General features: G+C 32.7%; 3 protein-coding genes across 3 annotated transcripts; 1 reads left to right on the forward strand and 2 right to left on the reverse strand.

Moving 5' to 3' along the window:
- Positions 1-11296: 11296 nt before the first annotated feature.
- LOC134233412 (uncharacterized) lies at positions 11297-13328 on the reverse strand. The gene is made up of 2 exons (XM_062715377.1): positions 12380-13328; positions 11297-11734 (listed from the first exon to the last, which is right to left on the reverse strand). Exons 1-2 carry the CDS (start codon positions 13217-13219, stop codon positions 11396-11398), a joined length of 1179 nt encoding a protein of 392 aa, XP_062571361.1. The 5' UTR covers positions 13220-13328; the 3' UTR covers positions 11297-11395.
- A 4137-nt stretch (positions 13329-17465) lies between these two features.
- Positions 17466-37734, forward strand: LOC134233413 (G-protein coupled receptor GRL101-like). The gene is made up of 11 exons (XM_062715378.1): positions 17466-17548; positions 17719-17818; positions 30167-30272; positions 30891-31091; positions 31232-31548; positions 33386-33470; positions 33686-33793; positions 34556-36616; positions 36830-36957; positions 37125-37202; positions 37458-37734. Exons 3-11 carry the CDS (start codon positions 30167-30169, stop codon positions 37611-37613), a joined length of 3240 nt encoding a protein of 1079 aa, XP_062571362.1. The 5' UTR covers positions 17466-17548; positions 17719-17818; the 3' UTR covers positions 37614-37734.
- Positions 37735-48136: 10402 nt separating this feature from the next.
- Positions 48137-50743, reverse strand: LOC134233384 (neuronal acetylcholine receptor subunit alpha-6-like). The gene is made up of 2 exons (XM_062715346.1): positions 50492-50743; positions 48137-49213 (listed from the first exon to the last, which is right to left on the reverse strand). Exons 1-2 carry the CDS (start codon positions 50741-50743, stop codon positions 48137-48139), a joined length of 1329 nt encoding a protein of 442 aa, XP_062571330.1.
- Between the last annotated feature and the right edge of the window lie 4353 nt (positions 50744-55096).

Consider the following 55096-nt stretch of genomic DNA (forward strand, 5'->3'; position numbering starts at 1 on the left):
CATGTAAATTACAGTTTCGTCTAGAAAATGTAAATTTGTCTACTTGGTAGAGCTCATTTTTACTCTACAAAATCTCTAGAACCCAGGAGCTTCCGGGGGCAGGGCTTTGCCTTGGACCCACTGGGGCCGCCTTGACCCCTTGCCTACTTTTGGCACCCCCTCAAACTTCAATTCCTGGATCCGCGCCTGATCTTTGTGAGATTGAAAATGATACTGACATCTGTAGAAGATATTGCGACATACAGGAACACATTGATTAAGACAGTTACATGCATAGTAGATTAACTATTAAAATACTTTAAGACTGAAAACTACAATAAATGCCATATTGGCATTTATTAGGTACAGCATAATACCCTGATAAGATATGTTTTATGACTAATTTAATGCCCAAATGAGAATAAGAGAACAAACTTACAAGAAAAAGGCCTAAAATGTACCGTAGTTGAGAGAAAAAGTAAAAAAAAGTCATATAGACATACATGCACCTATATAACCATTTACATGAAATAACAGTATAGACTGAATTACACATGAATTGAAAAATTATGTATTTTCTAACATTTTACTTTTAGAGTTTTTTTCTCTTAATAAAAGATTTGGATAAAAAGCCACATAGTATAGGTAATATAAAAAGTCACATAGTACAGTAAAACTCGGTTATAGCGAAGTCCTGGGGACCTGTGAATTTAATTCGCTATATCCGTTATTCGTTATATCAGTATAACGAATCTACGTAACCTTATATAGGGAACACGCTATATGCATGATTTCCTTAATCAAGTTTTACTACCAAATATGTAAGGGAAGCAAATATTAGGAAAAAAACCTTCCAAAACAAAGGTTTTTTTTTCGAATTGAATTTTTATATACATTCTAAAATAAAATAAAGTCAGTTCAATTTATCAAATTTTGAGATCCTTGAAAGTTTGTTATAAAAGATGCAAATTTCATTATATTTAACCTCAGCGGGACTGAAAATCTGTTCCCTATATCCGTAAATTCGTTATATCAGAGTTCGTTATAACCATAAAATTTTACAAAGATTTGTTAAGAATTTTGTTGGGGACCCAGAAAAACTTTGCTATATCCGTGTTCGTACTAAACGAGTTTCACTGTATAGATAACACAATGTACGTGATTTTCATTTGTCATAATCCATAGAAATTTTTAATTGTTGGACAGAGTGTTTAAATTTTTATAATTGTTGCTTAAAAAGTTAAACCAAACTTCCCTTTCTTCATTATATAAAGAACAGTTTATATCTTGTTAATCAGAACTTAACTTCTTTGTCATTTCATTCAAGGAGTAACTGTTCTGTCATACATAGCCCCAAACTTTCAGAACTTTGATTGCATGCAATTGCACAGAAAAAAGACAATTCTTCAAGAGTGATTTTTACATGAATTGTTTTCAGATGGGTTCAAATTTGAAAATGATCACCGCATCAAAATAAGATTTTCTGCACATCCTGATAAAATTACTTTTTATATAAATAAATCGATTTGGTAGCTTAATAAAGCTACCTCAGGTTGGTAAATTAAAAGCTAAGTATAGGTAAATCAAGCTGATGTAGCTAACTCGAGTGATTTTACCAGACCTAGGTATATAGCTTGATAAAGCTATATAGCTTTATCTGATATCAAGGTAATACAAATACTTTGATCAAGATATTTATGTAAAGAAAATACAAAAAAAAAATCTTAAAAAATTAAATTTGAACATGTTAAAAGTGGAATTATGTCAATATGAGCATGATGAGTTGTGGTCAGTGTGTCCAATTGTGCATGAAAAGTACTGGTACTCGGGTATTAAAATGACAACATAAAAGAACTCTCCTCACTCAACATGCTTTTATACTAATTTCTCTGTGAGTACTTTACATATATGAGTGAATTTACTGACAACAACTCAGAACTTGACTTTCACGAAATTGATTTTTTTTTTAGAATTTTGTTTGTATTTTCATTACATAAAATACTTTGATCACTGTATATGTAATACCTTGATTAAGCTTATTTATAGCTTTATCAAGGTATATACCATTATCAGGGTATTGTGCTGGACCTGTTAATTTCATAAAATATATTGCTGCTCTTGGCGTGGAAAAAAATCGTATGGTCATCCAAATTTTTACAGATTGTGAGCTACATCAGATCTGCAGCTACTGTACATGTATATTAATTATGTTAAGAAGCAACTAGTCAAATATTTCATTGTGTATTACATCTAAAATATTTTAAGTGTAAAAAAATTAAATATTGTAGATTAATGGATCATATTGTTGAGTTTCTGAGAAAACGTTGTGTGCCTAAAAGCCAGCTGGACAAGTTATCTGAAGATAAGGTACTTTTATTTTATTTAAAATATTTTTAGGTGATCTATTGCTATCCGTTTTCCTCTGTCGTCTTGTGTTATCATTTGAATATTTTCAGATTCTTCTCTGAAACCACTGAAGCAATTTCAACCAAATTTGGTATAAAGCATTTATGGGTGAAGGGGGACAAAACTGTGTATTTTATGGTCCCTGCCCCCTCCCCCTATGGCCTGAGAAGTGGATCCAAATCAACTAAAATTAATGAAATCTTTAAAGATCTTTTCCTTTACTCTTTGACAAACTGTTGGCTTGAATGTAATGAGCATTGAGTCCTCTACAAAAGTTGTGAGATTCATGGCCCCAGGTTCAGGGGTGCTAGGGTGGGGCTATAGAGATTATCTAGTGAAAATGCATTATTTCTTTGAAAATCTTCTCTGCTCCTAGGTAAAAAGCTACCTATATTGTTATGATGAGTATGGACTTTTCTTCCAAAATAGAGAATTTCAAGGCCCCATGGCCAGGGGTACCATAGAGATGAAGATTTCAGTTGGAAATCATGACTCCCGAGGGTAGGGTGGTGCCATGATGGTCGATCAAAGTTTAACATGGGAATGTATAGGAAATATTTTTAAAAATTTTCTTCTAAAGAACCACTGAGCCAGGAAAGCTGAAACTTATATGGAAGCATCCTGGGGTAGTGTAGATTCTAAAGTATTAAAATCATGACAAGAGAAGGTGGTAGGGAGCTACAATAGGTATAACAAGAGGTGAAATCTGGTAAAGAACTGCATCACAAAAGTTAGTTTTAATCAGGTCAGCGATGTGGCCAATGGGCCTCTTCTTTCTAGTTTGACATATACTGGTTTTGCAGAAAGATAAAAGTGCATGAGTCATACATTAGTGAATTTAAATTATATTTTCTTTTTAGATTGATGAGGACGCAATTAAATGTATGAGTGACGAAGAACTGGCTGCATACCTACCAGCAAGAGGGGATAGATTGGCCCTTAGAAGTTTTCACAACACACGTAAAACAGAGACAAAAAAGCAAAAATTATTTGACAATCTAAGACAAAAAATGAAGCTAAGAAATAAAAAAATTGGTCAGGAAGAACCTGAAGAAGAAGGGAGTAGACGAAAACACTTGGACGGCAACAAAAATGCTTCTAAATTGACTAGAAAGCTAGAACTCGGTTGGATACATGAGGGTAAACAAGTCAGAAAAAGAAACGGGGGCGGCACAAGAAATTTGGAATTCTCCAAGAGTGCAAAAAAAAGCGACATTTTAGATAAATGCAAGGAACTCTTCTTCCCAGATGGCACAGCGAAAGGACTTAATTTGAAAGATTTATCATTAGAAGTCCTTGACTTCAAAGAGACTCCATTTCCATCTCATGTAACAGTGGGAGAATTATATGACGAAGTTAAGATGGGAATCTTACGTTTTTATCTGTCAAGTACCTTAAAAGATGATCACACATCAGATACCAGTTCATTGAGTTTGCCTGATCCAGGAATGTTTCTTACTGAGGAACAAACTGATTCCTCAACAATGATGCAGAGCACTTCACTAAGTTTGCCTGATCCAGAAATATGTCAAGCTGAGGAAAAGCCTTGTTCCTCATCAACAGTAATGCAAACCAGATCACTAAGCTTTCCTGATCAAGAAGTGTGCCAAGCTGAGGAACAATTAGATCACACTACATTAATTCAAAATTTTCAAGTCCCTTCAGAAAATCAATCTGGTGAAGGATCAGCTGTCTATTTTGAACATACTGCAAGCAGCACTATCCCATCTTCCCCAGCATCATTTACCATAAATTCAGGACATGCAGAATGTCAGCAATTCATGCATCAGCAGCCATTATATGCATGTATTGGTTATCAGTCTTCACCCGCAGCTATTATGGTTCCCGAAGAAAGTATACCTGGCATCCTCATTCAGACGTTTGATTCATCTTCACCCTGTACTGCATTGACAGCCCAGACCAACCCAGAAAATGTGGAACTTACTGCTTTGCAGCACACTGAAGAATTTAGAGATAGAAGCCCAATATCCCCACATCACACAAAACCAGATGAATTAACTGTCCACAGAGTTAATATTATTGAAGAAATGGTGAATTACTTTAAGAACAAAGACATACTAAGCACAGAAATAACATTCAGATTTATAGGTGAGAAGGGCAGTGACCAGAAAGGGGTTTCACGGGAAGTGTACACTGCCTTCTGGACTGATTTTTTGACTGGAGAGGCAGAAGGAGAGGAATCCCGTGTTCCTGCAATAAACACAAAATGGCAGGAAGAAGAATGGAATTCAGTTGGAAGAATTCTACTGAAAGGTTTGACAGATCATGCTGTTTTCCCTCTGCAAATGAACAAAGCATTTGTCATTTCTCTTATTCATGGGGAAGAGAAAGTAGATCCAGAGATGCTTTTGAATTCATTTCTAACTTTCATTTGCCATGCAGACAAAGATTTGGTTCTAAGGGTCCTAGCGAATGGAGTGAATGAAGAAATCAAGGATGAATTCATAGACCTCTTAGACAGATTTGGATGTAAGACAATTCCACATGAAAAGGAACAGATAAAATGTCAAATGATTCAAATTGCCCATAATCAACTCATTCAAAAGCCAAAATATGCTCTCGACAAAATGAAAGATGCCTGTCAAAGTAACTTGAAGGAGTTGTTTCCAACAGTTGCCAACATTGAAGACATTTATGCCAGTAAAAAACCAACAACAAAACGAGTGTTGAGTATTCTTGAAGCAAGTCCAACTACCCCTGATGAATCTAGAGCTTTTGGATATTTACAACAATTTATTAGGGCACAAAATGACACATCTTTGAGGAAGTTTCTTAGGTTTTTCACAGGGGCAGATACTATGTGTGTCGGCAAGATAACTGTAAGTTTTGTCAACCTGACAGGAATAGCTAGACGAGTTATCGCACACACATGTGGACCGACAATAGAATTGCCATCAACATATCAATCATACCCTGAATTTAGAAGGGAATTGGAGAATCAACTGGCCTGTGAAGAGAGCTTCAAGATGGACATTGCTTAGAACATTTTTGGTTATTCAATACATGCACTGTCTGAAAAATGTTATTTTGGTTGTGATCCATTACTCTACATACATGTAGATTTTTTATGCATTTATGTACAATGGATCAATTTTTAAGTTACTTTTTGGTATTTGTCGTGTTCATTACTGGTACATGTACTTGATATTTTTTAACTTGCAGATTGAAAAGAGTAGCAATAACCCATGCCATTATATTTTAACAAAGGTTGCCTGTATCATTTATAATAATACTGAATATTGCATTAGACAGTGTCAGGATTCAGGTTTTCAATCTCCTTTAGTGTTCATAAAAGAAAACATTCATTGTGATTTGTGACTTTTTTTAAAAAAATTCTTTTGCCGACAATGTGACCCAGCAAATTTACATTTGTTAAAATAGGCTTTAGGTATTCAGTTTTTCAAACTTCAGTGAAATGTTTCACAAAAAAATACATGCATTAAAAAGTCCTTATGCAGGTTAATGTTTTGAGGAGGTGTTGTTTATGTGGTTAAATATCTTTTAATTATTTTATAGTTTACACATAACAATTAATGTTCATTTAATATTATTTCAACCCTAGAATCATTGATTCAATTAGTTTCTTTTAAGTTTTCTTTTAATGAAGTTATCATCCTCTTGTTAAACTTTATATGACAATTGATGACTATGAGTTTTTTTGCATAATTTTTTTATCCTATGTGTTTACATATTAAGCATTGTCTGGATTTTGCTTGATTAAGTCACATTGGTTTTTACATAGGAAAATGTTTTTTAACCACCCAGAATGCTAGGACATTCCTTTTAATGTGGGGATTAATGGAAATTTGTATGTTTTGTGTGTTGATTTATGTGCAGTGTTATTTTGTTAAAACTCGGTCTTTGACTTTTTTTATATAGTATATAAAGCATTTGAATATTTTGAATTTAATATAAGATACTCTCAAAAAGACACTTAATTTTCCTACAATGATATTGCCAAAAAAGTGCTGTTCTGCGAATTTCCTGAAGTCTGCATTTATTAATAAATCTTATAAAATAATAAATCTATTAGATGTTAATGCATGTCATCATGAAAATTTTATTGATATTTTTCAGGTTATAAAAAGTTAAAGAATTTCTGCTTCAATTGCACTTTTATTAGAATCTGATATTGATAAATGGGGAATTTAGACATACACTTTATATCGTATGATTTGTTTTTTATTATTGTAACCTTTGTTATTTCAGTCCGTCTCATAAAAGCGTAAGGAAGCTCTAATAAAAACTATCAAAACGTGTTTGTGGGACTTTTAGGAAAATGTTTAAGATCAAGATTTGCATATTGACTCTATTTACTTCATTTTCAACATAGGTACGTCCTGTCCAATGTTTTAAGACAATTGACTATTTGTGAACAGAAATCAATGTTATTTACTTGCATTTGGTAATTTGGTGGAAATAATGTATTTAATAACTTATTCTTGGTCAAATGTTCAGAATATTTTTATTATTTTTATATAAATTAAGTAATAAACTGTAAATGATTTATTTAAAGCTATTTCTAGGAGTAGATCACTCTGAGGGCATAAAACTACAGATGTGCCATACAAATAGAGTGTTTAGAGCTTCCTTAAAAAAAAAAAACAGTTATTATTTTTTACCATTGAAAACTATTTGTTTAAGTGTATGACAAGACAAGTCATTAAATTTTTGCTTATGTTTGAGAAGTGGCATGACTAATTTTTTTTTTTGTTTTTTGTTTATCATAAAGATATTTTCTTTAAATTTCATATTTGTCACTATATAGTCAAAGAACTATGAATAAATGCAAGTGTTATATTTGCTTTGCCATTTCTTCACTTTTTAGCGCAACCGAGCTGAAAGCTCAAGTGAGCTTTTCTGTTCACCCATTGTCCATCTGTCTGTCTAGATGTCCGTCCGTCTGTCTGTAAACTTTTCATGTACATTTTCAACTTCTTATCAAGAACCCTTTTCCCAATTTTAAGCATACTTGGTATAAGGTATCCTTGGGTAAAGTGGAGTTAAACTTGGAAAAATTAAGGATGAAGTCCCCTTGCAAGGGGAGATAATAAAGAAAATGCCAAAATATGATGGGTTATTAAAAAATCTATTTCATAACCATCAGAGATAAAATTTTTATGAATAAAGACTGGTGGGTATCCCAGTACTTTAGTGATCTGACACATTGAGATACTACTGAGATAAGACTGACTGGTGGGTATCCCACTGACTGGTGGGTATCCCAGTACTTTAGTGATCTGACACATTGAGATACTACTGAGATGAGACTGAATGGGTATCCCAGTACTTTAGTGATCTGACACATTGAGATACTACTGAGATAAGACTGACTGGTGGGTATCCCAGTACTTTAGTGATCTGACACATTGAGATACTACTGAGATAAGACTGACTGGTGGGTATCCCAGTACTTTAGTGATCTGACACATTGAGATACTGACTGGTGGGTATCCCAGTACTTTAGTGATCTGACACATTGAGATACTACTGAGATAAGACTTACTGGTGGGTATCCCAGTACTTTAGTGATCTGACTCATTGAGATACTAAATTGTTCAAATCATAGCCTTGGGGGTTGGATGGGGCCACAACAATAAGTTTTACAGGGGAAGCTAATGAAGAAGAGCAGGGCTAAAGTTACTCAGGTGAGCATTGTGGTCCATGGCACTCTTGTTTTATAAAGGTAACATGGGTCATCTAGTGATTCGAACCAGGCTACAACAAAAAATATTGAATGTAAACCTATACCCATACGAACTTTTATCATTTAAAAAAGATATTCAGCATAAATATAAACCTCGACAGAAATATGATATTGCATTTTCATGCCCCGTAAAAGAAGTTTCGGGGGTATGTAGTACGTGTCCGTCCGTCTGTCTGTCCGCAAAAATTTTAATCTTGCCCATAACTTTTGATTTAATGGAGCTATGAGTTTCATATTTCACATGTGTATTCCTTAAAAAAAAGACCTTTTGGTACCACTAAATTTGACCTTCTTACCTTGACCTTAGAGTTTGACCTGCTTTGAAAATGCAAACATTGACCGTACAATTTTAAAAGGTTAGGGCTAGTGCTTTCATGCTTTACATATTTAATCCTTTTGACATATCGACAAAATACTGTTTTTGTATATATATGTGTAAGAATATTTTTAGTATTTTGCCTACTCTAGAGTGTGTATGCTATTTTATAGGCAAATAATTTCAAGCACGGTAAAAGATTACCCCTTTTTATGTCGCCCCGAACGAAGTCGGGGGCGAAATATTGCGATTGAACGCATGTTTTTGTTCTACGGGCTGTTTCTGCGAGATGGCTGGGACAATCTTCCTCAAAGGACGGTTACCAGCTGTGTTGTGTGGTCATTCAGTTTCGAAATGGCTACCGTTGCCGTGGAAACCTGCCAAAAGCGACGAATTTTGCCCGCGAGTGTTCTCTTTGGTCCGTTGGACATTCGTCATGAATTTTTATTGATTTAATGATTAGTATCTGTAATTGTGCGCATTGCATTTAAAAATTGCAAATTGTCAATAGTTGCCATGGAATCAGGGAAAAAGTAAAAATTCTTTGATTTTTAAATCAAATTACCAAAAAGACTGATACGAGTTGATGGTTATCTATGGGCTGCCGTTTTGGTATTTACTGCAAAAAAGTGATATCACCTATTCGAATAGTCCGAACTTTCTTGGTTCCAGTGGTAAACTGTATGTATTATAGGGGGCATTCATTATTTAATTTTGTAAGAAATTCAAATAGGTGATGTCATTTTTCGAATTGGTGATATCCCCAATTCAAACTGAATAGGTGATATCACCTATTCGAAGAGGTGATATCACTTATTCGAATAGGTGATACATGTATCACCTTTTCCTTTCCAATAGGTGATATCACCTATTCGAAAAGGTGATATTACCTATTCGAATAAGTGATATCACCTAGTGGAAAGGAAAAGGTGATATTACCTATTGAAAATGAATAGGTGAAATCACCTATTCAAATAGGTGATATCACTTTTTGCCAGTAAATACCAAAATGGCACCTCATAGATGTCAAATCTAATGGGTATTTTTTTTAGTGATGAAATGAAAGTCTTAATTGTCAAGTTCGGGGCGACATACGCTATATATATATATATATACTTTATATTTATATTATATATATATATATATATATATATATATATATATATATATTATTATTATATATTATATATCTTCTTCCTGGGTACTTTTTTGTCCGGGAGTGATCTTGTAAACTTTTCGTCCGATGTAGGTAAAACCTTTTTAGGGTCAGTAGACATGTTATGTAGATTTGCGGAATCAAGGTCATTTTGCGCGCACGTGCTTGCAAGAGCGTGCACGTGCAACACGTGAAATGACCAATATAATGGATATTGCCGTAACTTTTCTATTTTTTGATGAAATTTTTTGAAACTCATAATTTGTATTTCTGTATAGACAAGATAGCATGGTTTGATTGGCTGTATTAAAGTCTCAATATCAAATCCTTTGAAATTTTGAACATATACATTATGAAGATCTTGATTAAAAGAATTTTCATAAAAGCTTGCGCATGTGCGCGTGCTGCAATCTGATTGGCTGAAACTTTAAATGGCTATATATCCTTTGTTTTTGACGAAATTCTTTGAAATTTAAAATATAGTCATGCATTAGGATAACCTAAATATTTTATAGAAAAAAATCATGAAATCACGCACATGCATGTGTGCTTGAAACTTGAAATGGCTATAACTCCCTTGTTTTTCTACCGAACATGGGATTTAGAACATAGATCGATGTAAGGGACTCCTACAAGAATAATCAAACGCACGTGCGTGCATTTAGAACGAGTTCAAATTAAAAATACACTTGAATGAGTGATTTTTATTACTTTTGACGGAATGCTTTAATATATAGTATATTAAAATATATAGATAGTGTAGACAAATGATATGCTCATAACTCACATGCATTCACATGCGCTGGGGTGCAATGCAAAAATTTGAATATAACTGGTATCCTTTTGGGAAAACGTTGTTAAAAGCAAAAATTATTTAATGAAGCTTACAGGGAATTGGCACCAAAAGGGAGTTGGGGAGCGTTTGGGCGACATACGCTATTGCTTGCACTAGTATCCTTTCTATTTGTAATTCTGTTTGTTTGAATTGTATTGCAAACGCATCAAATTCTTTTGATATATATTTTGATTACTGGTAACTGGACCGAGTGAAATGCACGAAATCTGCAGAACACTATAACAAACAGATATAAAAGTAATACTTTCAAATACATGTAGTATCAAGGCAAAAATAATTTATAAGTTAAAAAATAAAGAGCTCCTTTTAAGGCCCAACCCCCAACTTTCAATTAGCCCCTCCACTTTCGATTTGCTTCCGACGCCTATGCATATGCCATACATCCATTTTACTTTTTGACCTGACACTTATTTCGGGACTCACAGAGCAGAACATGGACTTTGTCATTATAACCACATGGGAGGCGAGTGTGTCATTTAAAAGTGAGCTTAATCAGTGCATAAACCACACTTAGCAAGCCATATGCGTAATTTCATGAAGACTTTTTCCATCAGTTATGCATACAATGATTCATTCATCTATAATACAATATTTAACTAATTTAATTTTACTTTGAATTCGTTTTATAAAGATGTAAATGTAAACAATAAAATGTATTTCTTTGATTTTTCTATGCAACAGCTGTGAAAATAATACCTATACTAACAAACATATTACAAAGCATTTTATCATTTAAATATAAAACCATTACTTTACAGTAGAAAATCTGATATCAACTTTTATTTCAATGACAACTTCGTTTCATTTTAGGCTAATTTTTCGAACAATTAATTTATAAATGTTTTTGATTGCAAATTTCATTAATCTCTTTTATTACATATGTTGAACAAATTTACAAAACAAAAAAACTGAAGAAAAGATGCGATTCATGTAATCTGGCGGATGTATGTGATTCTATAACCGTAGCTGGAGTCGTACTGCATCTCGTAGAAAAATGTATAACTGTTCTTTTTCATTTGTGTCTTGTGGTACATGCGTGTCATAACCGGCTTCTTCCATAAGAAAACAACACAACTCAAATACTGTTTCATCACATGGAAAATCGGTTTTTGGAGTGCATTCACTCTCGCAAACAGCTATCTGCTCCTCTGTAACTCTGCATAAATGGCTTTGTGCTCCATATAAATGTGGAAGATTGTACATAATGTTTGGACGTCCACTTGGGCTTATTTGAATTCTATATGGGCGTATACGATGGGTGTTCCAGATTTCTACTACTTCATTAATTTCGTCCTGAAATATACACTGAGTATAGAAAACTAGACTAGTATATAGAAGGATATGGAGATATCAAACAGTATTCAATCTTAATATTGCATGATTGCACGATTACTAAACGGTTAATCACACCCTGTTGCTACCGATTGGCCGGTTAACCGTGCATGTATCACTCACATATTTAAGAAATCAATAAGCATAAATATATATTGTAATTGGTTTCTTTAAATAAAACTTTATTACTATACAATGGAATCAGGAAATAGCAATGTAATTAACAATTGCATTATCACACTAACAAGGTTAAGGTCGATAGTGCGATGATGCAATAATGCGATGATAATGAAGCGATGGTGTGATAACGATGAAGTGATAGCGTGATGACGATGATGCGATGGCGCGACAATGCGATGACGATGGTGCGATAGTACGATAGGGCTATAGTGATTGTGCGATTACGATGACGCTATAGTATGGTGACGACGAAGTGATTTACTATCGCTTCATCGTGCTATCGCACCTTTGTCATTGCATTGTCGCACGATCGCTTCATCGATATCGTCATCAACCCTAATGAAGTCTATGCTCGATGGTGCGATGGTGAACTGCAAGGACCTATTCAGATTCCACAGTAAATACATTTAAAACCTATTTACATACCTGAATTGTTTGCATAAAACAAAATTGAAGAATACTTTTGTCTACAAAGTCACAGGTAAAATTTCCTTCATCACGAAGTTTTTGGAAGGTGTTCATCCAATATTGGCCACAATGCTTCCGAAAATACCCCCACCATGATTCAATCCTTTGATTATGGTTGCTTGATCCAAATATGACACAGTTGGTAAGGTCGTCATCATCATCTTCGTATCTAAAGAACATTTCCATTTGAGCAATTGAACTGTTTTCCGTTCCACGATCTAATCGTAACCTTTTGGGGCAGCCTTGTCGACATTTTACTGCGTTCACATAATAACTGGCGATCAAATTAGGATTATTATTTGAAGTGTAAACTTCCAGCCATATAATTTTTCGTGAGAACCCATCTATGCAACCGTTTATGCAGAATCCATATGGCTTTAATTTATCGTACGAATCTACGTGCCATGTAAAATCCGGACCACAGCCAAAGTAGTTTCTCCTTTGCAACCTGTTTCTCTGTCTTGTTTCAACGCCATCTTGGTCAACTATTTGAAGCAAGAATCTTATAGTTTCCTGGTTAACAACAAAACCATTCTTGATGCATTTTAAATGTAATAGTTTATATCCATATAACTGACCCGATCCTTCAATCTGTTCCATTACAAACATAGCCACATCAAAAATATCTGAATAATGCTTGCGGCGAAAGAGCTTCATTTTAGCCAAGAGTCGTCTCAAGCTTCTGATGCTTATAACAATTCCATTGTTCGAAACTAGACACTGTAATATTTCGTTGTGGTTAAATCCTAACAAAAAATATTTCTTCACAAGCGCGTCGACAGTTTTTACACCGTCCATACTTTATCGATGCTTCATGAATTATAGATAAATCATTATGTCGTACGTACGACTTAGTATCTCGTTCTTACGACTTATTATGTCGTACGTACGACTTAGTATCTCGTACGTACGACTTATTATGTCGTACGTACGACTTAGTATCTCGTTCGTACAACTTATTATGTCGTACGTACGACTTATTATGTCGTACGTACGACTTATTATCTCGTTCGTACGACTTATTATGTCGTACGTACGACTTATTATGTCGTACGTACGACTTATTATGTCGTACGTACGACATAGTATCTCGTACGTACGACTTATTATGTCGTACGTACGACTTATTATGTCGTACGTACGACATAGTATCTCGTACGTACGACTTATTATCTCGTTCGTACAACTTATTATGTCGTACGTACGACTTATTATGTCGTTCGTACGACTTATTATGTCGTACGTACGACTTATTATGTCGTACGTACGACTTATTATGTCGTACGTACGACTTATTATGTCGTACGTACGACTTAATATTATGTCGTACGTACGACTTATTATGTCGTTCGTACGACTTATTATGTCGTACGTACGACTTATTATGTCGTACGTACGACTTATTATGTCGTACGTACGACTTATTATGTCGTACGTACGACATAGTATCTCGTTCGTACGACTTAGTATCTCGTACGTACGACTTAGTATCTCGTACGTACGACTTACTATGTCGTACGTACGACTTAAAATATTTTTTTTTCAACTGGCAGCAATACGCTTCCGTACTTTCTGACTAAATTGTTCATATTAATCATTATTAATATTCTATTCAAAATAAAAGCGCTTTCACTGTGAAAAATATTAATGAAATAAAATAAAGAAAATAAAAAAAAAAAAAAAACTATGTACGAAAAAAAAAATCAATCTAATCTAATTTGAAATAACCCTGTTAATCATAGTCTGAAAAAGTGCACAAAGGCCAGTGATATTTAGAGTTTTCGTTAAGAAGGAATACATATTATTTCAAACAACCCATAAAACTCGAGCATGGTGATTAGTCCGTCAAGATTTTAAGAAACACTTATCAAAGAGAGACTACTCTAATACATAAATGAATATAAATAAAAATTGACTGGAAAGATAGAGGAGAACGTTTTGACATAACATTGTGACACAGTATTCATTAGGATTATTCTCAAAATTGGCCCTGTATCATATATTCCTAAAACGTTGCTTACGATGCGACATTACCATGATCGTTTGACTATGAAGAGTGAAAAGTGAATTGTATCTTTGATCTTGACTTTGTTACTTGATTGTGCCTAATAATAAGAAAATTGAACCAAATTCACACATCTCTAAAAAATCATTAATCTTGTTATCTGTCTGTGTCCGTGAGAACACAACAAGGGGTAAAGATGGTGGAATTAAGGGTATTTTCAGTGGAATGGCTGAGATTTGTTGTGCTTTTGTTCTCATTTAATCGAAGCAAAATATCTTGAATGAATTTAAAAAGAAATATTCTTAATAGGCAATTTTTTTCTGACACGCCTAATCAAGATTTGATGAAACTTTGCCCATTATTACAACTTCAACATGTAAATAATGGCCTTATCATTAGTGTGGAAATCGTCAGTCACCATTCGACTTAATGATAAATTGTATTTGCCGACAAAGTCATTGTATCAACCATAACATTTATGAAATGGTGACTTATGTCGATTCTATATATCCCGGTTAGTTTGAGATAAAAGATACCACAGAGTCTGACACATTTGTTTCGTATTTTACTTGAAAAAGACGTTAATGGTAATCTTACAGCCAAGCTACATACTCAGTTGATTCGATACGCAAGAGCATGCTCTACATATGGACATTTTTAAAACGAATTTTTCACAAACAAGTTGATGAAACAAGAATATTAACAGTCTCGCTGAAAGTCTTCATTTCGTAAGTTCTATGGTCGATACAATGACCTTGTCAGTAAATACAATTTATCATTGAGTCAAATGCTGACTGATATTTTCCATATTAATTGTTATTCCATTATTTATACAATGAATTCCGTTATTTCCCGATTATGACAAGGAGCACATAGTGCCTCTATTGCACCTGATCACACCCCTGATGTTTCAGAGGTCCGTGTTTTCTCTGCTCCTATTTTGTATTGTTTTATGGACTTTTGATCTAGAATACAATTCGTTTTCTCCATATGATTCATTGTACATCTATGTACATGTAATTGAAAAGGTCTTCAGTATAGGGGATCTTACTCCCCCTTGGCACCTGATCCCATCTCTAATTTTTCTAAAGGTACAAACCTTCTCAGCTCGTTTAATCATGTGAACTGTTTGTTATCATTGTATTTCATGAACTATGATATCTGAATAAAGGTTTTGATAAATGTTTGCATTATTCCAATTTAAATTGGTATTCTCGTGTAAAAATAACATTATAAGACTATCAAAATATTGGTCTAAAAGACTATCAAAATATTGGTGTAAACTGCCACGAAATACTCTGGGTTTTTTTCTCTAAATACCCGGTATAATGCAAACATACACAAAGGTTCTTTTAAAAAGCATCATATTGGGAAATTTAGATTGTTTAATATCTTTTGTCTGATGCTGTTCTAAACTGTGGGAGCATTGTCAGAATACTGTATACAATTAGGTTGTCATAAAAAGAACCGGTATCAATAAAATTTGAATGGTATTTAGTAAGCAGTCGTAAACAAGGCGACGTGTCATGTTTTAAACATTGGTGTTTTGGGGCCCTTGTTTTCTGAATTTGTTCCAATGGAGCTTGCTTATCATTCGATATCTTCATGGTTTATTTAAAGGAGAAGAAGGCTGTTTTCCGCATGAAATAAAAACTCGAATGGTATATGAAAATTAGATTTTGGTACCACAGATGATTCTGCTTAAATGTGCCGTAATATCTGTTTTAAATAAATATGCAACCGAACACATTACAAAAATTGTTTTGTATTCTTTTATTTTTTTCTTTATTCTCTGAAAGACATGGGTATATATAAGTGTAGATTCTTCTGGAAATTTCAGGAAGAAGAATATAGACTTCAAATTGCGTTGTCACCAGACTGGAAAATTCGGGTAAGACAGATTTTCTGGCATGACTGTTTTTCCACGTGAGATAAAAACTTCATCAAAACATTCTCGATTTTTCCAGGTTGTATCAATTTCTATTTATATTTTTAAAATGCACAGAAAAAGTTTCTTAATGGCACAAATTAATGATCTGTGAATTAACACACATAAGTTATTTCAACGTGTTTGAAAATAATTAGTGATAAATCACATAAGAGTATTTACTAACATCACTTTAAGGAACCCTATTTATAGATTTTTCTGCAGTTTGAGTGATGTGCCCTTAGATCTGATTTCAAATAAATTGAATTCTACTGTGTATTTCTCAATTTATAACCAATACGAGCATTCTTAACAGTTTGTAAGGCCAAAATAAAGTAACTGAAGACTTTATTTGCATTATTTTATCCCATGAAGTAAAACACGGTGATTTCAGTTCATTGATAATTTATTGTTTTTGAATATTTTTCCAGGAAGTAAATGCCATGTGCCATATATTAAAAATTATATATATAATTTTTAAACTTTAGGCTGAACAAGGATCCTGACATCCAGAAAATGGATAAAGATGAAAAGAAAGTGAATAGAAACAGTTTCGCCAACAAGTGAACAATTTTTGCTTTTTTGTTCCTTCCTTATTTATTCAAAGGCATTGGGTGTACCTGGAATTTAGCAAATCCCTGTAGAGAGATGTGTTCGATCCGCTTTGCTGGTTACTGTTTCAATGTCATGAGGTGCCAAAACAAGTGAGTTCAATGTTTTGATTCTCTAAATCATTTTTGTAAAATAAAACAAATCGTATCATTTATTCTTCCATTAGGTATTACACCATAAAGTGTTCTTCTGGGGGTTCGTCCTTTGTAAGGTATATAATCCTTGAAGCTAATGTCTTAAAACCTCAGATGAGGAATAGCATTATATTATACATTGGCTGTCGATAAACGCTCCAGTAATTTTATTATACAGAGCTCAATGTAAGGACTGTCTGAATTAAGATAACTGGCAAAGTCTGGAGCTATTTGGATATTGATATAGCTAAATGTTCTGTAATGACAAGTCAAAAAACCTGTTATATCTTGTCCTCTTTTTTCCTTAGAGAGGTCTTCGTGCTATTGTTTACGAATCGATTATTAATCATAAGTATCGATGGACTTAAACACAAGAAGGATATATATAAAGGCAAGTGACTCTAAATACAAGAAGTAGATACGAGGGGTTTAGAAGCCGTCCATTCCAGGTAATTTATTTTGTTCTAAAGGCTTTTAGTCTGATTACAAGACAAGTAATAGGAAATACAGGAAAGTAAAACTAATGGTGCTTTGTAGGCAGTAATGCAATACATTGGACATCTTTATTTTAATTAGTTAACTATAATATGGGTTTGTTTGTTTTATTTCATTCAATTAGTAGGCGATGATTGGCGTCTGAAGGACGGAATTCTGGTAGAAAACCTTTCATACGAGCTAATCTCCAATATATGTCTACAGGAAACTAATTTCATTCAAAGGTAGGTAAAGAGTTAAAAAATTAATTCAAAGATGTTATTTCACGTGTTGTTTTGCTTTGAACTAATAAAGTAAAAAACATAACAAATCCATATCGTTGCTCTGTGCAACTTCAAAAATCTTTATTCTATTTGTTTAATTTATTTGATATTTAAAATAAAAGAAAGAAATTTGATGAGAAAGCCTGCTTCCACACACACACACAAACATTCAGAGAGAGAGAGAGAGAGAGAGAGAGAGAGAGAGAGAGAGAGAGAGAGAGTTTTGTTTTGGCGCGTAAAACTACAAAGTTTAAGACCATTGTAAATATTTCTAACCTTACAGTAAATGAAGGGTGTCAGGAAAATCTAGAAGATTTTAGAATAGGTGTTCACACCTAAATATAGACAATAAAAGTATTGCACACAGGTCCTTCCTTTAGTGGAATTCTTCAGCTCCAGGGAAGAACCCAATAAAGTTCAAACTACGTTGCGTATGACCTTAAAATAATTTATGAAAATACTACAATTGAATATTTGCTCAAACTGTTCTTGAGTGAATATTAAATATACAAACATAAAATTCTACTATCTGGATTTCAGAAGGTAGCATATTAAACAATTAGGAATGTTCTTACAGAAATTTTTTTTAATTTAAACTATATATAGTGATTATAAATGCAGTTTTTCGTCTTTTAACCCATCAACTCGTGAGGGGAAACACCTAAAAAAATAAATATAGTTGGATGTCTAGAAAAATTAAATGATAGATATGCATTTCATCTACATGCAATGATAAAGCATGCAGAATGTTTTGAACAAAATTGTATAACATATATTTTATGAGTATATTTTGTCCTTTAAGTAGCATTCCCTACAGAGTTTACTGTACATAAGCTTGCACGCATTTTGGAATTTTCTCGAATCGAAAGCTTCGTACACAATTACGCAGGTACTTCAGCCTCAAATTGCATACTTCTCCAGTAACCACGTCATTTGATATTTTGCTATTTGTCAGATTATATTTTAATATTGATATCTAAAAAGTATGTATTTTTACTTATTTTATTTGTTTCAGATTTTAGAATTTCAATGCAAAGATTGAGTTAAGCTTCTAGTTTTTTTCCAATTGGGTCGTAAAAATTTCAGTTTGAAGACAAAAATAATTGTTTCAATCTCTTAATAAGGATTTTAATTGCATAATTTTTGTTTTGAAACTTTGCAAAAAATAAAATCTTTCTATTTTTATGGATGAATCCATAAAAATATGTGTGCATAGAACTACAATAATCACCTTTATTGAATTCAAATGTATTGATAAACAAGAGTAGAGACATTTATTATTTCTTTATTTAAATAATTCATTCATTCATTTATTTTGTTTTGCTTCAAAGTATAAAAAAAAAACTCCAAATTTTCCATTTTACTAATTAATATAATCAGCCTTTATTTTTTTGAATCTTTCAAATGTATAGTTAACTTAAAAGATAAGAGAAATTCTTAAAGCATTTGGCCAACATGAGACATTTATTTGTAAAAAATTTCTTTAATTTAAATAATTGAATTTTCTAAATTTAGATTTGAAATTCATTTATTTTGTTTTGCTTCAAAGTACTCAACTAAAAAAACTCCAAATTTTAGAAAATGTTCTTTGTTTTCAGATGATTCTTCTCAAGTAGCAAAAGGTTTTTGTTAAAGCCCTTTGCTTGATTAACATAATTTATAATATATAATACAGATATGAAAAGAGAGAGAGAGAGAGAGAGAGAGAGAGAGAGAGAGAGAGAGAGAGAGAGAGAGAGAGAGAGAGTTAATATTGAGAGCAAATTCAATTAGTTATCATGTTGTAAATTTTGAATTTACTAGGGGGAGGTAAATGCAAAATTTACAACATGATAACTCCACCCAAAAAATTCAACATGCGTTACCATGGGTTTTGAACAGATATCAAATATGAACAATTTTGCATTACTCAAAGAAAATGTTTTTCAAATTTTACAAAAATTACAAAATATAAATTCCAGATTTCTTTCTATCAAAATTTGTTTTAGAAGAGGTGTACAAACCCTTACATAGACATTAAAAGTATTGCACAGTTCCTTCTTTTAGTGAAACTCTTCAACTACAGGGAAGAGCCCAACAGAGTTCAAACTACGTTGCGTATGACCTTAAACTTTTCCAATAAAATATTTTTCCATGGTGAAAGCTGATTGATGATGACTTCAGCTGTTAGCATTTTTTTCGTAGACAAAGCCATCAAATCAAGATATATTTTTTTTTATTTCCCTTATTCAAATTTAAGCACCGATAATGATAACATTTATAAACATACGCAAATAAAAGATAAAGTAAGACCATCATTAAAAATATCTGTTCCTCCTAATCCGATCCTAAAATCTCAAGTTAGCTAGGTAGTTACCGGTAGGTAAATATTTTTTGTCTGACAACAACTTTATACAAAGAATTGAAAGAACTGAAAGCCGGGATTTAATTGCTCGAGTACATTAGTATAATGTCTGATCCGAAATTAGTACAAATTTAATTTTTTTCCTTTTGACCTCTGATTTTTAACAGGTAGAGTTTGTATGATTATGATTTAAAACAATATCTCATATACCAGTAATTAAAATTAACAGTCCAGACCCCATGATATGTTATGATTTTATGATTTAATAAATAATATTTCCAAGAAATTCTAGCATATTTTCTATTCAATAAGCATTTTTTCTCATAATTTAAAAATTCAGTCTTGGAATACATAAAATAATGCACATGTGTATTTTATAAACATTCTTTTAGTTTCAAACAAACCGTACTTTTATCGCCAACTAGATGTAGAAACAATGATACATGTACATTGTCAAGCGACTTCACACATGTTCATTCTTAAAATTCCAATTCACTATACTATTAATTTGCTAAAAATCAAAACAGAATATAACCACTAACACAACATCGACGAAAACGATTTTCGAAAAGCCCGCGACATTGAAAATAGTTCACTTATAGTATGCATTCAGCAGTGTATGTGCACAAATTGTTATATCAAGATTATTTTTTCAATAAAGCAAATATCTAATTTCCTTTTCAGTTTAATTCTCAAGCAAAAGTATTGATCATTAACTTTTCTAACGATTGGGATGTTAAAAATATTTGTTAGAATATCGTCTGGCAATGGGACTATTTTGTTTATCGAAAGCGTCTGCTTTGACGCTGTTTGGTTTTTTGTTTACAGTGCTATTCATAGTAAGACAGTCGATCATGATGCCTATAGCCAGGACTTTGATTTCAGCAAAGCCCGGCTAAAAAAGCATTCTGAAATTCAAGGGAATAATACCTTTATAAATAAAATAGGGAATCAATTTTTGAACAGGATATCATACCAACGTCGTTTAAAGGCAAAATTTAAAGTAAATTGATTTATAATTATTATTTAATTAATTGAACTTGTGAAATATATCATGCCAGTGCATGTAAATTTACTGAAATCAAAATTAAAAAAAGAAAATATTCTTGGATACAAAACGATCGGACATCCGAGTATATTTTTCATTGTATTATCTTCTTCCAGTGCTTATACATGCACTTTCTCAAGGTTCTCGATTTGTACAGTGGTTTCAGAGCAATTTCGTTTAGAGTCTTGAAGTAAGGAGTAAATTCTAAGTCGCATTTTAAAGTCCCAGAACGTTGAGACCTGTCCTTCGAATAAAATCGAAAAAACTGATATCCAGTGTTACATTAGATGCAGGCACATAAAGTTCTGCCAATGCTCAATGAAAGGAAGTTTGAAGTCCTTCACAGGTTAAATGTTGAAAGTTGTCGTCCCAACAATTCTCACATTAAAGAATCAAAGAAACAACCAATCTTCAAGGGACACACTAAAAAAATGAATTGGACATCTCAGGAAGCTGTATCATCATTAGAAATTCAAGATGCTTTTAACTGCTATGAAGCCAAATAATAAGTTCATAAGAACTAAATTATACAGATTACGTCTTCTAGTATATTTTTTTAAGTAGCCTGAAGTAATTCTGAAAAAAATGGGTGTTAAGGAATAAAAAGTGCACACAAAATTTCTCTGAATTAACAAACTAATGTTTATTTATGATGGGCATTTCTTTAGACTTCATACTACTGAAATTTTCCAGATCTAAAGTATATTTTCAGGAAACGCAAATGAAGGCATCATCTATGCATTTTAAAACGGCATATTGATCAGCAAAGTTATTTTAAGGTAAAAACACTTTACTGTTTAATTTGCAATCGGAGAAAATTGCGTCTATTTATATATTTATTCTCAATTATCAAATATTTTATAATTGTTCTGTTTGATAATTCTTTTCTTCACTTCATTTGTTACATAATTGTTAACATTTGTATCATGTTTAAGTATTTTACTTGAAAACACGTTAATGATAGTCTAACAAACCAAGCTTTCGACAAACGAGATGACTTTAACTTTTTAATCGTCAACTTCACTTACTTACATAGCAACATACCTTCACTTGCATGCGGGGCTTATATATCTCAGTTGATTCAATACGGAAGAACGTTCTTTATTTACTAACAATTTTTAAAACGGGGTAGTTTTGGAGAAACAAGTTGCTGAAACAAGATTATCAGCAGTCTCGTTTAATGTCATCATTTCGCAAATTCTATGGTCGATACAATGACCTTGTCAGCACATACAATCTATCATTACTTCAAATGCTGACTGGTGCTTTTCATACTAATTGTTTGGCCATTATATATCAATTGAATCGTCGACGTATTTTTCTCGATCATGACAAGGAGCACACCGCGGGTGTGACCGGTCAGCAGGGGGTGCTTACTCCTCAATGGCACCTGATCCCACCTCTGATGTTGTAGTGTTCCGAGCTCGCTCTGCTCCTACTTTATATAGTTTGATAGACTTTTGAACTTTAATACTGTTTTGGACTCCAATAATTATACAATAATTTCAAGATCTTTCCTTGTTGGTTGAGGAACAGATATATTTCAGCTGAAGTGCCTGCTGAATTAAAACAATTATTTTCTATGTATATTATCATGCTGATTAGGTGTTTTATTATTCGAACTTGAATTCAGATACATAGTTTTTGACTTTGCACTGTCAATTATTACATTGAAAATGCAAAAAGGCTCATTCTCCCACAGCAAACCATATAAATTTTAAATCTATCTATATTGTAAATTATATAACATTCAAGACTTATTGAGAATTTCAGAGACCAGCCAGGTTACAGTTATGAGTTTCTAGAAATATATTTTAAGTGTAGCATATTTACTTTTGAATTTTAATTTTCGTGATAATTTCCCACTTTGTCAGATGGATGATAAATTTCTTACACATGAATATTTTTCCAGTATTGTTTAATGGACTTTTGAGCTTGAATATTGTTAGTTATTTTAATAGATTTCTTTGAAATGCTGCTTCACACCGAAATTTCTAAAACCAAAACAATGTTTGAACATAAATGCGGAATCTGAGACGAAACGACGTACTTGAGACATTTATAGGCATAACAGTCATAGTTGTAATTAAATAACGACAAATTAAGCACTACAGAATGGCATGATAAAACTATATAATATTTTTCCAGTATTGTTTAATGACTTTTGAGCTTGAAATTGATATATTAATGATGAGCTTTGAGATATTTGGATATTTCTGAAAAAGACAATGTTTGAACATCACAACAAAGTTTTAGAATAAACTTGATGACTTTAACTTTTCAATCATCAACCTCCCTAACTTAATATGCAGCAATATACATTCCTCACCTGCATACGGGGTTTATATCTCTCAGTTGATTCAAGAGCATTCTCCACGCATAAACAGTTTCTAAATAAAACGAAGTAAGTTATTGACCAACACATTGCTAAAACAAAAAAAAAAAAAAAAAAACAAAACAAACAAACAAACAAAAAAAAAAAAAAAGCAGCAGTCTCCTTTAAAGTCATGATTTTGTAAGTTCTATGGTCGACACAATTACCTTGTCAGCAAATGCAGTTCAACATAAAGTGAAATGCTCACTGACGTTTTTCATTAGTCCATTATTTACACATCGGATTGACAACGGATTTTCCCGTTATTTTCCAATCATGACAAGGAGCGCACGGCGGGTGTGATCGGTCGGCAGGGGATGCTTACTCCTCCATGGCACTTGATCCCACCTCTGAAGTTCTGGAGGTCCATGTTTTTTCGGCTTAGTGTTACAAACAAAATACATACTTTTCATTCACAAAGTTATTGACCACAACTTTTTGATCAATTTCTCAATTCTAAAATGTACATGATAAATGGGTCATTGCCTAAACAATACCGATGCATCTGTTTACAATTTCATGTTTATGAAAAAGAATAATTTTGAATAAAAGAAAAAATTTGCAACTGTCGATGTCGCCCGAATGTATTGAGCATCTGTCTCAAATACACCCACGATACTGAAGTCAAACAAGAATAATAAAAATGTATAGGTTTAGGAATAACATAGAAATCTAACAAAAATGTGAATCGGATGGTGAAATTTTATTTTTTTGGGGAAATATGTTGGGAAACCATGAACACCTCATTCCAAACATTCACCAATATGTCTACCATATATTGATGCTGATCATGATACACAAAGAAATTTTTATGATAGAATAACATTTTATGGAAAATGTAACATGTAGGTACAAAAAGCAAAAGATTTGGTAGCAAAATAGAGGACGATTTTTACTGCTCTTTTCAAGTTATGTTGTATTTACAACAGGACATGTTAAGGTTTTCTGGAATACAAACAAAGGGTTTTATGTTGATTATTAAAGGATTTCATTCATGTTTATCAATATAAAAGTTTTTTTTTAAAGATGGAATTTTCCTAGATATGCTAATTCTTAATTTACATTTATAAATACATTTATCAAGCACATTATTTAAAGCACGTACAAGTACTCTGAAGGTGAAATTAAACAGATTCAGGAGTTCTTCATGTACAATATTTATATGGTCTTTTGAGACCAGGTCTACCAACAATCTATTTGGAATTTCCCATGGGTACAAGTTTTTTCTTTATTAGCCTACCTGTACATATGACAGTAATTTGACATTTAGATAATTAAAGCTGTCGATCAATTACAAACAATCACTTATATTCATATGAGTAAGATCAAATTTTAAACTAAGGCCATTCTACGTGTAAGTAAGTTCGTATGTTTGTTAAAGGTTTCATGTGGTTTGTAAAAAGTCAACATTTTGAAATTTTTATCGGAGTGGTATTTTTAATTTCTAAAGTCTTTCAAAGGAAATTGTTTTCAAATACAAATTATTTTTGGGTTGATGTTTGGCCATTTGAACTTAGGCAGTATCCTTAAATTGAACTATTCCATAGATTTCATATCTTTCAGTTTATGTAAACTATTTGTAATGCTACATTTAAAAAAAGACATTCTACCAGGTTTATTTCATTGTATTGACAAAAACTTAATTACTCTATCGTTATATGCTTTGAATGAAAATTCTTTAAGTCCCTTCTATTGTTGTTTCTTATTGTGTATCTAAATGACACTAGCCTAAAGAGTGAATTATTTCAGATTAGAATTTCAATTAAAGGTATATTTATATCAGAGCCCAATGACTCAGTACGGAGAAAATATAAACATTATTTTTTCATTAAAAATATGTAGATCCAGAACTTTAAATAAAAATGTAAAAATCCTTACAAAAACACTCTAAAAGAAATAAAAAATTATTAAGCTGGGTAGTAGCAAAGGAAACTTGGCTAATAAAAAGCAAATAAATAAATTGAAAATATGTAAAGAGAGGAAAAGAAAACGGTAAGGTCAGACATTATATTTTCCGATACTTTACATTTTCATAGTTTTGATTCCAGTTAACACAGGTGGATTATATTTATCAGTCTCTGAAATATAAAATCATTAAACTAGTCCAGAACTTAGTAGGTTATGATCATAATGATGTTTCAAAAAATACGAACGGGGACTAGGAGATATCATACTGAGCATTTCCCTCGGAACTTCTTTCTGTATTTCGTAAGGAAATATTAACAGAGTAAAATGGACGGCTTTCCGAGTAATGTCGGACTAAATATTAAGATGTGGTATATATCAAGTGTGGATATTACAAACTCCAATAAATTTGCAAGATTTACAGTCACAAACATTTTGCCAAATCAATTGCATTTTTAAAAAAAATGCAACTAAAACAATCTTTTTTCCCCCTTCAATACGCAATCAAAGGAATTGGAGCAATTGATATAAGTAATATTCTTAATCACAAAAGGGCCCAGTCTTGTATTCCACCATACTTCAAGTCAAAGAATACACCTTGTATTTCCTACAAATATACATCGACTATTACTTCCAAACTTTTTGATTACAAAAAAAAAACTTTACAGAGCCTGGATATCGAATATATGGAACATAATTCTACATTGTGTTCATTTTCTTCTTCACCCTATATTTAAAGTCCTGCAGACACGTTATTACTAGTGAATATAGTTAATAATAAGGACCTTAGATCACTTAACATTTGAAATCACAAAATTTTACCGAATCAACAGTATAAAAACCTATGACTTTTCGACTTTATTTACAACCAACAATTCCCCATGATAAATTAAAGTGTCGAACTTTCTCATTGACAGCTGCTTTTTCAATAAAATTGGAACTTGTAAATTTACTTACCTTGTTATTGGTCATTTGCAAAATTATTTTGTTAAAAAAACATTCTGATTATACACACAAGTACTCTGAAGTTGACATCAGAAAGATGCTAGAGTTACTGATTGACAATATCTATTTATTTTTTGAGATCAGGTCTTTAAACAATCTATTGGAATTCTCATGTGTACCAAATGCGCCTTGTTATTAGCAGACCTATTTTTGTATTCATATGAAGCAGAATTTATCCAAAATCTTATACATGAAAAGAAGAAATCACTTGCTGTGTCCTTCATCTCAACATTTAGATATTTAGACGCCGTATTGTCAATTAACAATGGTAATTTCCATTCTTACGTCGATTAGATATATCCCATTGAGCTTGACATTAATGATATCACAGAGTTTGTTTCATATTTGGATATTTTACTTGAAAAAGACGTTGATGGCTCTATCATAAACGTGATGACTTTAACTATTCTATCATCAATCTCCCTTACTTATGCAGCAATATGCAACAATATACCCTCCTCGCCTACATACGAAGTTCATATCTCAGTTGATTCGAAACGCAAGAGCATGCTCTACGTATGAACAATGTCTAAAACGAGGTAAATTATTGACAAACAAGTTGATGAAACAAGAATATCAACTTTCTCGTTTAAAGTTATCATTTTGTGAGTTCTATGGTCGATACAATGACCCTGCCAGCAAATACAACTTATCATTGAGTCAAATGCAGACTGACTTTTTTCATAATGATTGTTAAGTCATTTTATATAACTATATTGACGACGGATTTTTCTTTTATTTCCACATGGAGCACACAGCGAATGTGACCGGTCGGCAGGGGACGCTCACTCCTCCATGGCACCTGATCACATTTCTGATGGTTTGGAGGTCCATGTTTGCTCTGCTCCTGATTTTAATTGTTTTATGGACCTTTAAGCTTGGATACAGTTCGTTTTCTCCAAATGTTCCTTGTAATTAGCTGTCATACGGGGGCATCAGTGTTTCACAAACATATTTTGTTCTATAAATTAAACACCAGTAATAGCTTTATAAGTACTAATTTATTCAAAAGAATATTCATATGACTACCTCTTCATCACATCACTGAATAACATGAACATTACTTTTATCGTGTTTTGTGCGGGATGACCAGGATCTTCCATTCGACCAGTCTACTGCTGTAAAAATTCAATATATTCAAAGGACAGAAGTTATTGTGATGAGGTCAGGGACCCGGACAAACGGGAATTCCTTTTGACAGAACTCAGTTGGGCTCATTCTTCATTCCAGATACATGTATCTTTGAATATCATGGAGAATCAAGTTCAGTTGTTCTTATGCATAGATGTTCTTCTTTGAGTAAATACTATGGATATGTATTTCTATCAGAATCCAAAGTTGCATTTTTATGTAATCATGGTAGACTAGGGTGAAGTGAAAATTGGATAATGGAGTTTACCACTTGCTTATTATGGCTGCCTATCGAAGATACAATAGGTAATGTGACAGCATAAATCTTCACTTGCTTGTGGTGTCATTACGTTGGATAGAGTGTGATTTAACAAATGCAATTCTGTGGTGCTCTTGCTGTTCTTCGAAGATTTCTTCTACAATAGAAACCCCTTTCCTTATTTGACTTATTTGGTGAGTCAGAATGATGATTTATTAACTTTTTTGAAAAATCAAATTGTACGAAATAATCTCTGCATCAACGTAAATTCATTATTTGATTTTCTTTTTTCGCAAATTCTTATCTCAATGTTGGAGAAAGCATTGAGGATTATCAGACGTAACGAAGAACTTTGCTGAAATACACATCACAGAGTGGGTCACACATGTTTCATGTATTAGTTTGTTTCACTGATAGGAGAACTCAAGAGAATGTTCTGAGAATGATAAATTTTTAAACTGAGCAGGCTACAAATACATAAGTTGATGCAACCTAGTTTAAAAATTAAATTTTGCATTTAGTAAATTCTTTGGTTGTAATGCTTTTTGTCCCCCGCTTGAAAAGTGGGGGATATTAATTTGGGTTTGTCCGTCCGTCCGTCCGTCCGTCCGTCCGTCTTTCTGTCTGTCTGTAACGCTTTCGTTTCCACACGATATCTCGAGAACCCTTTGAGCTTTTGCAATGAAATTTAGCATAGCAACTCCCTATGGACTAAAGAAGACCCCTATTAATTTTGAGGTCAAAAGGTCAAAGGTCAAGGTCATAAATAAGCAAATCCTGTCTGTTAAAACACTTTCGTTTCCACACGATATCTCTAGAACCATTTGAGCTATTGCAATGAAATTTTATATAACAACTCCCTGTGGCCTAATGAAGACCCCTATTGATTTTGAGGTCAAAAGGTCAAAGTTCAAGGTCGTAAATTTATACATTCTGTCTGTGTGTAGTACTATCATTTCCGGGCGATATTTCAAGAAGATTTTGAGCTTATGCAATGTAATTTTATACCAAAACTCCCTAGGACATGTCGCTATTTTTAGCGCAGGGGCATGAGGAGAGTTACTGCGTATAAAACAGGTTCTCGGCGGACTTTATGTTCTTATTACATCTATTAGAACTGTTTAATAAAGGCTAAATAAATCAAACACCATGGATTGTGTAAAATTTTGAGAATACCGAACATGAAAACATGAATATTTTCATGTATGTGACTTCAGTTCTGCATATACTTCGCATTAGTTAAAGCGATTCCGTGGTCTAGTGGTTATGTCGCTCGCTTCAAATGTGAGAGGTCCCGGGATCGAATCTCGGTCGGTCCTTTCTTTTTTTTTTTTTAAATACTTTTTTTTTTTTACTAAATGATAGTATTCAGCATGTGAAATGAAAAATTTATGAGGTTATAAAATCATCATTACAGTGTGATAAATATTCCATATAAAAAAATCTTCTATACACATAATAAAGAATAAGCAATCAAATCTTTATATGCATATTGACATACATGTATTTCATTTGCTTCAGTATACATGTATACATTTAATAATTCTACAAATTCAGTCAGGGGGAGCCGACTTTTTCCCTAAGCGGGGGACACGAATTCTCTGAATTAGCTTGTTTGGTTATAGCTTTATATGGCGTAACTGAGCTATATAATAATATGATATTGGGTGCAGATATACATAATAAATGTTATTCTTCGAATTAAATTTTTAACCGATTCTGAGCTTGAGTTACATCACGTTTCTGTAGTAAAATGGACTTTACAATTTGTCTTATTTTTTTGTGGAGGCGTAAGTAAATCATTCCTATGTAATCAAAGATCAAATAGCTTATAAAAATAGTACCAGAATATTCCCCATTGGACATTGGGGACTGACAACGTTTATAGCTAATGAATTTATCTAACAAAATTTAAATACTGTATGAATAACACACCCTAAAGCAAGTGTGAAATAACATACAGCTTGATCTGATGCATACTGAGAAATACATTAAATAACACTCTGAACAAATGTCAACACAGGTTAATATTCCCATCAAGAAAACTCGGGAGAAGATTAAAAAGATAAGAATAAGAAGATTGAAAAATTAATAGCCATTGTTTTCAATTTTTGATAATTTGAAATTGCGATTAATTTAATTTAAATGTATGTGATGAAGAGAAAAATCCTATTTTTATATAAATCATTAAAATAAATGGAAACATTTTCTTATTTGGATTATCTGATATTATTTCTTTTCAGATGGTTGACCTTATTATGGTATTGGCTAAGTGTTGTATCCTCTGTGTCTTACTAATGACGGGTCCATCATCGGCAACCTTAAAATTGCTGGCCTCCTCACCACGTGGTACGTTTGTCCTGTCAATTTCTAGTTCTAACATATTATGGAATTATTCAGATTTATATCAAAATAAAAAGTGTTTGAGTGAATGGCGAGGAAGAATAATTGATTTACTATTTCGTTAGGACGATTAACACCCATTCATGGTGATCGAGAGTGTATTCACAATGAATCTAATTCACACAGGAAAATTGATTGATAATTTAAAGCATTTATCATTTTAAAGAAAGAATCCTTAAATGACCTGTATTCATTGAGATATGGCAATCAACGTAATTTACTATACTTAGACATTTTAAAAATATATATATATAAGAATATATACAGTTTCTAGCATGCTCCTAGCTGCAAAACTGTAGCTCTCTGCTTGAGAAAATTCGGGTACATATAGATCTCTGTTTTATCTGTCCGAATTTTCTCAAACAGTTCTGCAGCTAGCATGTTCCTTGGAAACAAATTATCATTTCATGTTACTTAAAAGTAAAAACTGTACTTGGTACAATATCCAATTTTCAAATCACTGAAATGAGATAAATTCCTTTTTCCTTAACTTAGATTGAAAACTCGTTTTTACATCTTCCATCCGAAATTTGTCATCAGTTCTTATGAAGTCTGTGTTTGTAGTTGATTGTGATTTTGAAAAGGACATGTGTGGGTGGACCATTGGGAGAAACTTTTCGTCCCCTGCGGGCAGTAATCAGTTTTGGGCCCTGTGTCCACGTCTTCCAACCTCCAACGACGTTAAAGACACGTGCGCAGGAAACCTGGGATTCAAGTTCGCGGATCCCTTTTCTCGACATAATATATGTGATAGTAAAAAGCCAGGTAAGTTTGAAGCAACATTTCAGACTTTCCGAAATCAAGTAAAATTTCAAAAAGAGTTTCAAATAAAAGTGACGGATCAATATATTTTTTTCAGAACAATTATTAAAAATATTTCAAATATTGTGAATTGATCTTTTTAGGTTCTCCGTGCCGTAATTTCGTCCTTAGCTCCAGCAACAAAGGGGTAGAGCCTCCTTTTAATGGCCAGTACAGTACCTTCTATACCTCCAACATCTTGAGCGAGGAGCTGCCGGGATTCTTTCTGTACAGGTGCCTCCATTACACCTTTTCCTTAAAAGGTCAGTCTGTTCTTATGGTGTCTTATTTACCCACCATAACAGAAACCAAGACTGACTTCATCTTAAAGGAACACAGAGGACACTGGTTGACTGATCGTTCAGATGAGTGGATCAGCGCTAACAGTTTTGTGAATCTCCCTCTTATTCCAAATTTTAGGGTAAGTTTAAATACAAATGGATAAAGCTATCAAAACAAATCATTATTTCTTTATTTTGATGATAAAACCCAACTTTCCAGGTGGGCTTCATATCTGTGAATGTACCCAGATAAACTTAATTAAAACTTGCAAACTTTAACAGTTTTGCATTCATCAAAAAATATATTAATTTTCCTTAAATTTCAAGCATGTTTTGGAATTAAGCTTACGTGCAACAAAGCATTTCGATACCTACACAGAGTATATCAAGTCAGTGATGAATTTCATCGACAAGCTTATTTTTTTGAAAAGTGAATGTGACTATTTTTGTACTAAACTCATTAAGTAAAAGATATTTTGTAAAGAAACAAGTGTAACCAATCTTATATTTTCACCATATTGTCTGGCAAATATGTCATTTTGGATATTTTGATAACGACTGATATTCAAGCTCAAACGTTCATATAACAATACAAAATTGGAGCAGAGCAAACACAGACCACCAAGACATCAGAGGTGAGATCGGATGTCTTGGAGTAGTGAGTTATATATATTTGCATATTATAAAACAGAAATTCTTATTTTTGCTAAAAATAACTTCTAAAGTTAAAACCAAAAAGAGAAATGTTAACAGGCTGAAAAATCGTTCTCTGGTTAAACATTTTTCTCTAGTGTTTATATTCTTTTTATTGTTTAAATATTGAAGAGAAAAGGGCTTTCTTTCTTTAAGTACTTAAAAAAAATGAACAAAATGAATGGTTTAAACATTCGATGTTTCAAATACCTTGCAAAAGATATTGATTGATGACTTAGGAAAATGAGAAATCAAAGTCAACGCTACGAATGATTTATTCTATCAATTACATTACAGTTTAATAAAATAATTTGTATTGTCGGTCTTTATTTCAGTCACTTGGGCATTATAAATCCAAAACTGTGTGATTTTCTTTTAAAAACAACCTATCATTAAAAAGCTTTTTGACTGAAATATTTCGTTCCAACTCCGTTGCAGGTGATGAAGGTATATTGCTGCATAAATAAGGGAACTTGACAATTGAAAAGTTAAAGTCCACGTTTATCATAGAGCTTGGTTGTTAGAATATCAATAACGTCTTTTTCAAGTAAAATATCCAAATACGAAACAGATATGCGAGACTGTCTATCTTTTTATCTTAAGCTCATCGGAATATATCGAATTGACATAAGAATGGAAATAAACAAGGTTAATTGACAATACGTCGTCTAAATATCTAAATGTTTAATTGAAGGTCACAGCAAATTTTTAGATTTTTGACAAATTCTTTTCTGCTTCACAAGAATAAAAAAAATATTTTTGCTAATAATTGGACGAGTTTCAATTTTATTGAAAAAGCAGCTGTCAATAGATATCAAAAAGTCTGGACTTTAATTTGTCGTGGGGAATGGTTGCGTATAAAGTTGAAATGTCGTAAGTTTTTAAGGTGTTGATTTTGGAGTAAACAGTGTGTGTTCTTAACTTGAATTTAGCTGAACAAATACCGTTTTCATGATGTTGATGGGAAAGCTTTACGGTTTCTAGCGACAAATTGAATCTTCATTAATCGAAATATTAAGTCTGTATTCTTGTTTGGCGTAATATGTTTTTTTTTTTAATGCTTTATTTTGCGTAATATGTTTTAAAATAAAGTTTAAAAGGAATAAAAACAATAAATATTTCAGTTATTATTATGCATGCAGAGGCATCTAGCTGTGTCGCTGGTATTAAATATCAAATCATTTTTGGTACTAAGTAAAATTAGAAGGAAATTAAATTCGTCATTAAAATGAAAACTTACAATCAACCGCTAATTTGTATATACATTGCTGATTTTCTTTACAGATAATATTTCGAGTCTGGTTTAGATACGAGGGTGAAAACATTGTGAATTTAGACAACATCAGAGTTACAGAGGGATTGTGTAACGGTTTGTTTTTTATTTAATTTGTATTAAACCTTTCAGATCAATGAATTTTTACTTTGATTTAGCTTCATTTATTCTCATGAGGTTTATGTGTGTTAGGAGTTTTGTTGTTCGTTTATTTTTGGTATTCAGTTTCAAATCTTATTAGTTTATCTAAGAATGAAGTTCAAGGCGTTCAAATCATGGATTTAAAATTGTTCAATATTTTACATTTTCAGTAAGTTGTCCTCTGGACTTATTCCGTTGTACCAGTGGAGAGTGCATTTCACCGACCCTTGTGTGTGATTCTCAGCAAGATTGTGAGGATATGTCAGATGAAAGAACATGTAAATTCTTAAACTTGTTTCAAATTCATAATTTCTAATGAATTGATTTTCTTATAATTATTAACATAATCGAAAGTCTTTTAGAAAATGGTGTTAGCATTACGGTATTGATGCTTTTAATACAAAAATCCGAAATAGAATATTGATTTAATTTGGTGCTTTATCACTTAAGTAATTAAATTATGCAAGGCCAAAAATAGCTATGCATTGTAAAATAGGCCATTTTCTAATTTCCTCCTTTGTTGAAACTCAGAAAAAAAATCTGTCAACATTCATAATATGGGGATTAAAGAAGTGATGTGCCTAAAGTAATGCAAATAACTTGAGAATATGCACTTTTTAAAAACGTTTTAAACTATCTTTAAACGTTTCAGGATGTTTGAATTCATCAACATTTGTCATGCTTTCGGATCACATTAAAAAAAATTGTGCCTAAAAACAGAAATTTAAATAAAAAGTCGTACTAATGAAATATTTCTAATGATAAAATATATTTCTTATCATAAAATTTTAAAAGGCATATTGATAATATTCTGTCCTTACTTTTGCAATAATGCTTTTGTACAATAAATTTAATCTATATGTTTTGTTTGATTTTTTTTTACAATTGTCATTGGGAAGCTTGCAAAACTACTAGACCTGTCTTGCTTCTGTCTTTCTACATGTGAAAGGAGTGCAGTGAAGACGATGAAAATTGAAAATGGCCTATTTTTGTAAATCAAAAGAATCTAAAGCAAATTGAATGTTTGCTATTATTTGTAGGTGATTATGTAGCAGTCAACAATCAATCAAGCGTTAATTCCTCGCAACAAGCCGTGTTAGATATTTCATCTCGTTGCCCTATTTGTCCCCGAGAGAACAACACATTTTGTATAGCTTTCTGTCCCTCGTCTTGTGACTGTTATGGAGATACCTATCTTTGTCAAAGATTTGCTACTTCCGCCTATACCTTTTTCGTCCAACTGTCTGAAGTGGATTGTGATTTCCTCAACATTACAGAATTAGGGCAGGGGATTTATCATCTCGATATTTCTTCATCCCACATTCGTTCATTGAATATCACTGATTATGTCAAAATAGAAAAACTCACAGTGACAGATTCCACTATTGAGACTATCCATATACCTGACCAAATAGTAAATTACGTACAATTTTCAAATTTAAAAACAAATTCAATATCTTTTTTCACCTATTTTATGTACCTGCACGTGGTTGGGAGTCTTCAACAGTTCAGTGCCTCGGCTTTGCTTCATCTACCCTACGTAAACCTTGAACGAAACATTTTGTCCAATGCTACTGTGATATACAAAATTTGGTCCAAGTATGCCTCATTCAAAAATTCTTCGCACAACAAAGCAATCCTCAATAATTGTAACATATATCAAACCAATACTGTGAAGGGTGTGGAAAGTAATTATTTAGATTTGAGTAATAATAAACTGAAGGCGTCTTATGTGTTCAGTGGAACAGAAATATTACTGATAAGAAACAACCTGTTGGAGGACGTAGTCAAATCACTTGAAAGGACTTATATTAAGACCCTGAAGACTCTCGATCTGTCATTCAACAGAATCACGCACCTGCAGCTGAATGACTTCAGTTTCTTTTTTAACCTGGTGTACTTAGATCTACAGTCTAACAACATTTCATGGATCGATGACGAAACGTTTGCGGAATTGAGCAGCTTGTGTTTTCTAGATCTATCCAGTAACTTATTACAAAGTATAAAAAATACTTACTTTCAAAACTTAGAAAAGCTCCAATACCTTTATTTACAGAGAAACCTTATTACTACAGTAGATGTCGAATCTTTCTACTCCTTAAAAAGTCTGGTTATATTAGATTTGTCAAACAATAAGATCACCTCTCTCAAGGGGAAATATTTTCGAAACTTGGAAGAGTTGAGATATCTGTATCTTCAGAATAACAAGTTTCAGGTGTCGGAGGGTATGTTTGATGGCTTGTCTAGTCTCAGCTTAATGCAGGTGGATTTTTTCTCCCTTTGCTGTGCTAAGCCAAGAAATATATACGATATAAAATGCATAGCTCCTGCGAATGAGATATCATCTTGCAGCAATTTAATAGCTGTGCCCATTCTTAATGTCGGGATCTGGTACATTGCACTGTTTGCTTCTTTTGGAAATTTTGTGGTGTTTTGGTACAAGATTATCTATCTGAAGAGACAATCGGCCAGGGCCCACTTTATATTCACCATTAATTTAAACTGGGCTGACTTTGTTATGGGCATTTATCTCTTCATTATTGCCATTGCTAATTTAGTATACAATGGGCGGTACGGTCTAGAGGACTACTCTTGGAGAAACAGCTATTTTTGCACCATTGCTGGAATACTTGCTACACTTTCTAGTGAAACTTCTGCATTTCTTGTATTTTTAATCACAATGGATCGACTTATCGCTATAAAATTTCCGTTTTCTGGGAGAGGGTTTAAAAGAAGTGGAGCAATTTTTCTGTCGGTTCTTTCTTGGCTTGTGTCCCTTTTTCTAGGAATATTGCCTATAATTCCTATGCAGTCTACGTTCTTTGACGGTTACTATGCTAGGTCTGGAATTTGTATTTCCTTACCACTCTCCGTGGTAAAGAAGTCAGGCTGGCAGTACTCTATGGCGGTATTCATTGGATTGAACTTCCTTCTCTTCACGGGAATTTTAATCGGACAAATTGCGATTTTCGTAGAGGTTATTAAAGTTGGAGGAAATGTAACTTCTTCAAGGTCGAAGCAAAGGGAGATAAGTCTGACGAAAAGCTTGGCTGCTATAGTTCTCACCGATATGTTCTGCTGGATCCCGATCGGAACAATAGGTGTGTATTTCCGGTAACTCAGCATAATGCAATTTTTCTTGAGAAGATAAATTTTGATTTAATTGAATATAAATATATTCCTGATTCACATAATGAAACTTTTTTTCTTCATCTTTTGTATTTTCCGTGAAATGCCATTATCTACAAATTATGTTTGCATTGCAAGATATGTAATAAATAACTTTTGAAGTAATATCCATATTTGTTTAACAGGTCTACTGACCTTTTTCGAAATCGATGTGTCCAGTGAAGTTTACGATTGGATTATTGTTATAGTGCTCCCCATCAACTCGGCACTCAATCCAATCATCTACAACTTTACAGCCTTCATGAGGCACAAGGTTAGCGATCCTTACAGATACATAGATAGAGAGAAAACTATATCTAAAGTTAAAAAAGGTTCATGTTTGTAAGTACACATAGAAAGATCTTCATTAATGACAAATGTTTGTAAAAATATTATTATGCTCTTGAAATGATAATACAATAAGAAACTCTCTTTACACAGAGAAGAGTTGAGGCTTCCGAGTCAAATGTCTTAAAACAAGAATGTGCTTTACTTAAAAAGAAGTTGGAGGCTATGCAGGTATTTCCAAATCTCTTTTTTTTGGCTAGGTTTGTTAATATCAGATTAACGTTATGAAAAGAAAAACTTTGTATGATTATGTACGTACTTTTTATATGGTTTAAAATATTAATTATTGTTCATGTTATTGAAGAGTTTGATTAACGATGTTAACCGAACAAATATCAAATAAATCTATTGACAAGTTATATTTGATTACAGTTTTCAATTAATTAAACACAATAATAAAATGTTAATCTTATTTTCACTTTTCAGTCGTTAACCTCAAACTGTACGTGTCAGAATAAAAGGAGTATTGTGGGACAACCGTCTATAAACTTTGACGTTTTTCCAACCGATACTTCGTTTGAAAGAGATACTCAGCAATATGGCTTAGGGGTGACCGTCATAAAAATGGACACAAAATTTTGACGTAAGGCTGCAATAGTCATAAATACAAACAAGTGAAATCCTTCTTGGACATTAGCTATTTTATTTCAATCAAGATGACAATTGTTTATCAAGTGCTTATTTATTAAGTGACGGTTACTAAAAATGCTTTAATTTACATGTTCTATAATAGAAGCAATTAATCTTGTTGAATAATATAACTGACAAGAGTTATACATATATTATATTGATACTGTGTATCATACGCACATAAATTGCTAACTATGCTTTCTGTATGTTGTCTTATGTCGCTGTGGGATTGTTCATTTTATACATATTTTGTTATTTGTTTGAGATGTAAGGTGTTTTACAAGAAAAGAATTAGAATTTCTTTTCATGTTAAATAAAATGATTTTTAATTATAAAAACTATTTAAAGGTCAATCAGATATTGCATAAAACAGTAAATAATATCCTCTTGAAGAAAGAAAATATTTGGACATTATATCAAGTTATATATTTTTAAACAGTTTGGTGCTTGTGAGAAATATATTATCAGAAATAAATGAATAATTAAAAAAAATAGATTGATAAATATCAGTTGCTTCATATCAATACTTATTGTAAGAAGCGTCAACCATTTTTATGAACATTGTCAGTCATTTAGATTTTAGAGAATGTTAATTGAAGTGAGTAAAAATAAATCTGTTGCTAAGGAATTCCAATTATTTCTGATTTTGATTTTTCTCACATTGTTAACAGATTATACATTATACAGCATTTTTTTTAATGAAATTTGTATTTGTAGAGACCCTTAGATAAAAAGTAAATTCATCAATTAAAAATGTTAAATTAAGTATTCGCATATTTGTTGTTCTTCGAGACTTGAACCTCATGAGATGTTGAGTAATGTCTATGTTGTGCCTGATCTGTGGGAAAGGTTATAATAATGTCCAAGCATGCTACCACACCAAATTGGCACAGTTATTTTTTTTAACAAAACAAACTGATTTGAAAAAGACACTACGAGGACTGTTCAATAAATAATGTCATGAGCTCGATGACATACAACATAGAAATCATATGACATTTAGCTTAACTTTTTCTCATTATTGGACCTTTCATGATTTTATAACAGTTTATTTGACCACTGTTCATCACAGATTTCAATGTGAGAAGTTGGAAAACAAGGAATATTCGAGATACTGCATTAAAAATAAATGGTCAAGAATCCGTAAACTCGAGTGAAATTAAACACTTTGTTAAAGCTGTTATAAACCTTGTTAAGAATCCCAAAGAAATATTAATTGAAATATGTAAAATTTACAGCAACCAATGTCTGTTTTTTACACACATGAGCAGGCGGATTTCAATGACCAAAAATGATATAATTGGCATCAAAAATGGGTACTGTCCTTGGCGACAAGGACTTACAACAACCAAAGAACTGTTTGAGAAAATTCGAAAAATTATCACTGATTATATTTGATTGACTTTAAGAACACAGAAAATTTGATAGGCATCATTTTGGGGATAGTTCACAATGTTTAAAAAAATTATTTGACAGTAAAAAAGCTTAATACTCAAAGGCCATCCTATGTTTTGAAAAATGAGTGAAAACGACCATGTGAAAGAATATCTAAACAATTATTTTTAAAAAAAACCCAAAAATTGTACTTATCCACGTTTGTCTGAAATTCAAACAGATAATGAAACGAACTCCTTGCTTTAAACCCTCAAAACAAATTTACAATAAGATGCACTTGATAAAAAGGTCCGAGAAGAGCAAAGAATTGCAAGAGCACAAAAATAGGTTTATACGCTATTTTCTTAAATATTAGTGGTCATGTGGTTCAAATTCTTCTTCGGGGAGGCAGTTCAATTTGTTGAGGAATCTAGAAAGCAAACATTTTGCAAAAAAAAATCGAAAGGTTTATTTATGAGAGGGAGGAACCAGAATCATGAATCCACTACATTAAATGTCTTCATGATAGCGTCCAAACCCAGAGGCCCTGAAGAGTAAAGGAGTTTTGGGGATAAACAGAGAGTTAATGTTTTTTCACACCAACAATATTCGCCAGATCTTTCACCATTGACTTGTTTCATTTCCCAAATTTGAAAAGAAAACGCCTTCAGAAGAAAAAAAACAAGCACAGGAAATCATAGGATCTGCCATACTCCAGTATACGAAGGGTCATACTCAAAAACGTGTTCTAAAACAATCAGAAACGGGATAAAAATATTACGGATATGTGTTTTAATTAAAAGAGAATATTTAAGTAAAATCATTAATACTAAATCATTGAAGTGTTTTTGTTTATTTCCCAGCACCGATAGCATTATTTATTGAAGTCGTATTAATAGAAATAAAAATATAGATATAAAAATATAATAGTTACAGGAAGGGAAATTAAAACAAATGAAAATACATATACATTTTTCAAAGATAAACAATAAGCAGTTAAATTACATGAGAGAGAGAGAGAGAGAGAGAGAGAGAGAGAGACGCGACTTTTAAAGTTTACTTAGGTAGCTTTAAAATTTACACCTTATTAGTGCTCCTCCATGGGATCCAACTCTGATGTTTTGGAAGTCATTCTGTGTTTGCTCTGCTCCTATTTTGTATTATTTAATGGACTTTTGAGCATGAATATTGTACGTTATCTTCATATATTTCATTTTGAAAGATGTTTTCAATTTGTACATAATTCATTTCGATAGGTTATAGATGCATGTCCTTGTGACGGAAGAAACATGATTTAGTTAATGAAAACTAAATACATGTATCCTTGTCAATCAAATGTTTCGTTAGAACCAAAATTCCATGATAATGTATTTAAAATCTTTATTGTATTTTCCATTTTTTATGGATTCACAAAAAGCATGAGAGAGAGAGAGAGAGAGAGAGAGAGAGAGAGAGAGAGAGAGAGAGAGAGCAAAAACTCCAAAAACGAAAAACATAGAAGACAAATGTGCAAACTTTGTAAAAATTTATTTGCACATTTCTTTAGTGACTAGATTGTCGCTTGAACCCTGCCTGACAATGTTTGTATGTACACGCTTTTCTTTACTTGCGAAGTTATCAATAAAAAGAATTAACATGTGCACTTTCACATACTCATTACAGGACTTAGCTACAGTCTTTATTCCGTTTATGTTTTCATTATTGGTTAACTCTCTTTAATTGACATCTGGCACTGGATTGTCGTCTGGTCTGCAACAGGTAATCTATTGATCTCGATTTGTACTTGATCTTGGACTTTTGAATGACAATATTTCATGCTTCTTATTGTAAGCCTGTAGTCTATGATTTTTGTAAGTAAAAAGTATATACGTAGATCAAAAGCCCAAGGCATATAGTATTTATCAAAATATTTTGAGTTTGATATACTAGAGTTGTCTACTTCGTTGCTTAACTTCTTCTGCGTAATTATGTATTGACCTACCTTCTGATACATTATTAGTTTCAGTACTGAGCTTAACTGCATGAAGAGCAAATTAATTACAATTTATCTTTGGTTAGAGTACTTAAAGTTTGAATATTTTTTATGACATAAAACACATTAGATCGAAATGTGTAAAGCAGATTACTAAATCCGGAAAAAAATTTGCACAATTTGAATAAGGAATAGTGAAAATCATCAAAACGAATTTAATTGTGCGAAACAAACTTTTGATGTCGTTATTAGAAATTCAGCAAATTACTTGTAACAAAATGTCGTTAAAATTTATAAGAAATAAATTCGTTTTTATACATTTGACGAATTCTAAGGATGAAGTCAAAAATTTATTGATAGTTCTTTAATGGGCTTCCAAGCCAAAGTACATACCAGAGAGCAGATAAATTTAAAAAAAGAAAAAAGAAAGTCTACTTGAAATAAATCTAAATGTTACTTACACATATCTTATTGTTGGCGAACATGTGGAGATGAGCTCAAAAGTCCACTTAATACTTAGTATTACAAAATAAGTGAAGAGAAAACGCGGACTTATAAAATCTTACAGGTGGGATCAGGTGCCATGGACATGATGGGGGAGTGAGCATTTTCTGCCGACCGGTCACACCCGCCGTGTGCTCCTTGTCGTGTTCGGAAAAATCTTTAGGACAATTTAGAGTGTAAGTAATGACCCCAACAATAAACTACAGATTTTCCCCGTCTTAACCAAACATGACAAAGAGCACACGGCGGGCATGACCGGTCGGAAGGGGATGCTCACTCCTACATGGAACTTGATCCCACCTCTCTTATGTTTGGAGGCCCTTAGTGTGTCTGCTCCTCATCTGTACTGTTTGAAGGAACTTTTTGTACTTGAATACTGTTCGCTATCTCTATGTTTCATTTTAAGATTTAGTTATTTTGAAAAAAGATAAAGATTACAAGCAGTGATCATTCTCATAAAAAATAACTTTTAACAATACATGTCTGTGAACAGGGCATAAACACGGCCCATGTAAATTCCAGAGGTAGGATCAGGTGCGTAGGTGGAGTAAACATCCTCTGTTGACTGGTAAAGGGCTGCATATCTATTCCTTTACGTGGCACACAGGGCCATTGTACAGTTAAGACTTTTTTTACGTGCCAACACCTTTCGCGACTCGGTTAAAACGGCTCAACTCAAGGACCGATGTCCACAAGTTTATTCGGACCTGCGACGTAAGAATCAACCTCTTATTCCGTGATTGTAAAAAAACGCTAAAGTTAAATAACTACACACTGTACTGCGCCATGCGGGCTAATTAACAAATTGCTGACTTTATATAAGTTGTTGGAATCAATGTAACTTTAGGCTTAGTTAGGAGACAAAAATACCACATGCAGCTGATAGCGGAATATCACTACATAAACAAGTTGACAATGGAAAAGTTGAAGTAATCTTATTTTTGATGACATTTAGTTTTAAGTTGATTTTTAGTTCATCATCCAAATATAAAACAGACGTGGCAGACCCTGTTGTGTGTTTTATTGAAGTTAATTGGCAGTTTTTAGTTTCTATTATGAAATATGAAGAAGAAGTATATATGGATTCAAAGAACAATATAATCAAGCTCTAAGGTCGATTAGAACTATACAAAAGCAAACACAGACTTCTGAAAAAAAACATGGTTGGGCCAGGTGCCACTTATTAGAAGGCATCTCCTGTCGACCGGTTATATCCGCCTAGTGGTCATTGGCACGATAAGGTAAAACTGTAGACAATTAGTAAGAAAAAAAATTCTTAATTGACGATAGATTTTATTTATTAGCAAGGTCATTTTATCAACCATAGAATAAGGGAATTGTTGACTTCAAACGAAATTGTTGATATATTTGTATTATGTATACGTCCATCTTCGCTAGCCAAGGATTTCCGATCCGAAATCTACTCTTGATTTCGGATCGGAAACCCTTGGCTAGCGAAGGTGGTATACGTCAATACCTTGCCTCGTTTAAGACATGACTGTACATTATACGCTATACGCATGCGTATGCTCGTAAAACCGAGACAAAAAGGACAAAAACCAAACAGGTTATTTTTGTATATTGTTTAATAAATAAAGATATCTGAAGACGAGTTCACACATCAATAAATAAGAAAGTTAAGTCTTTTAATCAAGAAATAAGGTATCATTTTTTGAGTTTTATTGGGATGTAAAACGGGTTGGTCCGAAGGCCGAAGGGCTTTATGGAAGATTTGATCATGTGCCAACCCGTTTTACATCCCAATAAAACTCAAAAAATGATACCTTATTACTTATATTTACATTTGTGACTTATTCATACTTAAAATTTGCCTGATTGTGACTTTTAACGTGTGAAATGCATTATTTTTTCAAACCCAACGGCATGTATGTAATCCACTGAACGCGCGTCGACCCTTTATGACGTCACTGAGAAATTATGTCGAACGTTTATCCATACGCACATCTATGACCTCTTGACCCCGTACCTGTATTTATTATAGGATTAAACGTTCTTTTTGAAAAATTTATCGATGTGTAAACTCTGGACATTTTACTCACAAACTAAATAAAAGTGCGAAGCACTTTTATGTTAAGTTTGTGAGTAAAATGTCAAGAGTTTACACATCGATAAATTTTTCAAAAAGAACGTTTAATTCTTATAATTCCAATATCGAATTTTTAAAAATATTTAAATTATTTCTCTTTGAGGCCTCCATACAATCCGTTTTTTCTGGACGGAGTAGGAATACATTTTACCGTAAAGGAACGTATCGAGATGAATTTCGATAGAGTTCAACTTAAATTGTCAAAACAATCGATAAATAAACTTCTAACAACTAATCGAATGTTGTTTAAGTCAACAAATATCGTAATTACGAGTTTACTTCAGAATAGGCACCCTAGTTCGTCTTTGACCATGGCCATGTTGACATAAACAACAACTCTCATAACGAAAGTTGCAGACCGACGACGCCTTCAATTTGCACTTGTTTATTCAAATATTGTGGAACAATATAGAAAGTAAATATGAATTTGATGTTAATAGGGCAAGAGTTTGAGGTACGTTTCTTTTCCCTGTCAAAACGATACAGACTGAGCTTATTTTCTACGTATGAACGTTGAGACAGCGATTTTTAAAATTCACACTCGTGATCGGACAGTGACATAAACATTTTCACGGCGTCCATCAGTTAGGCAGTCTAGTATGTTGCCAGTTTTGTTTAAGCCCCAATTAAATTTAAAGTTTCTTGTATTCATTATTTAGCCAGAACAGACCCATAGGGCAAACTGACCATGGTTCGGACGGTTCTTGTTTTGCTTACAAGCAATAAGCTGTTGGTCTAGACTCTTACTATCAACTGGGAAGTGTTTTGTCCGTCTGAACCATGGTCAGTTTGCCCTAAATAACTGCTTTCATTGTTTATACGATAACCTAGTAGTGTCATCAAGAAAGTAGTTCTGATTGAAAGAATTTATCGATGTGTAAAAATTTTCTGGAACGTGTTCTCGTCCAATCAAAACACAGGAAATCAATAGATAAAATGAAGATTGGAATTATACAGTTATAAATACGCTTGCTTTCAGTAGTGTTATATAAAGGAAAACATTTGCAAATGTAAATATTTTCCATTTATGATGAAATATCAATACATTTTCACAAATTGATGCCCAAGATCATGGAATTTTTATCGATAAAAATTTTACAATTTATCTTTTTGTACAAATACACAAAAGGTATTGTTATATACGAAGCATTAAAAGCATTAAAAATTGTCATTTTAAAGCAAAACAGCGTGGTTCGCCGACCATTTAAGCGCCGTTTCGAAACACAAGTAGATCTTCGTAATTTTAGATCAAGATAACGAATTTGTTATTTACTAACACTAACACTGTATAGTGAATGCATCGATTTAGTCGGATAATCGGTGAGTCGATGAAGATCTAAGACTTAAAGATTTTTGGTTGGAGAGAGTGGGTGTGTAATATTACCATGATTACTCATTAAAATAAAGAAACCTTTAATATTCTTTTTTCTATGTATTTTTTAATTACATTTTTTACAATGAAAAACTGAATTTTAGAAAACAATGTGTCGTTGTCTCAAAGAAAATATCAAAGAGAGATGCTGTCGATTTATGAAAGAATAACAAGATGTCTCATTATGACAGAATATCGGGAGAGCTCGATTTTCCTTTTTTTCATGATGAATGTTGTAAAATTTATTCCCTGGTCTGCCTTTAGATAGATAAACTATCCTCATAGACATTTTAAACCTTTACGTCCTTTAAATATGTTGTTAAAACAAATGTTTTCAATCTACCAATCGCTGAGGTGTGACGTATTAACCGTTCAACTATCCCGTCACGACTAATGGTACAGTGTCGCAAAAAGACAAAGGGCAAGTCAATTAAAGAGTTATAAACATAATTCCATATCACATCATATGTCCACTCAATACATTCTTATAATTTAAATTCGAAATAAAAGAGCCCAGAGTCTGTCATAATTAAGTAAACAGTTGTTTTAAAAGACGGAGTTAGAACAATTATAAATGTTTTTCTCAAGATTTTAATATGAAAACACAACCAAGAACAACAATAACACGTTTGTTTTTTTTTTCCAAAATCTTTCTTTAACCATAAAAATTCTTATCTAACTTAGATGAAGATATTTCAAAGAATATTTGATAGATGAATTAATGTTATTTATACAAGTAACTCCACCAATGGTAAGATGGATGTATGTACTGTCATAATTACGGCCACAAAATTAGTAAAAACCCAACTGAAATTGTTGAAATATCTGGATCTTTCTCTTGGTTGCCATGATTGCCATTAACCTGCTGTGATTTAACAAAGTACTCACACTGCGTCATGTTGATCTCCTTAAAGATGTACATATAAAAAAATCATAAAGGTTAAAGTCTTCAACGGCATCAGTTTTAAAAAAAAGAACCAATTCTAAAAGTAAAATTTTATTAATAAATATAATATGCAAAATATACAGATTTTTCAGTACGTTGACCATGGTCCGAACTTAACATTTGACGCTGTTAGGTATTAAAACAGAAACCATAAAGCATTATTGAATAAAGCTACAATACCGACAAGTTTGTAAACAGGCAATGCTTTAAAGAGAGCAAAATATAGTGCTATTAATTTTTCATTATTAGAAGAAACCTCACTGATTACACTTTCTTTTGTTAGCTCAAGTGCATATTTTTCCTCACATGACCTTCATTTGTTCAGTTGACGTCCGGTTGGAGGAGGTTTTAATAAAAACTGACAATATGTCTACGAGCAATGAAGAAAAGATCGTGCGCAGGACAAGTTCTCGTGTACCCAACCAGAAGGGAAACAAAACTATCAAATATAGGTGATAATGGAATATTGTTGTATAAAATGGTAAAGTAAACAATGAAAAAACTGCTGTAATCTCCAAAAAAATCATTAAATTGAGTTATTAGCCTGCAGTTAAGATCAACAACCCATAATATATCTGGATATGGATCAAATTTAGAAAATTTAGGAAGAAACTATTTTGATAAAAGCTCATATTGCAATAAAAGATATTTTATCACCATGGGTTAAAGTAAAAGTTGTAAAATTGATATACAAATGCAGGTTATATGTACAAAACAATTTAACTTTAAATTGAGAGATGATATTGACTGCGTTTCATAGTGAAACATATGGAGATAATGAACAGTATTCAAGATCAAAAGTCCATAAAACAATACAAAACAGGAGCAGAGCAAACACGGACCTCAAAACATCAGAGATGGGACCAGGTGCCATGGAGGAGTGAGCATCCCTTGCCGACCGGTCACACCCGCCGTGTGCTTCTTGTCATCCGGAAAAATTCGTCGTCAATTCAGAGTTTTAATAATGGATTAACAATTAGTATGAGAAAGTCAGTCAGCATTTGACTCAATGAAAAATTGTATTTGCTGACAAAGTTATTTTATCGACCATAGAACTTATGAAATGATGACTTTAAACTTTAAACGACTTTAAACGAGACTGCTGATATTCTCAATAATTTACCTCTTTTAGAAATTGTTCATACATAGAGCATGCTCTTGCGTATCAAATTATCTGAGATATATAAACTCCGTATGCAGGTGATCATGATGAAGGTATATTGCTGCATAAGTAAGGGAAGTTGACGATAGAAAAGTTAAAGTCATCACGTTTAGCATAGCATCAACAATACTATACCTTTGCTGGATTCTTAGGCTTTATAAAAATAAAGATATAAAGCAGGTCCCAGTAAATGTTTACCAAGCTTTTTTCTTAACTCCTCACTAAAATTTTAATAGCAGAGGAGAACCATTGAAAATAGCAGTGAGAAAAACTTCAGGAGTTCTGCACATCATATTTTAAAAGTTGTGTAAATCAGCTGTGAATATTTTAAAATAAAAAAAATAGATTATCACAAAGTTTATCTTAATCAGTAGCATAAAAGTACGCTTTTTCAATAGTTTTTTTAAACTTTAAATTTAAGTTTTGACTCTTTCACACTAAGGCACCTGTTTTTTTTCAAAACAGATAGACCTCGAAAATTTAATTAACTTGTCATAAGTCATTTACAAAATTATTTTGAAAAATAAAAATTTGATTGTACACACAGGTACACCAAAATTGATATTGAAAAGATGCTTGAGTTTCTGCTTGATCTGTATAGGTTTTGAAGATCAAGTATATATTCAAACAATTAATCCGAGTTTCCATGCACTTATTATTTTAACATTACTTTTTTTTAATTTATCGTGGGAAATATTCGTAAAAAGTGTTGAAAGGTTAAATTACTAGTAATTCATATGGTGATACAATGTTTTTATTTAGTAATACATAAATTTTTGGTTTTTCGTTAATCTTTATTACATGTATATGATAAATTAAACAGGCACTTTTTCTACACATCATGAATAAATTTATTATTCTTTAAGCATAATTTTAACCAAAACAATGTCAAAAGCTACGTAAAAGTTTTTAAAAAAGAAAAATCCAGCTGCAACTATTGTTAATCAAAGAAAAATGTTTGAGAGTTCAATAGTGAAGTACTTATGAATTACAAAGTGAAGATGGGATGAAGCCTTTAACAATTAATTAAAATCATTTTTATGTTAAACTTCTTTCACCTCCAGTGTAAATCTGAACGAAGAAAACCGTTGTTACTGTAAAATTTGAAACGAGGAAGAGCCAGAAGGAGATAAAATCTAGGGCTGATGAGACATCCTTCCAAGTATGTGATGTATGCAAACTCGCTGGTTGATCAAATGATGAGAATTTTCCCATGACTTCTTTATATGCACTTTTGTCATTCTTCTTCTCAGAGATTTTTTCTTCATTTTCTTCTACATCGAAAAGTGTGAGCTTATTCGTGTCTCTCGAACATGGTAAATCTATTCCCTTTCCTTCTTTTGAGATATGTTCCATGTTTTGATTAATCTTTCTGGTCAAAGGATTGATTTTTCTTCCACTTTTACATCGCATAAGATTGCTAATTCTTATGACTGCAAGGTACGGTCGTGAGGGTATCTCTGCTTCATCCTTGTGGTGAATTTTTAGTTGAAATGACGTAACAATAAGAATGGTGATACTGTACCCCAACTGTACATCCAGGTAAACTCCCAAAAGGGGGGTACTTTCCGAGTTTGCTGGAAGTTGTGCTGATATTATAGTAAGGAAAACAAGAAAAGAAAGAAAAACTGTCATTCCAAATGTTAATTTTTCTCCTGAATCTACTGGTATGATAAATGTTAGGATGTTCAGCATTGATAAGAAAACTATAGGAATAATTATGTTTCTGATAAAGTAAAATGGTTTCCTCCGTAGATGAAGGGTGAAGGTAATTTCAGATTCTCTTACATGAGGATCGTCGATGATTGTAAAGTTTGTATTAACGATTGACCAGATGCTGTTTTCTTCATATTGATAAAATTTTATTCCGTGATTAGACCCATAGATCGCAACTTCATCCCTAGCATACGACCAAATAACAAATGATATGCTACAAATTTGCTCATCGAATGGAAAGTAGGTAATGTCAATGGGACAGCGGCTCTCAAACACTTCATAAGGTAACCACGTGATCTGTCCATTAAAGTCTAAATCCAGATAGTAGAAATCACCCCCTAGCTCCTGAAATCTAGTAAAACCGCCCTTCAATACAATATCAGGCGTCCAAATCTCTTTCTGAAATGTGAAAAAAAGATAAAATATGGGGCATACAGGTTTAATTTTAATAAGGGATGTCAACAAATATTCGAATATTCATCGTATAAATTGATTTTCGAATATGAAATACTGATTTGAATATTCGTTCTTTTAAGTACATGTATAAATGCATTTAAAATGAAGAAAAAGTCCTGCAAAAAGACAGACAGAATCAGCATATGATATAAACCAAAATTAATGGACATTTCTGTTGGATTTTCTTAATGGTGTCAAGAGGTATCTATTAAAATAAATTATTAATTTGATTATTGAATTAATGGCATAACAGTGTCCATAACTCAGAGTCAGTTTATATTGTTGCACTGGACACTGTTATACGTTGAAAAAAATTAATTCTTAGTTTTTGGACATATCGTTAAAATCATTATCAGGAAATTGATTGGCTGAAAATAGTAGTAATTGCTTTTAAACAGGAGCACACCCTTAAAACGTTGTTTGTTTTTATTTTCTAAACATAATATTTCAGTGAAGATAATTTTTCTTAAATATTTTAATGTTTTGTGTAAAATGAATTAGTAAGAATTATCAACGTAGTCTCCGGTAAGACGATCGACCGATCTTTTGTATTTCAAAATGCTTTTTATTTTTAAATCATGTTTATGATTTTTTCACTTAATGTCAATTTATATATAATTCTAAAAATATTGAAAAAAATGTTATTAAGATACTTTAATTATGGAAAATTTACAAAAATAAACATGACATTTTATGCCAATTAAGATAATGGCATACAAGTAGACCTGTACTAGCTGACGGGAGAATGAAGATGCATAATATAATGCAAAACTTATTTATTTATCGAATATTAGAATATATTCGAATACTTCTATCGAATATCAATTATTGACAATTTTTCATATCCCTTAATTTTTTTGGACAAAGGAGAGGTGAAGGACTTTTTACACATATACATACATATATAAACAAGTGCGGAAGATTATGGCAATTTAGGAGCGGCATGCGTAATTATCCTTATGTCAGGCAGAAATAAGAACAAGTCCATACTGGTGTATGCTTTTACAAGTTTTAAGCAGAAGCTGTCCTATCACTCAAAGGTTTGAAAGTAGAAATGTAGGTTCTCAAAGCACTGGTTAACCCTTTGTTCTGTATTTTTTACTCATTTCCTTACTTCATTACAGTTTATCATATTCTTCTACATGGTGAAAAAGGCGCCATGCTGAAACATGAATGCAGGGACACTATTTACGTTTTTATCATGATTAAGAAATCAAATACCTGTGGTATGTAGAAGTGTTCGATGTCATCGTGATCATCGGGGTCCCATGCGAGATACTCGTCTATCCACACCAGCTCCAGGTATGCAGTGGTCACTAGTTTTTCTTGAACCTCGTCCAGTTTATTGATGCTGAACAAGAAGAGACTGACGTCCATCTCTACAGCTGTGTCATAATCGCGGACTGGTCGGATCTTCTTATCATATTTTTCATCCACAAACAACCTTTTTGTGATGGCTTTCACGTGAGACATATTGGTACTCACAACAACGCACGTGGAAAACAACATGAATATGAGTATTTCTAGATTCATGTCGTCAAAGAAAGTCCAATTGCAAACTACCAGTTGTGCTCTTCTCGAAACATATTCCAATGTAATTTGTTTAAAGGGAGTAGAAGGATGACAATTACCATCTAATCAATAAATCAAAAGGAGTGAAATTTCAATTAAACATATGTACATAATGAAACGAACCCACATATACATGAATTTCAGAGATTTTCAGTTCCATCACATTAGTAAGTATTAATTTAGTAGAGTGATCATATAGATTATTATCATTTGAAGCTAACAAATTTCCCTTTTACTTTAATGAATGATGTATGTTATTCTGTCCATTGCTCTGATATAGAACTATTTATGCCCGTGGTGAGGACTTTGATTTTGTAAAATCACTGTTATTGATAGGTTTTACTTTAAGCAAAAATTCCAGCGAAAATAATTATTTTAATGTGAAGATATTCTAAAACAAAATCAATATGATGAAAAAACATGTTCTTGAAAACCTTTACTACATTCTTTTTCAGGAATGGATGTAGGTATACATTTAATTCGGGGGTAATGTTCGGAAAGTTCTGGCCATGTCGATCAATTAAAAACAAATTATCATATGTAAAAATATTTATTTTGTTGCTATGTGAATTTTCTTTCCTTTTAATTTCATAGAAATCAACTGACTTTCAAAATCAACATGTTTGGTATCCCAGGAGAAACATAATAATGGCAAAAGCATGGCGTCATGAGATTCCCAAAAATATTCTCCTTATACATTTAACACAGTCTGATTCTTTATCCACTTAAAAAGACATTTCTCTATCAATTGATATTTGTTTTGCTAAAAATTGTTTCGTTAGTATAATTTTGTTTGTTAACATGCTATTTTCATTAGCAACAATGAGGTGGCTTTCTCTCTCCATGACCTTACCAATTTTTTGGACAGATTTTTTTGCTGTCGAGCTGTATCATCAGCCAATCAAGATTTATTGATTACTCTGTATAGTGAAACATATGGAGATAACGAAAAGTATTTGAGATCAAAGTCCATAAAACAATACAAAACAGGAGCAGAGCAAACACGGACCTTTAAAACATCGGAGGTGGGATCAGGTGCCATGAAGGAGTGAGCATCCCCCGCTGACCAGACACACCCGCCATGTGTTCCTTGTCATGATCGGGATATAACGGAAAAATCTGTCGTCAATTCAGTGTATAAATAATGGACTAACAATAAATATGAAAAACGTCATTCAGCATTTGACTCAGCGATAAACTGTATTTGCTGACAAGGTCATTGTACCGACCATAGAATTTATGAAATGATGACTTTAAACGAGACTGCTGATATTCTTGTTTCATCAGCTTGTTTGTAGGGCATGCTCTTGCGTATCGAATCAACTGAAATATATAAGTAAGGGAAGTTGACGATTGTAAAGTTGAAAGTCATCACATTTATCATACAGCTTGGTTGTTAGATTACCATTAATGTCTTTTTTATGTAAAATATTGAAATATGAAACAGATGTGTCAGACTCTTTGGTATCTTTTATCTCAAGCTCACCGGGATATATCGTATACACATAAGAATGGAAGTTACCATTGTCAAAGCTGAACACGATTCGTAAAATGAGTATGTCCTCCATTTTTGTTTGGATTCTCGCTATATCTGCAGACTTCTGTATAAAGGGCAGGACTTAGTCATTGTTCAATGTAATCAGTCGACACCGGTGTAGACGGACGTATGCTATAGAGCACTCGGTAACGACAAATATTAACGTAATACTTCGTCTAATGCAGGAAAGTTAGATACCAAAGAAACTTACAATTATACTTGTATAAATCATTGAAGTATACAAACACAGATACACATAACTGCAATAAAATGTAAACAAAGGTAATGCAAGATAACCAGCACGAAAATGGGTTACCATTCCACGCCGATATCCGTAACAATAAAGCAGTCAGATGTAACGAATCTGAGGAGTATACCCTGGTGTTGATGTATCGAAATAATGATATCGAAAATGGTTTATGCCTCTTTACGAGTCGTCTTCAGCTTTAATTGACAAAACGTGGTCGATATATCTAAATGTCGAATTGAAGACCACAGCAAGTGTTCATTTCACGTATAAGATTTTGGACAAATTCTGCTTCATATGAATAAAAAAGGTCTGCCAATAACGGGGCACAATTTGTATCCATGGGAATTCCATTAGAATGTTGGAAAACATTAGGTATCAAATGTTTGACTTAAGGACAGATGATACAAACAAACAAGAGGCCCACGGGCCTTATAGGTCACCTGAGTATTGTGTAACAACTAACTTCGTTCATGTTTTAAACCGGAGGCCATGAAATTCACAATTCACAATTTTGAAAGAGGCACCATTGCTTATCATAGCTATTAACTTAGCATGCTTACTCTATTTACTTAATACCCAGAGGTAGATCAGAGCAACAAAGAGAAAATGCACTTCCACTTGCAACCAGTTGTGCACCTCACCCCAAAGGAACCACAAACCCAGGGGCCACATATTTCAGAATTTTGCAAATTTTATCATAAAATGATTGATTAATACCAAAGAGCTGATTTAAAAGCATTAATTTATTTTCAGACTGTGTAAACCCCCCCCCCTCTGACCCAGGGGGGCATAAAAAAAAACCACTTTGCTAGATGCACCTTTCTTCATCATAAATATGTATACTTGGATCATTGGCATAAAACCCAGAAGCAAAGGAAAATATTTCAAAGAATTAATGTATTTTTACTATATAATCAATAGAGCCCCGCCCTAACACCAGAACCCCTAACCCTGGGGCCATAAAATTCACAATTTTGGAAGAGGCACTCTTGCTCATCATAACTATGTACTTAGTTAGTTTATATAATACCCAGAAGCAGAGAAAAAGATTTTCAAAGAATAATGCATTTTCACTATATGATAAATATTGACCTACCCTAACACCAGAACCCCTGACCCTGGGGCCATAAAATTCACAATTTTAGAAGAAGCACTCTTGCTTATCATAACAATGTGCTTAGTTAGTTTATTTAATACCCAGAAGCAGAGAAGAAGATTTTCAAAGGATTAATGCATTTTCACCAGTATATAATCAATAGAGCCCCGCCCTAACACCAGAACCCCTGACCCTGGGGCCATAAAATTCACAATTTTGGAAGAGGCACTCAATATCATAACTATGTGCTTAGTTAGTTTATTTAGTACTCAGAAGCAGAGAAGAAGATTTTCAAAGAATAAATGCATTTTCACTATATAATCAATAAAGCCCCACCCTAACACCAGAACCCCTGACCCTGGGGCCATAAAATTCACAATTTTGGAAGAGGCACTCCTGCTCATCATCACTATGTGCTTAGTTAGTTTATTTAATACCCAAAAGCAAAGAAGAAGATTTTCAAAGAATAAATGCATTTTCAATATATAATCAATAGAGCCCCGCCCTAACACCAGAACCCCTGACCCTGGGGCCATAAAATTCACAATCTGGAAGAGGCACTCTTGCTCATCATAACTATGTACTTGGTTAGTTTATTTAATACCCAGGAGCAGAGAAGAAGATTTTCAAAGAAATAATGCATTTTCACTATATAATCTATATAGCCCCGCCCTAACACTAGAATCCCTGACCCTGGGGCCATGAATTTCACAATTTTGGTAGAGGACTCAATGCTCATTACATTCATGCCAACAGTTTGCCTGCTTGATGTCCAGGAGTAAAGAAGAAGATTTTTAAAGATTGCAATAATTTTTGTGGTTTTGGCCCCACCCCTCAGGCCCCAGGGGGGTGGGGACCATGAAATTCACAACTTTTGTTCCCCTTTACCCATGGATGCTGTATACCAAATTTGGTTGAAATTGGTTCAGTGGTTTTAGAGAAGCTGAAAATGTTCAAATGTTAACACACGACACACGACGCACGACGACGGACGAAAACGGATAGCAATAGGTAACCTGAGTTACTCAGGTGACCTAAAAATGGATGCCTGGATTAGTATACATTTTTTGGTCTAATTGCATTGAAAATGATGCAAATAATATATTTCTAGAATATAAAGAAATTGTAAACCTTCTGTAATGTTCAAACGTCTGCCCTTCTGAAACCATCCTTATTAATCTATACAAATATTTTTCACTTTAAATTCCATTTTTGTGCAAATTTAAATAAAAAATTAAAAACTACACGGTGAAAAATATTTATTTTATTCATTTAAACATGACCCAAGTTGTTATTTTCAAATTATTTGACAAAAGTTTGTTTGTATCATCTGTCCTTAAAATTGAATTTCCTTATGACCATATACATAAA

The sequence above is a fragment of the Saccostrea cucullata genome, unplaced genomic scaffold, assembly GCF_032062105.1.
Source record: "Saccostrea cucullata isolate Sc308-1 unplaced genomic scaffold, CSIRO_AGI_Scuc_v1 ctg1382, whole genome shotgun sequence".
Lineage (NCBI taxonomy): Eukaryota > Metazoa > Mollusca > Bivalvia > Ostreida > Ostreidae > Saccostrea > Saccostrea cuccullata.

Excerpts from the sequence above, each read along its gene's own strand:
- LOC134233412 (XM_062715377.1), bottom strand. The coding sequence starts at position 13,219 with ATGGACGGTGTAAAAACTGTCGACGCGCTTGTGAAGAAATATTTTTTG. Across the intron at positions 11,735-12,379 it reads GTTTTATGCAAACAATTCAG|GACGAAATTAATGAAGTAGT; the intron begins GTATGTAAATAG and ends TGTATATTTCAG.
- LOC134233413 (XM_062715378.1), top strand. The coding sequence starts at position 30,167 with ATGGTTGACCTTATTATGGTATTGGCTAAGTGTTGTATCCTCTGTGTC. Across the intron at positions 31,549-33,385 it reads CTCTTATTCCAAATTTTAGG|ATAATATTTCGAGTCTGGTT; the intron begins GTAAGTTTAAAT and ends TTTTCTTTACAG. Across the intron at positions 33,794-34,555 it reads TATGTCAGATGAAAGAACAT|GTGATTATGTAGCAGTCAAC; the intron begins GTAAATTCTTAA and ends TATTATTTGTAG.
- LOC134233384 (XM_062715346.1), bottom strand. The coding sequence starts at position 50,743 with ATGTCTCACGTGAAAGCCATCACAAAAAGGTTGTTTGTGGATGAAAAA. Across the intron at positions 49,214-50,491 it reads AACACTTCTACATACCACAG|AAAGAGATTTGGACGCCTGA; the intron begins GTATTTGATTTC and ends TTCACATTTCAG.